This window comes from Gastrolobium bilobum, unplaced genomic scaffold (assembly GCF_033153095.1).
Source record: "Gastrolobium bilobum isolate Gb01-03AN ecotype WA unplaced genomic scaffold, APGP_CSIRO_Gbil_v1 utg1031, whole genome shotgun sequence".
Lineage (NCBI taxonomy): Eukaryota > Viridiplantae > Streptophyta > Magnoliopsida > Fabales > Fabaceae > Gastrolobium > Gastrolobium bilobum.
Window position 1 is genome coordinate 226,885 of NW_026899326.1, and position 72,089 is coordinate 298,973.

At 35.9% G+C, this 72,089-nt stretch overlaps 1 protein-coding gene and 1 long non-coding RNA gene across 3 annotated transcripts; one reads left to right on the forward strand and one right to left on the reverse strand.

The window, feature by feature from the left end:
- The first annotated feature begins 32,284 nt into the window (after positions 1 to 32,284).
- On the forward strand, positions 32,285 to 40,709 carry LOC133289648 (phosphatidate phosphatase PAH2-like). 2 transcript variants are annotated; one of them, XM_061487628.1, is made up of 11 exons: positions 32,285 to 33,447; positions 33,581 to 33,793; positions 33,890 to 33,963; positions 36,693 to 36,777; positions 37,612 to 37,698; positions 37,802 to 37,874; positions 39,245 to 39,288; positions 39,388 to 39,516; positions 39,594 to 39,695; positions 39,855 to 39,990; positions 40,368 to 40,709. In XM_061487628.1, the coding sequence occupies exons 1-10, from the start codon at positions 32,632 to 32,634 to the stop codon at positions 39,906 to 39,908; spliced, it is 1,677 nt and encodes a 558-aa protein (XP_061343612.1). In that variant the 5' UTR covers positions 32,285 to 32,631; the 3' UTR covers positions 39,909 to 39,990; positions 40,368 to 40,709. The 2 variants fall into 2 exon arrangements, with proteins under 2 accessions (XP_061343612.1, XP_061343613.1); XM_061487629.1 differs by lacking the exons at positions 39,245 to 39,288; positions 39,388 to 39,516; positions 39,594 to 39,695; positions 39,855 to 39,990.
- Positions 40,710 to 64,302: 23,593 nt separating this feature from the next.
- Positions 64,303 to 68,029, reverse strand: LOC133289641 (uncharacterized). The gene is made up of 3 exons (XR_009748514.1): positions 67,754 to 68,029; positions 64,681 to 64,764; positions 64,303 to 64,430 (listed from the first exon to the last, which is right to left on the reverse strand). It is a non-coding gene; the product is annotated as an uncharacterized LOC133289641 (long non-coding RNA).
- Positions 68,030 to 72,089: the final 4,060 nt, after the last annotated feature.

Sequence of the window (72,089 nt, forward strand, 5' to 3'; positions counted from 1 at the left end):
TCTAACAGTTTATACAACTCCAATTTAAAAGTACTAACATAAAGTGTCATGGACAATCCCCATGCTCACTCAAATAAGGCAACATGCACAACATCAGTCTCAACAACAACATATCATAAATAGCGAAAAACATAAACAGCATCCCAAATCCAGTCATGCTAACATAAAGCAGTAAAACATAATCAGCTAAGCTCCGGCCTCCTGCCGCCTGAGGCATCAGTACCCATACTACCTGATCCTGAAATAAGCATTCCCCAAACGTGGGGTAAGATCTCTAATCTAGAAATCTCACTAAGTCAGTGAGTCCTCAAGGATCTTCCACCCCAAGCTCACTTACATGTGCAATATAAGTTCAAAAGCAGTTTATCATTTATCATTTCTAAAACAATGCAATGCAGCAGATAATCATGCCATGTGTGTCAATACTAATCTACTGGCCAGAGACAGTGCAGGTATACGTCTATCACCTACACACCGTGCAAGTACCACTTGCATTCACCCCGGTACACCGTCTTGTATGGCGCTACATACTCAGGCTTCCCGTCAAGATGAAACAACACATGCATATTAAAAGCCATTACATGTAAAGTTCAATCAACATATCAAATATCCAAAAATCATGTACACAGCATGCATAAACCATACCCCCATGGGACATGGTGGAACCACAACATGGCTAAACCGAGGACACGAAAGCTTACCTTGCAAGCTAACTCCAAAAGCCAAGAGTCCACAGCTCAAAGTCCAAACACAACAGATTCACAATCTGTTATGGACCAACAATACATCAACAACATGCACCACAAGCATACAATATTAAGACAACACCTTTTCATTACGCTTTATGTCTTAAGGCTTCTCACCAAGCCATAAGCCCTTAATCACTTGATTCTGACTTAGTTCATTAATTACAGAAGTTCCACTTCGGCAATCTAGGGTCCACAAACCCCCAATAGCCTACTGTACACACAACACAGCTACTGTTCTACGAAATCCCAAAATATCCGGATATTCCTTGGGACCATATCCGGATATGCAATATCCGGATATCTCACTGGACATATCCGGATATGCAATATCTGGATATCCAGAATCCCATATCCGGATATCAATTATCCGGATACTCAAAACCCATATCCGGATATCACATATCCGGATATTCATCGGGCACATATCCGGATATTTCACGACAGAATGCAGAAAATGCATTTCGTGAAGATATCCTCCCAAGGTTGGGTTTTTAACGATTTTAAGCACCTAAACATGCATTTCTAGGTGTGTTCAACATTATCCAACAACAAGTTATCATCTTTAAGCCTTAACATGCATCAAGCTTTCATTTTTAAGTTCAAAGACTCAAGACCAAAGGTGACAAGGCTTACCAAAACTCAATCAGCCAACAAGAGGTGCTCTTGGAGCTCAAAAGGTCACTTCAAGGTTCTGTCTCTCTCTGCACACGAAAATGGTATACCAAGGTGGTCCTTTTACTCAACAAGAAAGCTCCTTTAAGCCTCAAAACCCAATGAGCAAGGAAGCACTCCCCCCAAACCCCAACTCAGAACACAAACAACCCACAAACAGTGGTCAAACCTCAAGCACAACACCCTCACACCCTCTCAAGATGTTTCCCAAGTGAAAGTGTGAAGAAAATCAAGAAAGGAAGTGTCTTGGACCCAAAATGGAGAAGAAACCCCAAGGAGCAGCCAAGCTGATCAGCCACCCTCACTCACTCACGTAGAGAATGTAATATGGCCTAAGGTTTAGTGCCCACTAAGGCTTATATAGTGGTTTAACAATTAAACACACAGTATTAACTTTAATTTCTACGCTTAGCATTTTAATCCCAAACTTTGGATTATGAAACTACATAATTTTCTAAGATTTATCATATTTTTCTTATAATTTTCTGAGCACCTTTCCAGTACGCGCTTTTCCAAGCCAGTAGCGGTTTCCAGCACCAGTTCTCATTATCTGGACTTGAAACTCGTTTTACAAGTCCTACATATCATTCTAGTAATTTTCATACACTTATTATAATTTTTCGAGATACTTTTTCGGTACGCATTTATACCGACTAGCAGAACCGATATCTGCACTTTTCTTCCGAAAAACGACTTTCAGCATTATTACTCACTTACTATAATTATTAAAGCCTCATAATAATTATTAGGGTCAATTATGGAATCATTTCCTATTTTCTCGTAATTTATTAATTAAATTCCTTAATTAACGGTGCGGGTTCTTACAAGTATGATGTCATATAGTATATATACTTATGGATATGGTTTCTTGGTAGTGGGGATGGGACTTCCCCTGGAGCAATACCCTGTGTGGATTGCCAGGTGGAGTTTACTAAAGAGTAGGGCTATATTAAAGGCTACTCTTGGAAGTACCCGTTGAATATTATATCTATGAACAGAATTGGCTTATATGCCATCGTATAGGCTTACATGCCATTGGATAGACTTAATAACAGTGGATATCCGTAAAGGATAAATGGGTTATACATAATGGACTGATTGCCAGTCTACATCTTGAATGAATAAATGGATAATGACCTTGTGATGGCCTAAGTGCCAGTGTATATGTACCTTGAGTTGGCCTGTACGTAGATGTCGTGACTGTGAAATTGTTCTGGGCTTTCCTTTGGGGATTAGATCCTAAGAGGTATGGCTCTTAGAAGTCCCGGGTGGACACTGCTAGGAGTTGGGACTTATCGGATGGTCTTTGTGTGCTGATAGCGTGAACCAGTAAATGATGGCATTCATCATAACACATTGAAGAATTGATAGACCGAGTGAGGATATTTTCAATGTAATGAATATTCTACAACCACCAAGGGTAGGAATGAGCAAGAAAATTGATGGGTTGCTCTACAGTATTGAGCATAGGTTTATGTGTGCCGTAGCAGGCAATGGATTAAAACAGTGACAAGATAGAGGAACTATTAAGAATTGTGAAATATGTACAAAATTCTGAGGAGAATATGAATTCATGTAATAGTAACTATGCTATAAACCATGTCAGAAGACTAATCAAAATGAATGAGTAAATTATCTGTGGGAAGAATAACCGAGGACGTTATAATGAATTATACCTATATGTAATATGTTTATAAAATACCACTACTACTATTGTTACTGGGGGTAGCCCCATGTGAATATATGAAACACATTTTGCCATTATATACAGATATGATATAGACACCAAATAGACTGGGTCCATGTGTGATCTGGAGTGTACTGGGTACACATTTTGCCGTTATATACGGATATGTTATAAATATGAATTCCCCTATGTATTGGGTGTACGTTATACGACTTGATATTATTATCTCTGTGCGGCTTATGTTCCCGGAGAATATGATTATCTCTGTGCGACTTATGTGCTCGGAGAATATGATTATCTCTGTGCGGCTTATGTGCCCGGAGAGTATGGTTATCTCTGTGTGGATTATGTTTTCGGAGACTCTTTTATCTCTGTGCGGATTATGTTCCCGGAGACTATTGTTCTGTTTTATAGGGACTATGATACAAGGAGGTATCCTGTATTGAGGTGACTGCTGTAATAGGTGAGATGTCTTATGTTAATGCACAACTAAGATTGTACCATGTGAAGAATGCAAAATGTGATGTCAAGTATATGTAATGTATAATATAAAATGAAAATGATATACTTAGTGAAAGGATTAAGGTACCATTGAATGACGAAATTGTATTCTCAGTGCAAGGACTGATGTACAATAAAATTATGGATTGTATTATCAGTGCAAGGACTGATGTATAACTATCAGTGCAAGGACTGATGTAAAATTATCAGTGAAAGGACTGATGTATAATTGTTAGTGCAAGGACTGATGTGTAATTATCAGTGCAAGGACTGATGTACAATTGTCAGTGCAAGGGCTGAGGTACAATTATCAGTGCAAGGGCTGATGTACAACTATCAGTGTAAGGACTGATGTGCAACTATCAGTGCAAGGACTGATGCGCAATTATCAGTGCAAGGACTGATGTGTAATTATCAGTGTAAGGACTGATGTACAATGAAAGTGTAGATTGTATTAATGGTCCAATTAGTTCTATGTGATTGGACAATGTGTTGGAAATACCTACATGATGGAATGTAATATATTGAGATGAACACCAAAGATTAAATGTCATGATTGTGAAATAGAGGTCTAAAGAATGAAACGATTGTGGGAATTATAGCACATGTATTCTATAATAAGTAAAAATAGTTAAGTTAGTAGAAAGTGCAACCGGGGCCTATGGAAAATTTAAATATAGTGAATTAAAAAGTCATATTACCGGAATGGACAAGTGTTTGTGAAGGATTGGGGAACGATGGGTACCACAAAAATGAGAATATGCCTGTGACGAAAGTAAAATGGTAAAGATGCACACCTGAGGAGGCTACTTGAGAGCGGAAGGATGAGATTCTCCGACTACATCCTGTGTGGACCGGTACGATGCTAATTTTGCGGACAAAATTTCTAAAAGGAGGGGTGAATATAACACTTCGTATTTCTAAAACGTATAATTATATATGAAAATAAGGATTAAATGGTAGGATTAGTGAAAATTCTGAAATTAAAGCCCAAAATACAAACGAAAGGGTAAAACGGTAATTAACCAAACATGTAACCCTAGGAAAGTAAAATTGAGTAGGAGGTCTCAAATGAGAAAACTAACCCTAGAAATGGATTCAGAACAAAAAATTGAGTGGTTAGGCAAGTGTCTGAAAATTTGGTGAATAGTGTTTTTTGTTTTTTTTTTTATAACAAGGTGAATAGTGTTTTTACCAGGTAAAAATACTGCGGTACAGTTGCACCGTAAAGCGTGCAGATTTAATTTTGAGCTCTAGGTTTGGAAATAAGTTATAAATGGTACATAGGACTAGAAAATATGATTTCTGATGAAAATTGATGGAAATTAGAGTGTTTGGGGAAGCGTGCCCATAGCGCGCATAACAGCGTAAAGCTGTGATTTCACCGAACGATCGAAAAACTCCGGATTCATCTGATCTAGGATAGTTAATGGATTTTGTTGAATATTAAAGTTTTTATTTAATGGATAATTCATGAATTAAGTGGTGATTCATGGGTTAAATGAGTTGTTTCAGTGGTATTTCGTCTTATTAGAGCCTACGTGGCAATCCAAGTCACTTAAGTATTTTTCCCTTGCACTTTCTCTCCTGGCAGCAGCTCCTCCACGTTGAAACAACACCCAAAATGCAGCCCTCCATGGAAAAGAATGGGAAGCTTCTTGTTTCCTTGATTTCACTCACTTCCACTCATCAAATCGAAAATTGTTGAACATCAAAGTTGTTCCCCTCCCTCTTGTGAGCATTTTTCATGTCATGAAGTCCTTTTAAAAGTGAGTGTGTGAGGAGATCATTTTGGGATGAGGGTGGCAGTTTTGGAGAAATTCAAGAGCATTGGAGCTTGTTTTGCTTGGTTGTACACTTGAAACTCATTCCTAGGAGCCTTGTGACTTGATTGATGGTGAGTTTCCTTGATTAATTCCATGAACTTTATGTTAGGTTTTATGGATTTGGGGTTGTTTATGATGATATTTTAATGTTGGTTGAGGATGAATTTAAGTGGTTTTATTGATGTTAAGTTGGTTAATGAGTTGTTGTGATGGATTGACTTTTTCTACTACAAAAAGGAATTGAAATATCAAATGGGATGAGTTTAATGAACACTATATGGTTCAGATTTTGTGTGTAAAAATATGCACACCAAGTGTTTGATGATATGTCTAAATGAAATAAAAGATAATATGCATTGATGAAGGTTCAAGTGATAGAAAAATTGAAAGAGAATTCATTAAACCTTAAGCAAGGCAAATCAGTCATCATGTGATAAAATAGTTAAAGGATGTGTTTAATCAAGTTTGTATGTGGAAATATAAGTATAATATGATTTAGAGTTGATTTGTAAAAAGAATGAAGTATAGGAATTTCAAAAGAACCTTATGGACCTTTTAGGATCAACATAGGTACTGTTATGTTAAAAAATTCATATCTGAAGCTACAGAACTCCAAATGGAGTGTGGTTTGCGCCAAATTAAAGCCTTAAGTGTCTACTATAACATATCAAAAATTCAGGGGAACTAGAGTTAAGATGAATTTTTTCGTGATTAAAATGGCACAGGATGGTGATGCTGTAAAAAGTGTGTGTATTTCGGCCCTTTAGAATTAATTGTGCAAATTAAGTATTTAATTGATTGGTTATGTAAAACAATGATCCTTATGAAATTTAATGATGATTGGCTAGTATTTGAACCAAACATAAAGTGTGAAATCTTAATTAAGTCTAGGATGTAGACTATGTTTATGTTAGAGTTTTGATGAAAAAGTTATGTAATAATTTATATCAGACTACTTAGTGATCAAACAAGGAATTAACTAAGGTATATGAATAGGAAAACAAGTTAAATTCTGGGAGCTTCTAAGTGGTGCAATTCGGCCACTATAGGATTAATTGACCTGAGAATGAAAGTAAATTCACATAAGTGTTTGATTACATTTAGCAAGTAAATTCAAGTATATGCTATATAGATGGTTAGTTTGGAAACTTGTATTAACTTGTGGTTTTGAAATATGTGTTAATATGTATTAAATCTTGAAAACATTGGGGTAATTGTCTTTGACTTGTGTGGTGGCATGAATTGATATAACTTGTAAATTGATGGTACATAGGTTGAAGAACAAGTTTATAGGCATTGGATTAAATACGTGAAATTCAAGCAAGCTTGGAATTGAAATTTTTACAGGTAACCTCTTGGTACTAGGGCTTGTTCCCCTTGTATGTTCCACCATACCCGTCGAGGGTGATGGTAGGAAATGTATATGAGTAGTGTAGAATAACATGATCATGGATGTAGATGTATGTTGGTACATAGGTACCGAGTCTCTGGCCAGTAGACAGTTTTTTCCTTCGAGCGTTTCGGACTTCCACTGGATAGGTCTATGAGATGGAGTTCCAGTTGACCCAGGGTCGTGGTGGGTGATCCGGATAGGAGCACACTAGGAAGTCTCGGGTGTATGCGGATGGGAGGGGTACCTTGGTTGGATGTTCTAAGAACACGCCTTGGATGAGTCCCATAGGCTTATATGCCGAGGACGTTGCGTGGTATTGGTAGCTACCATTCCCGCTTCGTCGTATTTTGTATTCCTATATTCTCCAGTTTCTTTAAATCCCTTGCTTTATCTCGTTTTGAGAAGTGGTTATTTTATATTATTTATATGCATCGAAGTGAGCCATTGGGCGGAGTTTTCTCCAGAACCTCTGTGTTACTGAGATATATTCGTATATCTCACCCCGTCTTGGGGGCTTCATTTCAGGAGGTAACAGTGGTACGGGAGCGGCGGGCAAGAAGCCTCTAGGATGAGTCATTGGAGGACTTGCACTTTTTGCATTTTGAAGGCCATTTGGTCAAGGCTAGACTTAGGGCATCAACATTCCATATGTATGTAGGATGAGTTTCATAGTCATATTTGTTCATGTTATTTTTCCTAAGTCTAGTTAGTTGTATATGTCATTTAAAGTTCATGTTTCAAGTTGTAATTAAAGTTATGAAGTTGTAATATGTAAGTGAAATGTTGTAATTGTACAATAGATACATGATGTAATATGATGTTAGGGCTTTAGGCCTAGTTTAGGATTATAATTATTTGTATGTTGAGAAATTGCATGTAAATGGACATTGGTGATTGAAACAAGTTAAGGATTTATAAAGTGAGCCATATGGTATAAATTATGTAATAACTATAAACTGAGTTGGGTTGTAAGTGCCCCAAGGCACTGTTGGTCCTTGTGTGTGCCACCCATTGGTTATTAAGTACGTTTGAGGTATTAGAAAGCAATTACAAATTTGGGGATTTTAGGAAAAACAAAGAAAACTCTGACGAATTTTCTGTAGAATTGGCAGAATTTAGACGAACTTATTTAATATTATTATGAATAATGCTAATAGGCATTAGCAAAATCTCATTATTAATTTATTATTAGAAAATAATGTCTGATAACAATACTGATATTGAGATGGGCCTATACAAGAGGCTCATGTTCTAGAAGACTCAATAAAAGGGCAATTGAAAGAGGAAACTAAGACAAATAAAGAAAAACCAATTAAGTATGTTAATCCTAATACAACTGCTACGAACCTAGACACAGGCCCTCAAAAGAACCACTCAAGGTCCAGAATTTTACTACCCACAAGGCATAAGTAAACCCCATAAATAATAAGTAAAATTTGCAGGTATCATTCGTTCTTTCTTTTTAACTATTATGCTATCATTATACACATACAATAACCCTTTGGCAAAGCCGTTACTTTTAGTGCATAATGATCTGCTAACCTTAGGGGCATATTTGGTGCATAGTATAGGATAAGGCCTGATAACATAAGACCTGATAGTATAAGACCTGATTGTATAAGACCTTATTAAATTTTAATACTATCCAGCTTTTGGTATAATATTGCATAAGATAATATCCTTCAATATTTTAAAAATTACTATATTAAGAAAATTATTTTAATATATTAATATTGAAATGATATATTAATTCTTGAGAATTATACTTGTAAGCAATATTAATACATCAACTCCTTATCAAGCCTAATCCCACCCCTTTAGGCCTGATTAAGTTATACATCATTTTGATGTATTAAGGGGTTCTCCTGTATAAGCTTATACTAACAAGCCTTGTACATCACACCAAACAGGCCCTAAGGGTATTTCTTTCATATATATATACATGAGAAAGCCTCTATATCCAAGATTGACATATTAGTCTCTCTTAGTAGACATATCTGACTCCAGGACAAACCAAATATATATTAAATTTTAAATACATATAATAGTTCAATAAAATAATAGTTTAATAAAATTTAAAATACTTAGTAAAGTCTACTCGAAAGATAATGCATTTAAAATTTTACCATAGCTAAAAATTAAGTGAGCAAACTGCAATGAGAAAAATATTATGCTTGACTCTTGTTAATCAATATTTGTAAAAAGGATAAAACAAAGTAACGATTAAAAAAGAGATGGTGAGTACTTGATTACTTCTGTCTTGAGTTTGGATAAATAAAAATTTAGTTTTCAAATATTAAAGAAAAAAGACTTATTAAGTATATATGTTCAAGTGTATTTTTTTTTAGTTCAATTAAAATTCTAAAATTTTAACCTTACTAACTAATATTTTAGTTGTTTCATAAATAAGTTTGTTAATCTATTTAATAAAATAATTAATGAATACCATTTTTCACCGTTCTAACAACTTGCACAGTCAAAAATTGAATACTCTCTAACAATTATATAATCTACGTAAATATAAGAATTCATGACATTGTTAATTATAAATTATCTATTTATACTTTATAATAAAATGTTCTTGGGATGTATTTAATAATATTATAAAATTCATAATACATTTTTTTGAAAAAAAATAGAATAGTAAAATTGAAAAGGCAAAGGTCTGAGTTGGGGGAGAAAATAGTATACGTTAATTTCCAAAAGACAAAAATAGAACAGTATCCGATAATAAAATTGTCTCGATATGCATTTCATAATATTATTAAATGCGTATTTTTGTTAAAAATCACAATGGAATATTGAAATTAAAAAAGACAAAATACGAATGTTGATAAGAAATATTTTTATTCATTTATAGAACAATATCGTGAACGTTCTATTTTTTATGGTATATTTTGAATATTCTATTGTAACCGACATTGTTGTTAAAATCTTGATTTATCACTACGATTTTACTAATATTCCAAACGCTTTTACAATTTTATAATTTTTTACGAATTTTTTACATTATGATTTTACGTTATGCAATTTTTTAATCCCCATCCGATTTTACTTAAGATCTCGATTTTAACAACGTTGGTAACCGAGTCTATTTTCACATTTAAAACGATTCGCATTTTCTACCGCCAATGTAGATAAGTTATTTATATTGAACCCAAAACAACGTCGTTTTGGGACAGAAATCAAGGTATTTTTGTAATTATAATTTATTTCAGGGTTATAATAGTTTTTCTAATTATAATTTTTTAATTTTTCGATTTAAAATGACGTCGTTTTGAAAATGAATGTAGATAAATTATCTATATTTACTGTACAAAGATTAAAGTCATTTAAAAAAGTAATTAAAAAAAAGGTTTACAAAGTCGATATCTCCATAACCAAATCTGACTGTTATCAATCAATTTCAGTTTACTCAAAATCCTTCCATGACCCATATTCTTAGTCAACCTAGTTTTCTATTATGTCTATCAAACTGTAATCACAATTTGAAGGGAATGATTGGCAGAAATCTCGTTCTAATCCATCGCGAGATTTTTGCCATTTTTAACAAATATCATGTGAAAATCGTTAATGTAAAACAATCATATATATAAGTTTCCTCTTTTAATTGAATTTGATTGAGAAATCTAACCCTACTAACTAATATTATTAAATGCGTATTTTTGTTAAAAATCACAATGGAATATTGAAATTAAAAAAGACAAAATACGAATGTTGATAAGAAATATTTTTATTCATTTATAGAACAATATCGTGAACGTTCTAAATTTTATAGTATATTTTGAATACTCTATTGTAACCGACATTGTTGTTAAAATCTCGATTTATCACTACGATTTTACATTTTTACGAATATTTTTCGTCAAAACGATTTTACTAATATTCCAAACGCTTTTACAATTTTACGATTTTTTTACATTATGATTTTACGTTTTGCGATTTTTTAATCCCCAACCGATTTTACTTAAGATCTCGATTTTAACAACGTTGGTAACCGAGTCTATTTTCACATATTTAAAAACGATTCGTATTTTCTACCGCCAATGTAGATAAGTTATTTATATTGAACCCAAAACGACGTCGTTTTGGGACAGAAATCAAGGTATTTTTGTAATTATAATTTATTTCAGGGTTATAATAGTTTTTCTAATTATAATTTTTTAATTTTTCGATTCAAAATGACGTCGTTTTGAAAATGAATGTAGATAAATTATCTATATTTATTGTACAAAGATTAAAGTCATTTAAAAAAGTAATTAAAAAAAAAAGGTTTACAAAGTCGATATCTCCATAACCAAATCTGATTGTTATATATCAATCAATTTCAGTTTACTCAAAATCCTTCCATGACCCATATTCTTAGTCAACCTAGTTTTCTATTATGTCTATCAAACCGTAATCACAATTTGAAGGGAGTGATTGGCAGAAATCTCGTTCTAATCCATCGCGAGATTTTTGCCATTTTTAACTAATATCATGTGAAAATCGTTAATGTAAAACAATCATATATATAAGTTTCCTCTTTTAATTGAATTTGATTGAGAAATCTAACCCTATTCTTTCCGGATTTTCTTACAATTAATTCAAAGATATGATTTGATAAAAATATATACAATGGTCTCCCGCTATATAAGAGACACAGTACACCATACCTCTAATGCATCACCACGCTTTTCCACCAACACCATGGATTGCTTCACCTATCACATGAGAGTGGTATCAGATAAAGAAAATGAAAGAATCAGCACAACCATAGACAGAAACAAACGCAGCAAAGGAGAAGGCAACAACAATGATAGAGGAACAAACGTACAAGGTAAGTCCAAGCATTCTTTCTCATTATTTGGGTGTATGAAAGGACACAAAGGGGGTCATCATGTTACACGTAATAAGGAATATAAAGAGGAGCACAAGAAGAAGCACAAGATCCGTGCACCAAAGAAGTATTTACAAAAGGTCCACATGCCAGAGTATTTCAGAGGAAAAAGAGAGAAAATTCAAGTCCATACAATCACTTCTCTTCCTAATTCCGGTTACGATACCAAGGTAGAGTTGCATGCATCCGTTGAAGAAGCAATTGCTTACTGCCGTTATTGTTATGCAAAATAAAAGTAGCTAAAATGCTCAATATTGTTGAAGAATTGGAAGGATTGTTTTTTTGTTTCCTTTTCTTTTTCTAGAATTATTTCTTTTCATTTAGAGGAATTAATGAAATTTTTAATTATAGATTGTCTATTTATATTTTATGTTGAAATTATTTAGAGATGATTTTATATATATATATATATATATATATATATATATATATATATATATATATACTCGATTAGTTTGATTCAAACGAGTAGGAATTAGTTTCACTGTTAGATGATATTATAATCTAACCTTGTTGAAAGGGATAAGCAAAGGTAGGTAAACTAAGAGTAGGCAGAATAATCTATCTCATATTTATATTGGAAAAAAGTATATATCCTTTTAAAGGACACAAACTTAAATTCTTTTAAGTGGGAGATAGACACAAAGCGGTGGTCCCACTGAAAAAATAAAGACAAAAAAAATAAAGGTGAGAGTCTCACCTACTTGCGTTTATCTCTCTCTTAAAAGGACCTAAGTTTGTGTCCTTTAAAGGGACACACACTTTTCCCATTTATATTAATAACATTACTAGCAATTTATTCAGTGGTGGATCCAAAAAAATTTATGACAGGGGACAAAAATAAAATACCAAAATTTCAAGTGTTATCAATAATAATAGTATGAATTAACTGTTACAAATATTTTTTAGGGAGGGTTTAACAATTACCCTAATAATCTATTATTATTTGTTAAATATAATTTTATACATGTAATAATTATGAGATTAAAGTTTAAGGAGGGGTGACCGCCAATGCTCGCCTTTCTCTTCGGATCATCCCTGGATTTATTCAATGCGATGATGACTTTTTATTTTCTTATAATATCTAAGAATATAGTTTAATGAATTAATTCACACACATACATATATATATGTAATATTTAATATTTATTATTATTATGAATAATGCTAATAGGCATTAGCCAAATCTCATTATTAATTTATTATTAGTAAATAATGTCTGATAACAATACTGATATTGTGATGGGCCTATACAAGAGGCTCATGTTCTAGAAGACCCAATAAAAGGGCAATTGAAAGAGGAAACTAAGACAAATAAAGAAAAATCAATTAAGTATGTTAATCCTAATACAACTGCTACGAACCTAGACACAGGCCCTCAAAAGAACCACTCAAGGTCCAGAATTTTACTACCCACAAGGCATAAGTAAACCCCATAAATAATAAGTAAAATCTGCAGGTATCATTCGTTCTTTCTTTTTAACTATTATGCTATCACTGTACACATACAATAACCCTTTGGCAAAGCCGTTACTCTTAGTGCATAATGATCTGCTAACCTTAGTGGCATATTTGGTGCATAGTATAGGATAAGGCCTGATAGAATAAGACCTGATAGTATAAGACCTGATTGTATAAGACCTTATTAAATTTTAATACTATCCAGCTTTTGGTATAATATTGCATAAGATAATATCCTTCAATATTTTAAAAATTACTATATTAAGAAAATTATTTTAATATATTAATATTGAAATGATATATTAATTCTTGAGAATTGTACTTGTAAGCAATATTAATACATCAACCCCTTATCAGGCCTAATCCCACCCCTTTAGGCCTGATTAAGTTATACATAATTTTGATGTATTAAAGGGTTCTCCTGTATAAGCTTATATTATCAAGCCTTGTACATCACACCAAACAGGCCCTAAGGGTATTTCTTTCATAGATACATGAGAAAGCCTCTATATCCAAGATTGACATATTAGTCTCTCTTACTAGACATATATGACTCTAGGACAGACCAAATATATATTAAATTTTAAATACATATAATAGTTCAATAAAATAATAGTTTAATAAAATTTAAAATACTTAGTAAAGTCTACTCGAAAGATAATGCATTTAAAATTTTACCATAGCTAAAAATTAAGTGAGCAAACTGCAATGAGAAAAATATTATGCTTGACTCTTGTTAATCAATATTTGTAAAAAGGATAAAACAAAGTAACGATTAAAAAAGAGATGGTGAGTACTTGATTACTTCTGTCTTGAGTTTGGATAAATAAAAATTTAGTTTTCAAATATTAAAGAAAAAAGACTTATTAAGTATATATGTTCAAGTGTACTTTTTTTTAGTTCAATTAAAATTCTAAAATTTTAACCTTACTAACTAATATTTTAGTAGTTTCATAAATAAGTTTGTTAATCTATTTAATAAAATAATTAATGAATACCATTTTTCACCATTCTAACAACTTGCACAGTCAAAAATTGAAAACTCTCTAACAGTTATATATAAGAATTCATGACATTGTTAATTATAAATTATCTATTTACACTTTATAATAAAATGTTCTTGGGATGTATTTAATAATATTATAAAATTCATCATACATTTTTTTGAAAAAAAATATAGAATAGTAAAATTGAAAAGGCAAAGGTCTGAGTTGGGCGAAAAAATAGTATACGTTAATTTTCAAAAGACAAAAATAGAACAGTATCCGATAATAAAATTGTCTCGATATGCATTTCATAAAATTATTAAATGCATATTTTTGTTAAAAATCACAATGGAATATTGAAATTAAAAAAGACAAAATACGAATGTTGATAATAAATATCTTTATTCATTTATAGAACAATATCGTGAACGTTCTATTTTTTATAGTATATTTTGAATACTCTATTGTAACCGACATTGATGTTAAAATCTCGATTTATCACTACGATTTTACATTTTTATGATTTTTTTCATCAAAAGGATTTTACTAATATTCCAAACGCTTTTACAATTTTACGATTTTTTACGATTTTTTTATATTATGATTTTACGTTTTGCGATTTTTTAATCCCCATCTGATTTTACTTAAGATCTCGATTTTAACAACGTTGGTAACCGAGTCTATTTTTACATATTTAAAAACGATTCGTGTTTTCTACCGCCAATGTAGATAAGTTATCTATATTGAACCCAAAATGATGTCGTTTTGGGACAGAAATCAAGGTATTTTTGTAATTATAACTTATTTCAGGGTTATAATAGTTTTTCTAATTATAATTTTTTAATTTTTCGATTCAAAATGACGTCGTTTTGAAAATGAATGTAGATAAATTATCTATATTTACTGTACAAATATTAAAGTCATTTAAAAAAGTAATTAAAAAAGAAGGTTTACCAAATCTGACTGTTATCAATCAATTTCAGTTTACTCAAAATCCTTCCATGACCCATATTCTTAGTCAACCTAGTTTTCTATTATGTCTATCAAACCGTAATCACAATTTGAAAGGAATGATTGGCAGAAATCTCGTTCTAATCCATCGCGAGATTTTTGCCATTTTTAACAAATATCATGTGAAAATTATTAATGTAAAACAATCATATATATAAGTTTCCTCTTTTAATTGAATTTGATTGAGAAATCTAACCCTATCCTTTCCGGATTTTCTTACAATTAATTCAAAGATATGATTTGATAAAAATATATGCAATGGTCTCCCTCTATATAAGAGACACAGTACACCATACCTCTAATGCATCACCACGCTTTTCCACCAACACCATGGATTGCTTCACCTATCACATGAGAGTGGTATGAGATAAAGAAAATGAAAGAATCAGCACAACCATATGTTGGGAAAACTCGGTTCCCTCAAGCTCGGCTCAGGGGCCTTTGTGCGGAAGTCAATCAACAAGATCCTGATCTCGGATCTCGGCAATACCTCAGCCTGGACTTCACCAGGTCAGGCAGCGCAACGGAAAAATCAAAACGAAAACAGGAGAGAGAGAAGAAGAACACAACCAGATTTAACGTGGGAAAACCTTCTCCAATGAAGAAGTAAAAACTCATGGGACCTAGTCCAGATCAAAAATCCACTATGAAAATAATGGTTACAAATAATCAAATACACCAATGTGGTGGTTAACTCAACCTCTCTAACAATGGTGATAATCAAACTACCCTAGAGATGTTTCACTCAAACTCTCTCTCTAGAGATCTTTCAAATGCAAAGCATAAAACTTTGCTCAAACAATCAAATAATTCTCTCAAATTTGTTCTCTCAAATCTGACCTAGCCTCCACCCACAACTAATGAGTATATATAGAGGAGGTGGAAATTAGGGTTAGGGTTTTTAGGATACCCCTCAAATGGGCTTGGGCTTAGCATTGAAGGAGGAAACCCAACAAATCTCCCCCTCCGACTTCAATGCGTCGGCTTCAGCATCAACCCGGCTCCTTCACAGCAGTCTTCAAATTTTCTTGCTGGAACCGGCTTTGTCATCATGTCGGACCAATTTTGGTCAGTGTGCACCTTGACGAGTTCGAGCTCACCACCTTCCACCACATCTCGGATCCAGTGATACCTCACATCAATATGCTTAGTGCGGGAGTGATAGGTCGAATTCTTCGCAAGATGGATTGCGCTTTGATTGTCACAACCCAGCTCGTACTTGTCTTGATCATGGCCGAGTTCCATGAGGAACTTCTTCATCCACAGCATCTCTTTGCTTGCCTCAGTAGCGGCAATGTACTTAGCCTCAGTTGTCGATAGTGCAACACATTTCTGAAGTCTTGATTGCCAAGAGACAGCTTCTCCGGCAAATCTCATCAAATATCCTGTAGTCGACTTCCTCGAGTCGACGTCTCCCCCTAAATCAGAATCCAAGTAGCCTTGCAACTCGGCTTTGCCTTCTCCAAATCGGAGACATAAGTCGGTCGTACCTCGGAGGTACTTGAAGATCCACTTCACTGCTTCCCAGTGCTCTTTGCCGGGGTTTGACAAATACCGGCTTACTATTCCAACAGCATACGCCAAGTCGGGTCTAGTGCAAACCATTGCATACATCAAGCTTCCGACGGCGGATTGGTACGGGACCTTCATCATTTCATCTTTGTCTTCATCAGATCTCAGACATTGCTTCTGGTTCAGCTTTATGTGTCCGGCTAGGGGGGTGCTCACTGTTTTGGCTTTGTCCATGCTAAATCTCTTCAAAATCTTCTCAATATATTTCTCTTGACTCAGCCACAGTAGCTTCTTCTGTCTATCTCGGATGATCTTGATTCCGAGAATCTGCTTTGCAGGGCCGAGGTCCTTCATTGCGAAGGACGAGCTCAACGCCTTTTTCAGGGCGGCTATCCTTGATTTATCTTTCCCTACAATAAGCATGTCGTCAACATCTAACAACAAAATCAGAAAATCTCCAGCCTCATACCTCTTCACAAATACGCAGTGGTCGGCATCTGTCTTTTCAAACTTATGATCAGTCATGAATGATTCAAACTTCTTGTACCACTGCCGAGGTGCTTTCTTCAAGCCATAGAGGCTCTTCTTCAACCGACATACCAAGTCTTCTTGGTCTGGAGCTTGGAACCCTTCAGGTTGCTCCATATATATCTCTTCTTCTAAATCACCGTGAAGAAATGCCGTCTTCACGTCCATTTGTTCTACCTCGAGGTCCATCGAAGCCGCCATGGCTAACACGGTTCAGACCGAGGTCATTTTCACCACAGGAGAAAAAATCTCCTCAAAATCAACTCATTTCTTCTGATTGCAGCCTTTCACTACAATCCGGGCTTTGTATCTTGGCTTTTGCCCGTTCTCTTCATTCTTAATCTTGTAGACCCATTTATTTTTCAAAACTCGTCTTCCTTTAGGCAACTCAGTCAGCTCATAAGTTTGATTCTCGTGCAGAGACTTCATCTCGTCTTGCATTGCCTTTTTCCATTCTTCTTTCTCTGAGCTCATCACAGCCTCATCATAACTCTGAGGCTCACCGTCTTCAGCAACAACAGTGTATTCATCAGATGGGTATCTCGTAGAGGGTCTTCTTTCTCGAGTTGGATATCTCGGCTGTTCTTCAGCTTGAGGACCCGGTTCATCATTCTCATCCCGGATCTCATCATCAAATCGGACCTCAGTGTCTTGGTCATCGTCAGCTTGTTGCTGATCATCATTTTCTTCATTTTCTTGATTTTCTCCCCCTGCTTCAGCTCGGACAGGAGGGATGGGTTCTTCACGTCTGACAGTAACCCAGACTTTGGGCTTCGAGATGTCATGAATGTTTTCATGCTCATGAAAGATCACATCACGACTTCTCACGATCTTCTTATTGATTGGATCCCAAAGTCGGAACCCGAACTCACATCTCGGCGAACCAAGATAAATGCATTCTTTGGTCTTTGCATCAAGTTTGGCCCTTTCATCTTTAGGGATATGCACGAAAGCTCGGCATCCAAACACTTTCAGTTGATTATAGGCCGCTTTCCGACCTGTCCAGACTTCTTCTGGAATTTCTCCTTCAAGTGGCCGTGATGGTGAGAGGTTGATCAAGTCAACAGCAGTTTTGACGGCTTCTCCCCAGAATGATTTTGGTAACCCGGTATTGGATATCATGCTTCGTACCTTCTCTTCAATTGTTCTGTTCATCCTCTCAGCCAGTCCATTTAACTGTGGAGTCTTGGGGGCGTCTTCTCAAGTCGAATCCCGGCCGCTCTGCAGTATGCATCAAAAGGGCCGCAATACTCACCACCATTATCAGATCAGACCACCTTCAATTTCTTGCCAGTCTCCCTTTCAACCATCGCATGGAATTCTTTAAAGGATTGGAGTACATGGTCTTTAGACTTCAACAAATATACCCACACTTTGCGGGAATGATCATCAATAAATGAAACAAAGTACTGAGCTCCTCCAAGAGATTTCTCCGACATGGAGCAAACATCAGTATGGACGAGGTCAAGAATATTCCTTCGTCTTCTTGGTTGATCCGGTCTCACAAAAGAAATTCGGTGCTGCTTTCCAGCTAGGCAGTGCGTGCAACTCTCCAACGCTTGGCCTTTCAACCCGGTCAATAATCCTTTCTTGTTCAGGATCTGTAGCCCTTTCTCGCTCATGTGGCCGAGGCACTTGTGCCATAGCTCTAAGCTAGATTCATCTCGAACAGAATTGGCTTCTCCGCCATTGATCTTTCCTTGCATCACGTACAAAGAGCCTTCTTTCTTACCTCGGGCCACGACCAAGTTTCCCTTGGCCAGCTTCCATCTAACACTACCAAAGTAGTTCACTAACCCGACATCATCAAGTTTGCCTACCGAGATTAGGCTCAAACGCATGTCAGGAATATGCCTCACATCTTTCAACACAAGTCGGCATCCGACATCTGTGGTCAGAGTTACATCGCTGACACCAACAATCTTGCTGGTCACCTGATTTCCCATCTTCACGACTCCAAAATCACCACCTCGGTAAGAGGATAAAAAACCTTTGTGTGGAGTAACGTGGAAGGAGGCACCGGAGTCAACAATCCAGGTGCAGTCATCATATGCAACATTCAAATAATTATCCTCACCTAGGAGGAATATCTCGGCATCCGGGTTGGCAGCCACCGCAGTGGTGCTCTTGTCTTCCTTCTTCTTGGGAATAATCTGATCCGGCTTCACAGAGTCGTTCTTCTCATCATTCTGCAAGGTCCAGCAGTCTGGCTTCTAATGGCCTGTCTTTCCACAGTAAAAGCACTTCAACTCATATTTCGGCTTTGACCGACCTCTGGACTTGTCTCGTCTGTCACGACCTCTACCTCGGCTTTTGCTTCTACCGCGGGAGTCGGATTTCCCTTTGTTCTCAGCAACTTTGGCCTCAGACGTACTCGAAGTACCTCGTTCTCTTCTCCTGGATTCTTCGCCCAGGAGGCTGTCTGTCACGACATCCATCTTCAATTTTCCATCTGGAGTCGAGTTATTCAGGGTCACCACCAGAGTATCCCAGCTTTTTGGCAGCGAGCTCAACAGCAGCAATGCCTGTAATTCTTCATCAATTTTCATATCAGCCTTTGACAGCTGATTCACAATACCTTTGTAGGTGTTCAGGTGTTCAATCATGCTCATGCCGTCATTGTATTCATGGACTCTAATTTCGTCCACAACTCATACGCGTTCGTGAATTCGGACACGTGCTCAAAGAGGCTTTTATCAATATATTTCCTGATCGTGGCTACCGCCTTCCGACTCAGGATCTCCCACTCCTTATCTGTCTTTCCTGCTGGTCTCTCATCAAGGATAATGGGCTCATGCAAATCTTTGCAGTAGAGATGATCTTCCATCATCGGTCTCTAATATGTGAAATTATCTGCGGTCAACTTGAACATATCTTCATCATGAGTTATGCCACTGGTCTCCATCTCGTCTCCCTCAGAACCCGTCGAACTCGGGCTCTGATACAACTGTTGGGAAAACTCGGTTCCCTCAATCTCGGCTTAGGGGCCTTTGTGCGGAAGTCAATCAACAAGATCCTGATCTCGGATCTCGGCAATACCTCAGCCTGGACTTCACCAGGTCAGGCAGCGCAACGGAAAAATCAAAACGAAAACAGGAGAGAGAGAAGAAGAACACAACCAGATTTAACGTGGGAAAACCTTCTCCAATGAAGAAGTAAATGTTGGGAAAACTCGGTTCCCTCAAGCTCGGCTCAGGGGCCTTTCTGCGGAAGTCAATCAACAAGATCCTGATCTCGGATCTCGGCAATACCTCAGCCTGAACTTCACCAGGTCAGGCAGCGCAGCGGAAAAATCAAAACGAAAACAAGAGAGAGAAGAAGAACACAACCAGATTTAACGTGGGAAAACCTTCTCCAATGAAGAAGTAAAAAAACCCACAGGACCTAGTCCAGATCAAAAATCCACTATGAAAATAATGGTTACAAATAATCAAATACACCAATGTGGTGGTTAACTCAACCTCTCCAACAATGGTGATAATCAAACTACCCTAGAGATGTTTCACTCAAACTCTCTTTCTAGAGATCTTTCAAATGCAAAGCATAAAGCCTTGCTCAAACAATCAAATAATTCTCTCAAATCTGGCCTAGCCTCCACCCACAACTAATGAGTATATATAGAGGAGGTGGAAATTAGGGTTAGGATTTTTAGGAAACCCCTCAAATGGGCTTGGGCTTAGCATTGAAGGAGGAAGCCCAACAAATCTCCCCCTCCGACTTCAATGCGTCGGCTTCATCATCAACCCGGCTCCTTCACAACAGTCTTCAAATTTTCTTGCTGGAACCGGCTTTGTCATCATGTCAGACCAATTTTGGTTAGTGTGCACCTTGACGAGTTTGAGCTCACCACCTTCCACCACATCCTAGATCCAGTGATACCTCACATCAATATGCTTAGTGCGGGAGTGATAGGTTGAATTCTTCGCAAGATGGATTGCGCCTTGATTGTCACAACCCAGCTCGTACTTGTCTTGATCATGGCCGAGTTCCATGAGGAACTTCTTCATCCATAGCATCTCTTTGCTTGCCTCAGTAACGGCAATGTACTCAGCCTCAGTTGTCGATAGTGCAACACATTTCTGAAGTCTTGATTGCCAAGAGACAGCTCCTCCGGCAAATCTCATCATGTATCCCGTCATCGATTTCCTCGAGTCGACGTCTCCCCCTAAATCAGAATCCGAGTAGCCTTGCAACTCGGCTTTGCCCTCTCCAAATCGGAGACATAAGTCTGTCGTACCTCGGAGGTACTTGAAGATCCACTTCACTGCTTCCCAGTGCTCTTTGCCGGGGTTTGACAAATACCAGCTTACCATTCCAACAGCATACGCCAAGTCGGGTCTAGTGCAAACCATTGCATACATCAAGCTTCCGACGGCGGATTGGTACGGGACCTTCATCATCTCATCTTTGTCTTCATCAGATCTCGGACATTGCTTCTGGTTCAGCTTTATGTGTCCGGCTAGGGGGTGCTCACTGTTTTGGCTTTGTCGATGCTGAATCTCTTCAAAATCTTCTCAATATATTTCTCTTGACTCAGCCACAGTATCTTCTTCTGTCTATCTTGGATAATCTTGATTCCGAGTATCTGTTTTGCAGGGCCGAGGTCCTTCATTGCGAAGGACGAGCTCAACGCCTTTTTCAGGGCGGCTATCCTCGATTTATCTTTCCCTACAATAAGCATGTCGTCAACATATAACAACAAAATCAGAAAATCTCCGGCCTCATACCTCTTCACAAATACGCGGTGGTCGGCATCTGTCTTTTCAAACTTATGATCAGTCATGAATGATTCAAACTTCTTGTACCACTGCCGAGGTGCTTGCTTCAAGCCATAGAGGCTCTTTTTCAAATGACATACCAAGTCTTCTTGGTTTGGAGCTTGGAATCCTTCAGGTTGCTCCATATATATTTCTTCTTCTAAGTCACCGTGAAGAAATGCCGTCTTCACGTCCATTTGTTCTACCTCGAGGTCCATTGAAGCCGCCATGGCTAACACGGTTCGGACTGAGGTCATTTTCACCACAGGAGAAAAAATCTCCTCAAAATCAACTCCTTTCTTCTGATTGCAACCTTTCACTACAATCCGAGCTTTGTATCTCGGCTTTTGCCCGTTCTCTTCATTCTTAATCTTGTAAACCCATTTGTTCTTCAAAGCTCGTCTTCCTTTAGGCAACTCAGTCAGCTCATAAGTTTGATTCTCGTGTAGAGACTTCATCTCGTCTTGCATTGCCTTTTCCCATTCTTCTTTCTCTGAGCTCATCACAGCCTCATCATAACTCTGAGGCTCACCGTCTTCAGCAACAACAGTGTATTCATCAGATGGGTATCTCGTAGAGGGTCTTCTCTCTCGAGTTGGATATCTCGGCTGTTCTACAGCTTGAGAACCCGGTTCATCATTTTCATCCCGGATCTCATCATCAACTCGGACATCAGTGTCTTGGTCATCCTCAGCTTGTTGTTGATTATCATTTTCTTCATTCTCTTGATTTTCTCCCCCTGCTTCAGCTCGGACAAGAGGGATGGGTTCTTCACGTCTGACAGTAACTCGGACTTTGGGCTTCGAGATGTCATGAATGTTCTCAACCTCATGAAAGATCACATCTCGGCTTCTCACGATCTTCTTATTGATTGGATCCCAAATTCGGAACCCAAACTCACATCTTGGCGAACCAAGATAGATGCATTCTTTTGTCTTCGCATCAAGTTTGGCCCTTTCATCTTTAGGGATATGCACGAAAGCGCGGCATCCAAACACTTTCAGTTGATTATAGGCCGCTTTCCGACCTGTCCAGACTTCTTCTAGAATTTCTCCTTCAAGTGGCCGTGATGGTGAGAGGTTGATCAAGTCAACAGCTGCTTTGACGGCTTCTCCCCAGAATGATTTCGGTAACCCGACATTGGATATCATGCTTCGTACCTTCTCTTCAATTGTTCTGTTCATCCTCTCAGCCAGCCCATTCAGCTGAGGTGTCTTGGGGGGGCGTCTTCTCAAGTCGAATCCCGGCCGTTCTGCAGTATGCATCAAATGGGCCGCAATACTCACCACCATTGTCAGATCGGACCACCTTCAATTTCTTGCCAGTCTCCCTTTCAACCATAGCATGGAATTCTTTAAAGGATTGTAGTACCTGGTCTTTAGTCTTCAACAAATATACCCACACTTTGCGGGAATGGTCATCAATAAATGAAACAAAGTACTGAGCTCCTCCAAGAGATTTCTCCGACATGGAGCAAACATTAGTATGGACGAGGTCAAGAATATTCCTTCGTCTTCTTGGTTGATCCGGTCTCACAAAAGAAACCCGGTGCTGCTTTCCAGCTAGGCAGTGCGTGCAACTCTCCAACGTTTGGCCTTTCAACCCGGTCAATAATCCTTTCTTGTTCAGGATCTGTAGCCCTCTCTCGCTCATGTGGCCGAGGCGCTTGTGCCATAGCTCCAAGCTAGGTTCATCTCAAACAGAATTGGCTTCTCCGCCATTAATCTTTCCTTGCATCACGTACAAGGAGCCTTCTTTCTTACCTCGGGCCACGATCAAGTTTCCCTTGGCCAGCTTCCATCTGACACTACCGAAGTAGTTCACTAACCCGGCATCGTCAAGCTTGCCTACCGAGATTAGGTTCAAACGCATGTCAGGAACATGCCTTACGTCTTTCAACACAAATCGGCATCCGACATCTGTGGTCAGAGTTACATCACCGACACCAACAATCTTGCTGGTCACTTGATTTTCCATCTTCACGACTCCAAAATCACCACCTCGATAAGAGGAGAAAAAACCTTTGTGTAGAGTAACATGGAAGGAGGCACCGGAGTCAACAATCCAGGTGCAGTCATCATATGCAACATTCAAATAATTATCCTCACCAAGGAGGAATATCTCGGCATCCGGGTTGGCAGCCACCGCAGTGGTGCTCTTGTCTTCCCTCTTCTTGGGAATAATCTGATCCGGCTTCACAGAGTCGTTCTTCTCGTCATTTTGCAGGGTCCAGCAGTCTGGCTTCTTATGGCCTGTCTTTCCACAGTAAAAGTACTTCAACTCATATTTCGGCTTTGACCGACCTCTGGACTTGTCTCGTCTATCACGACCTCTACCCCGGCATTTGCTTCTACCCCGGGAGTCAGATTTCCCTTTGTTCTCAGCAACGTTGGCCTCAGACGTACTCGAAGTACCTCGTTCTCTTCTCCTGGATTCTTCGCCCAGGAGGCTGTCTGTCACGACATCCATCTTCAATTTTCCATCTGGAGTCGAGTTATTCAGGGTCACCACCAGAGTATCCCAGCTTTCTGGCAGCGAGCTCAACAGCAGCAATGCCTGCAATTCTTCATCAATTTTCATATCAGCCTTTGACAGCTGATTCACAATACCTTTGTAGGTGTTCAGGTGTTCAATCATGCTCATGCCTTTCTTGTATTCAAGCTTAACAAGTCGGCGAACCAGGTGTGCTTTGTTCCTGGGAGTCTTCTTCTGAATCATGGACTCTAATTTCGTCCACAACTCATACGCGTTCGTGAATTCGGACACGTGCTCAAAGAGGCTTTTATCAATATATTTCCTGATCGTGGCTACCGTCTTCCGACTCAGGATCTCCCACTCCTTATCTGTCTTGCCTGCTGGTCTCTCATCAAGGATAATGGGCTTATGCAAATCTTTGCAGTAGAGATGATCTTCCATCATCGGTCTCCAATATGTGAAATTATCTGCGGTCAACTTGAACATATCTCCATCATGAGTTATGCAGGTCTCCATCTCGTCTCCCTCAGAACCCGTCGAACTCGGGCTCTGATACCACTGTTGGGAAAACTCGGTTCCCTCAAGCTCGGCTCAGGGGCCTTTGTGCGGAAGTCAATCAACAAGATCCTGAACTCGGATCTCGGCAATACCTCAGCCTGAACTTCACCAGGTCAGGCAGCGCAGCGAAAAAATCAAAACGAAAACAAGAGAGAGAGAAGAAGAACACAACTAGATTTAACGTGGGAAAACCTTCTCCAATGAAGAAGTAAAAAAACCCACGGGACCTAGTACAGATCAAAAATCCACTATGAAAATAATGGTTACAAATAATCAAATACACCAATGTGGTGGTTAACTCAACCTCTCCAACAATGGTGATAATCAAACTACCCTAGAGATGTTTCACTCAAACTCTCTCTCTAGAGATCTTTCAAATGCAAAGCATAAAGCCTTGCTCAAACAATCAAATAATTCTCTCAAATTTGTTCTCTCAAATCTGACCTAGCCTCCACCCACAACTAATGAGTATATATAGAGGAGGTGGAAATTAGGGTTAGGATTTTTCAGAAACCCCTCAAATGGGCTTGGGCTTAGCATTGAAGGAGGAAGCCCAACAGTAAAAACCCACGGGACCTAGTCCAGATCAAAAATCCACTATGAAAATAATGGTTACAAATAATCAAATACACCAATGTGGTGGTTAACTCAACCTCTCCAATAATGGTGATAATCAAACTACCCTAGAGATGTTTCACTTAAACTCTCTCTCTAGAGATCTTTCAAATGCAAAGCATAAAGCTTTGCTCAAAAAATCAAATAATTCTCTCAAATTTGTTCTCTCAAATCTGACCTAGCCTCCACCCACAACTAATGAGTGTATATAGAGGAGGTGGAAATTAGGGTTAGGGTTTTTAGGAAATCCCTCAAATGGGCTTGGGCTTAGCATTGAAGGAGGAAGCTCAACACCATAGACAGAAACAAACGCAGCAAAGGAGAAGGCAACAACAATGATAGAGGAACAAACATACAAGGTAAGTCCAAGCATTCTTTCTCATTATTTGGGTGTATGAAAGGACACAAAGGGGGTCATCATGTTACACGTAATAAGGCATATAAAGAGGAGCACAAGAAGAAGCACAAGATCCGTGCACCAAAGAGGTATTTACAAACGGTCCACATGCCAGAGTATTTCAGAGGAAAAAGAGAGAAAATTCAAGTCCATACAATCACTTCTCTTCCTAATTCCGGTTACGATACCAAGGTAGAGTTGCATGCATCCGTTGAAGAAGCAATTGCTTACTGCCGTTATTGTTATGCAAAATAAAAGTAGCTAAAATGCTCAATATTGTTGAAGAATTGGAAGGATTGTTTTTTTGTTTCCTTTTCTTTTTCTAGAATTATTTCTTTTCATTTAGAGGAATTAATGAAATTTTTAATTATAGATTGTCTATTTATATTTTATGTTGAAATTATTTAGAGATGATTTTTATATATATATAAATATACATTATACTCGATTAGTTTGATTCAAACGAGTAGGAATTAGTTTCACTGTTAGATGATATTATAATCTAACCTTGTTGAAATGGATAAGCAAAAGTAGGTAAACTAAGAGTAGGCAGAATAATCTATCTCATATTTATATTGGAAAAGTATATATCCTTTTAAAGGACACAAACTTAAATTCTTTTAAGAGGGAGATAGACACAAAGCAGTGGTCCCACTGAAAAAATAAAGACAAAAAAAAATAAAGGTGAGAGTCTCACCTCCTTGCGTTTATCTTTCTCTTAAAAGGACCTAAGTTTGTGTCCTTTAAAGGGACACACACTTTTCCCATTTATATTAATACTATTACTAGCAATTTATTCAGTGGTGGATCCAAATTTTTTTATGACAGGGGACAAAAATAAAATACCAAAATTACAAGTGTTATCAATAATAATAGTATGAATTAACTGTTACAAATATTTTTTAGGGAGGGTTTAAAAATTACCCTAATAATCTATTATTATTTGTTAAATATAATTTTATACATGTAATAATTTTGAGATTAAAGTTTAAGGAGGGGTGACCGCCAGTGCTCGCCTTTCTCTTCGGATCATCCCTGGATTTATTCAATGCGAAGATGACTTTTTATTTTTTTATAATATCTAAGAATATAGTTTAATGAATTAATTCATATATATATATATATATAATATTTAATATTTATTTTTATTATGAATAATGCTAATGGGCATTAGCCAAATCTCATTATTAATTTATTATTAGTAAATAATGTCTGATAACAATACTGATATTGTGATGGGCCTATACAAGAGGCTCATGTTCTAGAAGACCCAATAAAAGGGCAATTGAAAGAGGAAACTAAGACAAATAAAGAAAAATCAATTAAGAATGTTAATCCTAATACAACTGCTACGAACCTAGACACATACAATAACCCTTTGGCAAAGCCGTTACTCTTAGTGCATAATGATCTGCTAACCCTAGGGGCATATTTGGTGCATAGTATAGGATAAGGCCTGATAGAATAAGACCTGATAGTATAAGACATGATTGTACAAGACCTTATTAAATTTTAATACTATCCATCTTTTGGTATAATATTGCATAAGATAATATCCATCAATATTTTAAAAATTACTATATTAAGAAAATTATTTTAATATATTAATATTGAAATGATATATTAATTCTTGAGAGTTCTACTTGTAAGCAATATTAATACATCAACCCCTTATCAGGCCTAATCCCACCCCTTTAGGCCTGATTAAGTTATACATCATTTTGATGTATTAAGGGGTTCTGTTGTATAAGCTTATACTATCAAGCCTTGTACATCACACTAAACAGGCCCTAAGAGTATTTCTTTCATAGATACATGAGAAAGCCTCTATATCCAAGATTGACATATCAGTCTCTCTTACTAGACATATCTGACTCTAGGACCGACCAAATATATATTAAATTTTAAATACATATAATAGTTCAATAAAATAATAGTTTAATAAAATTTAAAATACTTAGTAAAGTCTACTCGAAAGATAATGCATTTAAAATTTTACCATAGCTAAAAATTAAGTGAGCAAACTGCAATGAGAAAAATATTATGCTTGACTCTTGTTAATCAATATTTGTAAAAAGGATAAAACAAAGTGACGATTAAAAAATAGATGGTGAGTACTTGATTACTTCTGTCTTGAGTTTGGATAAATAAAAATTTAGTTTTCAAATATTAAAGAAAAAAGACTTATTAAGTATATATGTTCAAGTGTATTTTTTTTAGTTCAATTAAGATTCTAAGATTTTAACCTTACTAGCTAATATTTTAGTTGTTTCATAAATAAGTTTGTTAATCTATTTAATAAAATAATTAATGAACACCATTTTTCACCGTTCTAACAACTTGCACAGTCAAAAATTGAATACTGTCTAACAATTATATAATCTACGTAAATATAAGAATTCATGACATTGTTAATTATAAATTATCTATTTATACTTTATAATAAAATGTTCTTGGGATGTATTTAATAATATTTTAAAATTCATAATACATTTTTTTGAAAAAAAAATAGAATAGTAAAATTGAAAAGGCAAAGGTCTGAGTTGGGGGAGAAAATAGTATACGTCAATTTCCAAAAGACAAAAATAGAACAGTATCCGATAATAAAATTGTCTCGATATGCAGTTCATAATATTATTAAATGCGTATTTTTGTTAAAAATCACAATGGAATATTGAAATTAAAAAAGACAAAATACGAATGTTGATAAGAAATATTTTTATTCATTTATAGAACAATATCGTGAACGTTCTATTTTTTATAGTATATTTTGAATACTCTATTGTAACCGACATTGTTGTTAAAATCTCGATTTATCACTACGATTTTACTAATATTCCAAACGCTTTTACAATTTTACGATTTTTTACGATTTTTTTACATTATGATTTTACGTTTTGCGATTTTTTAATCCCCATCCGATTTTACTTAAGATCTCGATTTTAACAACGTTGGTAACCGAGTCTATTTTCACATATTTAAAAACGATTCGTATTTTCTACCGCCAATGTAGATAAGTTATTTATACTGAACCCAAGACGACGTCGTTTTGGGACAAAAATCAAGGTATTTTTGTAATTATAATTTATTTCAGGGTTATAATAATTTTTCTAATTATAAATTTTAATTTTTCGATTCAAAATGACGTCGTTTTGAAAATGAATGTAGATAAATTATCTATATTTACTGTACAAAGATTAAAGTCATTTAAAAAAGTAATTAAAAAAAATGTTTACAAAGTCGATATCTCCATAACCAAATCTGACTGTTATCAATCAATTTCAGTTTACTCAAAATCCTTCCATGACCCATATTCTTAGTCAACCTAGTTTTCTATTATGTCTATCAAACTGTAATCACAATTTGAAGGGAAAGATTGGCAGAAATATCGGTTTTGCTGGCTCTGGTTTATATGCCTACTATAAGCTCGTTGGTAAATAACTTTCTCAAGTCCTCTATATGAAGTGTTTTGCAATTAGGGAAAGCCATTTGCTTCAATCAACTGGTCATCACTGCATCCCTTAAAAAGGAAGAAGAATCTGAATCAAACTCGGATCTATGGAACTTGTGACTGATCTATATATTTAGGAAGTTTTGCTGAGTGACAAGTTGACATACAAACATTTTCTGGATAATCAGACTAGACCTGTTGTCATGGCTCTAGTGTATTCAAACCTTTGTTGATTTAGTAGTTTGTTCATCCATTGCATTTGATGAATCTTGTGCAGCCCTCTCGTTGTAACTATTAACAAGCATGTAATTTTATAGCAAATCCATAGTGGAGAGAGAAATTTTTGGAGATTAAATTTGCTTATGGTTCTTTAATAACTTTTGTATCATATGATTATTAAAGAATACTGAAACGTAAGATACATATGGTTTTATCTTACGAAATTTTTAATATACAAAATTTTTAATCTTTAAATTTTGTATATTAAAATTTAATAAAACCATATGTATCTTACGTAAGATACATATGGTTTTATTAAATTTTTAAAAATTTAATCTTTAAATTTTTAATAACCACATACAAAACATTAAGATAACAATACTGCATGAATAGTTATCAATTTTTAATAACTTTTAATTTTTAATTTCATTTATACATCTCTTTGATTTTTTTTTATCTTTGAAAACCAAGTTCTATTTAGATATGTATTCAAATATTTGGAATGAATTTTTTTTATCCATTTGAATCTACCTGGTTTTTTAAAAGAAATGTAAAATTTTAAATGATTTTTTTTTTTAAATTTTCAACAAATTTGTAGGAGTCTTAAACCTCCAGAAACTGAAACATTTGTGGGGGGTCTGAAGCCTCCAAAAAATATTTTAACAAATTGTGGCATTGCACATAAAACTTCCACAAAATATGTTGTGGCGTAGGTAAAACTGGGGGTCATTGAGGATGCCACAAATGTACTTTGTGAAGATCAAAGACCCTCACAATATGAAAATATAACCTCCACAAAATGCCTGAATTTTTGTAGTGGTAGTTTAGAATAATAGTTTAATACTACAAGAAAAAATATTATTAGTGTCGTAAATTTCGTCACTACATATGAAATTTCGTCACAAATTCCTGAGTCGCAAATTTATTTGTGACGAAATTTGATTATTTGTGTCAAAAATTGTCATTTGTGACAAAATTTGTGACGAAATTTTTTGTCACAAATAAACTTTTTTCTTGTAGTTAGTCTGACATCATGTATATCTCTTTGTACTTTCTTTCTTTTCAGTTATATAATAGACTCCCCGCTGTGTAGTCAAAACACACGGATTACTCACAAACCTCTTGGGTCCTGAAATTTAACAAAACCCAAAGACTCTTGTGTTAGAGATATAACATATAAAACCCAATTTCGCTATCGAGTTTCTTAAAATTTGAAACTCTATTGTAATGATATCATCTCCGTAACTCTGGACTCCTCGTCTCTCTCGACAAACCCTATACTCATTATTATGCATACTGTCCCGTGGCAATTTTCAAACCAATCGTAACTCAATATTGTATTTTTTATTTGTTTCGGCCACCTCTACTTCTGTTAACCTACTTCATATATTCTTATAACCAATCTTCATTGTTATATTTCAAGTTTGCTACTCTTCGGCAATGGACTTTTCAAGTTGCTTTCATTGAGCTGCTGCTTTCAATTATAGTCATTGTTGTCTTTAGTTGCAGCGGCACCCTCCATCTTCACTTTTGGTGCGCTTGAAGACACATTAGTCATTGTCTTTAAAGAATTCTTGTTGTTGCCTATCGCCATTGTTACTCTCTTAAGATCATGTTTATTTATTTTATACCTCTTTTTTAAGTTAAAAGTTAAGTTAAAGTTAAAAAAAAGTACCTAATATAACTTAACAAAAAGCTCTTCCTAAATTTTTTTAACTTATACCTTTTTTCTTCGTTATAAAAAAAAGCCACCTCACTCCGATGGATATTATGGATAACATTAGTCACAAATATTATTTATAAATAAATATTATATACTAATTTAAATTTTATTTAATTTACTTCTTATAATTTTATATTAATTTATTACAAAATATATAGTTAACATTATATATAGAGTAAATATATTTTTTTGGTTCTCAGCAAATTTTACGATACTCGCTTTAGTCCCTAGCAAATAAAAAAGCTCATCGTGGTTCCTAAGAAATTCAAAATAGATCCATTTTAGTTCTTTTAGGGACTAATATGGATCTTTTTTGAATTTACGAGAGACCATAATTTCAATTAAATGAATCTATTTTAAATTTTTTAAGAAGGACTACAAAGAACTTTTTTATTTATTAGGAACTAAAACGGGTATAGTAATATTTGTTGATGAACAAAATGAGTATTCACTCTTATATATATTTCTAGTTCTGTCATGTTTCAACCATGTCACTCCAGTGGATATTATGGCAATGCCTTCGCCGGTTTCTTATTCTTTAAACATTACTTGAACCCCTGAAATCTGAATTGCGAATTACGAATTCTCAATCTATTTTTATTTGGATTCCGCAATGGAAGACTGTTACGGTGATACCAGAAAAAACCGCAATTTGTATATATTTGTCTGGAAATAGCAACATCGTTTTCGCCTTAGCGTCGTTACGTACGCAATCTCAGACGCTGGGTCCCATCCAGTGCGATGCAGTGGGCCTTCTCCGGGATTTCCATGTCACTGAAATAGTGCTTTCAAATTTTTAAATCACAATCTATACAAATGAAGCTTCAATTATTATTATTTTTTATTTATTATATTATATCAGAGGGTGGTGACTCGAGAATATTCTCAATGAGATCGTTGGCATAGCACATTCGAATCATTCGAACGGAATATGCCGAGATTGGCGGTTCCTTATTTTTAATTTCTTTTACTGTCGTTGTGTGATTGTGTCCGAGGAGGTTTTTCTTCCCGTTTGTTTGTGTCCAGATCTTCAATTAATAATGTCTCTGATTCATCCGTTTTGGGAAATCCATTGATGTCGTTTCTCTTTTTATTTTATTTTTTTCGAATTAAGAAAACAAGGGTTCTGATTTAGGTGTTTGTTCGAAATTCGAAATTCGAAATTCCAATTTGGTTGGAATGATTGTGCCAAGATTAGAATTAGCGTAAGAATAATAAAAGTAATAATAATATGCAAGCGGTGGGGAGGCTCGGCAGCTACATCACCCGTGGCATGTGCACGGTTTCAGGGCCATTCCTCCCTTTCGGTGGTGCCGTTGACATTGTTGTTGTTCAGCAGAAAGATGGAAGCTTCAAGTCTTCTCCTTGGTACATTAGATTTGGGAAATTGCACAAGGTTTTGAAGCAAAAGGAAAAGGAAAAGGTGGAGGTCAATATTAGTGTCGATGGAGTGGAACCTGATTTTCATATGTATTTGAATCATAAAGGGGAAGCTTTCTTTCTCCACTCACAAGCACAAGGTGAAGAAAGAGAAGAAGAAGAACAACAACAAGGGGAATCTATATTGTATTATCCATCATCTGGTGATGACACGGTTGATATCCAACCACGGGTTAGTAAGAGGCAATTCAAGTCCAAAAGTTGTAATTTTGATTCAAATTCAGATGCTCAGGTTGATAAGGTTGTGGCCAGGACTAGTTCTCGCCGCTCCCGAATTCTCGGGCTTGTAAGGTCCTTCAAAGGGGATAGTGAAGATGGTGATAATATCAACAGGGTTGATTCATTTGAGCGTGCTGAGATTGCAGCTAACTTGTTGGAGCTAAAGTGGTCTACCAATCTCACTTTTGATCAATTACCTCGTAGAGACAGAAGAAAAACTCGGGGTGGTACCTTGGACAATGGTTTACACCCTCGTACAATAAAGGAGGAAGCATGTTCTTGCAGTAAGCAAGATGGCATCAGTCCCAAGTCTGACTCTGATGAGGTTCTGTGCCTTTCAAGTGCACGATGTGGGGTCTTGCATGCTGCAACTGTATTGCTGCCTGAGGTAAATGATGCTAAATTCTTCCTGGTAAACATATTAGATCTTTTACATATCAAATGGAGTAAGTGAAGCAAGCGAAAGTGTGAAGAGTGTGTTCTGTTTTGCTTGACATTGATACATTATTGTTGTTGTTTAGGTTTCACAGACTGATGTGTATGATGTTTCGGGTGTTGGAAACCTAGCAAAGTTTCGAAAATCTCAAACTATCAATATTGGTCGAAGAGATTGTTCAGTTAAGAAGGTTAGGGCAAATACTCCAACGTCTGAACAGCTAGCATCCTTGAATCTGAAGGAAGGGAGAAACACAGTAACCTTCAGTTTCTCTACACCTATGCTAGGGAAGCAGCAGGTTAGTAATTAATAAAGTTTCTTTAGTTTTATTTTAAGTACATGAGACGTACTTCTCCTTTCCTTTTATTGAAATCTATCTTTTATTATTATTCAGGTTGATGCTCGAATATATTTGTGGAAATGGAACACTCGTATTGTGATATCAGATGTGGATGGGACAATTACAAGGTGAGGATATATCTTTGTCAAAAGTAAACTGTTTTCCAAATAGATAGTATACTCTGACGGATTCTTTTAATAGTTACTTACTTTTCCATTTTTATTTTGATCTTATCTTGCAAATAAAGATCAAGTAAGTTGGTACATACCAAAAAATGCTCCTTACTCATTCACACTGAATAAATCAATGGTTCAATCAAATATATTCTGCTTATATCAACAACCATAAGTCCGCACTATGATGTATTTCCCAAAAGCTTCTTAGCTCATGCTTTTTTCTTTCTATCAAAGAGAAAGCATATCGCATCTGAGACTTTCTTTAAGATATATGGCAGGGTTGGTTCTATTATTGTATGTAAACTTCTATTCTATTTTATGGTGCTGAACTAGTTTATGCTCCATGAATCCTGTTTCTTTTGAGCCTAGCATGGTACTTTTTTTTTTCATCTCCTATGTTCACTTGAAGAAAACGGGACATGGTTCTCCAAAGTGTGAGTTTAGTTTATAGTGCTAATGGATACCAAGATCAGGTAATATGCTTGTTCGGCTGTTTGCTGATCTGCTCAAAAAGAATAGGAATCTTATTCCATTTTTTTTCCCTTTTCATTTGGTTGCCTTTTTGTTTAGCTTCCTGTCATATGATTTTTCAGAATCGTTATGTTCTTATCATGAGGAAATATGTAAAAAAAACATGGTACAAGCATGAATACATTAAGTTGGGAGTATACCTCCAATTATTGCCATCACATTGTGCTTGTGGAAAAATGCACTTGCCTGCATATTTTTCACTATAAATAAGGTCATCAAACTTTGGCTGGAGTTGTCCTTCATGTTTGCTTATATCTATTTTTTTATCTAGTGCATAGCCTCATTCACTTATATGCCGAGTTCTTTGTTAAATAAACTTATTTTTATAAGCAAGTTAGACACGCAAAAGTTACTATCAGTTTCTCGTGAAGATAAACTTTATGAGGCCACACTCTGATGTCCTTTAAGATTTTTGATGTGGCCATGTTTGTGTATAGCAGGAAAAAAGAAAAAAAAGGGGGCCAAGAGCCCAACCCATTGCTGAAATAGTAGGAAGTGGCCAAGAGAAAGAAGTGGAAGCAGGAGGCCAATCCAATGCTGAAATAGAAGAAAAAGGCAAAGAGCAAAATGTTGGAGACTAGCTCCTACAACTCACAGACTTTGGGTTCTATAGTCATTCTTTGGTGTCTTGTAATTGTGCTGTTTCTGGTTTAAGGTCGATTAGTGACTCTGCATTATCTTTTGGAGTCTCTGAGTTATAGGAGCTAGATTCCAACATTTTGCTCTTTGCCTTTTTCTCCTATTTCAGCGTTGGATTGGGCTCCTGCTCCCACCTCTTTCTCTTGCACTTCCTCTTATTTCAGCAATGGGTTGGGCTCTTGGCACCTTTTTTCTTTTTTCTTTTTTTCTTCTATACGCAAACTTGACCAAATCAATTCTGTATGAATTTAACCTATAAATATACATTTACTGTCATTGATTTGTTTGTTAAACTGTTAATTGAGCTAGACAACCTAGATTAGGCCATTGCAGTCTAACGGCGCTCATTGGATGTGAAATTTTTACAAGCAGATAAAGAATAATCCTTGTCTTAATCCATTTTAGTGGTGATTAATGGAAAGTTGGCCAATATAATTCACCTTATACTTTCACTATTATTATCATACCTTTAAGATTAAATTCATTGTCAATTGATAATATGCTAATATGAAAAATTCATGGTTGTAGTTATATCTTGGTCAATTTTCACCTGAGAAGGTAGAGTTTTGCTGTTATAACCCTGGTCTCTTATCTTTGAGAAAAGATAGAATAAAGTTAGAGTAAAAGCAATATACTAATTACACTGAATATTTATTACTAGAAGTCAACAATACAAGAGGTTTCCCCTCTTACAAGGAGCACTCTTCTTCCCCTGGGAAAGTATTCTCAGATCTTATTCCTTACATAATTTTTCTGACTGCTTCCTAATTGAGGATATGCCCTCTTATAACAACAAATAACTGACCATAACTTCCTATAACTAACCACCCTTAGAGAAACTATTTTAATAATAAATAAATAAGGAAGGTTATAGTTACTACCTTTTTTTCTTACTACCTCTTACTACTAAATCTTAACCGTTGATTTTCGTCAATCTAACGGTTGTAATTTATTGGGTCATACTTATTAATTAATTATTAATTTTCAATAAATTACAACCGTTAGATTGGCGAAAATTAACAGTTGAGATTTGGTAGTAAGAGATAGTAAGTATAACCTCTCCCTAAATAAACTGTCTAACCATAACTTCCAATAACCAGCCACCCTTACAGAAACTATTTTAATAATTAATAATAAATAAACTGCCCAACTGTCTGATAAAATACTAGACAATTGTCAATCTGACATTTATTTAGATCTTAGTGTAGACTTTAAAAGGTTGAGGACCCTTTATTCCCATGTCCATATCATTTGCAGATTTAAGTTAGACTGGTTTTATTAGAATTCAAACTGCATGATGATAGTAAGCAAGGAAGTAAGACAAAATGATGGACTACAGATAGTAGTAAACTTGTAAAAGTTTGAATTTCCTTTCTTCCTTCATGCAATCATTTTTAACATCTAGATATATGCCATAACCAATTGGTCTCCATGTCTTTTTTTTTTTTTTTTTTTGATTCTAGAGTTTAATTATACTTTATGGTGTGATGATGCTAATTTCTTTCTTACAGATCTGATGTTCTAGGCCAGTTCATGCCTTTGGTTGGAATTGACTGGTCACAGACAGGTGTTGCTCATTTATTCTCAGATATCAAGGTTTGTTTGTCTTTTGTGTGTGGTTAGAAGATGTCTTGAGATTACACAATGCGAAAATGTTTTGTTCTGTAGTTAAATCTTGAATACAGTGATCATGCATCACTTGTCTGGGCAATGTTCTCGGACAAGTGAGCTCAAAACAAATAATTGGTTGCTTTGTCCATTAAGGCCACAAAGTTGATGACTTCTATTTTACATGTCTAGTCATTCTAACGATTAATTAATCATCTAGGGAGTTTTGGGTTGGAAACTGCCTTTTAGCCTGCTTATAATAACTGTTAGTGTAACCTCATCCACCAGCTTAAGCTTTTGGGTTGAATTGGTTCTTTACATGGTATCAGAGTCTCGGTGTCACGGGTTCGATCCTTACCGCCTCCCACTTTCTCTTGTGGAATTTTTTAGCTAGACTTTATATTGTCCACCCTTCAAGTCCAATTGGCTCTCTTACGAGGGGACATATTAGAGTATAATATAAACCATTAAAAAGGCCCTCACCCAACAGCTTAAGCTTCTGGGTTGAATTGGTTCTTTATATGGTTTCAGAGCCTCGGTATCACGGGTTCGATCATCACCGCCCCCATTTTCGCTTGTGGAATTTCTTAGCACGGGTAGGTGGGCTTGTGTATTGTCCGCCCTTCAAGCCCAATGGGCTCTTGTGTGAGAGGGCGTGTTAGAGATATATAAAACTATTAATGTAGCCTTACCCATCAGCTTAAACTTTTGAGTTGAATTGGTTCTTTATAATAACTATCTTGATTTTCTTATTTTTTATTTGTATTTTTTGTTTTGGATGTCGTTTATGGAATTTTAACTTGTCTAATTCACACTATACAGGAAAATGGCTACCAGCTACTTTTTCTCAGTGCTCGTGCTATTTCTCAGGCCTCTCACACCAGAAATTTCCTATTCAACCTTAAGCAGGTGATTCATAAATTTGGAATCAATTTTAAATCTCAAGAATGGACAATACAAGAAGACCAGAGAAAGTAGTTTACATTCTCCTATTTGTTTTGTTATAATGCAGGATGGGAAGGTTTTACCGGATGGTCCTGTTGTTATTTCCCCTGACGGACTTTTTCCTTCTCTATACCGAGAAGGTAACTAGTCGGCTTGTCTTTCATTTCTTTTTCTTCCTACTGTTCCCCTTCTTCCAATTTAAATGTAGGTTCCTGCCATATGCTGTGCATCATAATTCCCCCTACTCACATGTAGGATTAATTTTCTTATAATATTTTGGTACAAAAAGGTTAAATTAGCCCCATTCGAAGGTCACGGCATACCACAAGCCTTAACAAGGGTTTATCATAGTCTACATTAATTACATTCATTAGATTTGTTGTAGAATTGCTTGTGCTGATATTTGAACCTATATTATAGTGAGGGAGAAAGAATAGGAAACTAGAAATTAAATTTCTTTTAATATTTATGTTTTGTGTGTATGAGGGCGACCTAGTGCAATGATAAAGTAGTGTTTTTATGATGGAGCAAGGTTGCATACAAGGATTTTCTCTGCCCTAACCTCACAAGTCAGGATTTCATGGGGAGTTGTTTTTAGTTATGTTTTGGCCCTGAACAACATTAACACTTAGTTGTCTTCCTTTATTCTTTTCCTGGAAGTACTGATTAAGCCTAAATGGGCGAAAACTTGCACCGATTAGGGATTAGCCGTGTATATTTTCTTATTAGAAATCTAATTTCCCTAATATTCCACGTTGCATCTTGCCATGCGAATGAGTTCAGTGATGAAAGTTCAAGTAGTTTGACTAAAGTCGTCTGTGAAGCTTAAAATAAAAATCTGGAGTGCCATTGTTTCCAGCTTTACCTGAAATGACAGATAGCTTTTGTACTATAACCTAAGGAAGGCTATACTAGGAGTATTTAAGAATAGAAAAATGGAGAATTGAACAAGGTGAAGCCTTCCACTTTAACCTTTTATTCCCTGCTTTCTCATGTGATACTGTTGGGTTCCATTTGCAAGGTATGGGACTTGGAGTCCCACATTGGTTGTATGGACAACTAATGTGGGGTTTATAAGGCCTTGGGCACTCCCACCCTTTGAGCTAGCTTTTGGGGTGGTGCATCCCAAGGTCTCATCAAATGGTATCAGAGCATCCATCTCGTGGAGTTGTCCGTGAGGGCACGCACTAGGGAAGCGTGGTGGAATGTTGGGTTCCATTTGCAAGGTATGGGACTTGGAGTCCCACATTGGTTGTATGGGCAACTAATGTGGGGTTTATAAGGCCTTGGGCACTCCCACCCTTTGAGCTAGCTTTTGGGGTGGTGCATCCCAAGGTCTCATCAGATACACATAATGTTTTACATGAAGATACATGCAGTGCAGGCCTTCTTTGTAAAAATGATTTGTAAATAATAAATGACCAAGGAAATTTTAATTATTGGATTGGATGTTTTTATGGGACTTTTTATTAATAATATTTAAGACTTGACATTTCTTTTCTATTTCCAGTTATCCGGAGGGCTCCTCATGAATTCAAAATTGCATGTTTAGAGGTTAGGTTCCCATCGTCACATATTACATTTGACATGATTTTAATATTTTCAGCATGGTAATCATGTTATTAAAGATTAGTTGAGTTTTGATGCATCCAGGACATCAGGGCACTTTTTCCTCCTGATTGCAATCCATTCTATGCTGGTTTTGGAAATAGGGATACGGATGAAATCAGCTACCTCAAGGTTGGAATCCCGAAAGGAAAAATATTCATTATTAATCCCAGGGTAATAAGTCTTTCATATGATTTTAATGAAATGTTTTAAGTTTTCCAAACTTCCATTCTCATGTCTTAAGTTTTCAGGGAGAGATTGTTGTAAACCGCCGTTGTTTTGACACAAAAACATATACTTCTCTTCATGCTCTCGTGAATGGGATGTTCCCCCCTACATACTCCTCTGAACAGGTTTAATTCTGAAGGAACTCTCTCTCTCTCTCCTTTTTCCTAATATCAACTACTCCCCTCTCCCTCTCTCTCCTTCCAAAAATAAGTCTGATGTTAAAAGGATTTGTTTGTGATGTAACTTATTTTTTTGGCCTTGTTATTGCTGAATATTGGTTACAGGAGGATTTTAATTCATGGAATTACTGGAAGTTGCCTTCTGCTATGAATATTTGAAAGGGTCCTTTAGCATTTACTGTTCAATTATCTTGGTCTGGTGCGGATAGGTGCTGGTTGTGCTGCTCCTAGAATTATATAGGTAAAATTGATTTTCTGCTATACATAATGTGTTAAGACTCCATTATAGGATTTTAAGTTTTAGTTATTATATACTTGATATCTTTTTAGGGTTATGTTTATCTCATTTTACATGAGATAAACAACTTTTCTATACACACAAAAAGAGGTTAGGTCCCACCACTCTTTTTTCTCTCTCCTCTTACCTGTGAGTCTCACTTATACTTTTATTTGTACAACATGAGATAATTGTTTTCCTACAACATAAGAAAAATATATCCCATCTTTTTAATGGTAACTTAGTTTCTTTCTTTGATTAATCAAAATTCCGAAGTTTATTAGGGAAATCTCTTCAAACTTTTCTAAATAATCTGTTTGATATTTCTGTATGGTGTGTAGGGTGACAAATCTTGAAGATGCGATGTAAAAAAGTTAGAATTAGACCATTAGAGATGATTTTCAAGTCCTGGTGGATTGATTTGTTGGCACTTTGAATTCGATGGATGGGGGATTTATGAAAGCGTAGGATACATTTTGCCTGCAACCTGCTTCAAATTTAACTTCTTCCAGCTTGAGGCTGTGAGATCAGATATACCTTTATTATTTCCATTGTACGGTTTGTTGTAGTGATCCCATGAACATTTAAACGAGTTAGTTTACTCTATTTTCACGAGCATGACCACCAAAATCATAGAACGAGAATCCCACCAATTTAACATCATTTCTAATCATTATTAATGAGTTGCATCACTTTGTATGTAACTATTTATGTATGTAATATTGAAAGCTTCCTCTTCAGTTTCTTGATTACAACAAGTAGAAAAGCTTCTGTTCCTATAATTCATTTACTTATTCATTATATCTTTATGTTTCAATCCCTTGTGCATTCTTTAAAATTCGATCCGGTACGTGAAAACGGTTAGATAATTAGATTAACGGTAGAATATCATGGAACATAATTTTTCTTTTTTAACAGCCCGTTATGTTAGGAGTTAATGTTGTACTGATGATGAATAAATTGAAGGGTACGGGTTTAATTATGCAATTAAGGAGTGTCCTAATGTAATTAGCGCTAACTTTGGGGAAGGTCAACGTAATTTCCTCTGGAAGTTATATAATTTACAAACCAAATCGATTGCAAGACGGAAGCAAACAAGCTAATATTGTGATGAGCTGATTTTGGTGGGTACAAACACCAAATAAATAAAATATTTTTAGTGTTACGGGTATATTTTTTTTACTAAATATGATAAAAATAATAATCGATAAACCTATCTACACTTCACTTCCTTTATGTTTATTTTCTCCCATATCTTTTTGTTTTTTGGTTTTTTTTTTGGTAAGGAAGTAGGTACTTCCCTGAGACTAAAAATGTGCTCCAACCATAGAACTTACATTGGATGAGTTGGAAAAGATACGTGTCATCCAAAATCCAAAATGGGGTTTTGGTTTTAGTGATCTAAAATATTTTTATTTTTATATAAAAAAAGATATTTTAAATTGGCTAGATTCTCTATGTTCTTGTATCTTAAATTAAAAGCTTAATATATGTTTTCTAAATTTCTCCTTCTTGGATGCTAATTAAGGGAATAATCCATCTTATATTACGGATGTACAAAATAATCAAAAAACTGAATCGAACTATGAACCAAATCGAACCGCCCTTAAAATAATCAGTTCAAGAACCGAACCGATTTTTAAAGAACCAGTTCATGAACCGAACCGGTTTTTAGAACCAGTTTAAGAACCGAACCATTTTGAATTGAATTGAACCGAACCGTTTTCAAACTGAACCAAATTGATTTTTATAATTTTATTTTTTAAATTTTTAATATTTTTTCTTTTTAAAAGAGAGTCGACCAAACCGGTTCCGAACCGAATCCAACCGTTTTCAACCGAACCGAACAACTTTCGAACCGAACCAGGTTTGAACCAAATCGAACCACTTTCGAACCGAACCATTTAAACCAATTCGGTTCAATTTTTCAAAAATCCAGTTCGGTTCGACCCATGTACATCCCTGCGGAAAAGGGTATTAGAGGGAGGACACTTCTAAAAAGGCTTGAGATGGCGTGTTAGATCTCGGGCCACAATATTCAGGTCTGGGAAGAACCGGGGTTGCTAATCCTAGGAACTTTCAAGCCCAGGTCTTCAACTACTAGAATATAGCCAGAATTGAAGGTTCGAAACCTTATTGGTCCAATTAATGGAGGGTGAAGTTAAGAGTTACTTGAACCATATCATTGTCCTTTAGATGATCGAGTTTTTTTTTTTTTCCTTCTTCTTTCAGTCAAGGGTGCTATTATATATTGACATGGAATTTAGCGGGTCATACCAAGAAAAGTACATCTATTATGCCATCAACTCCAAATGATGCCTCGAATTTCAGTTGAAAAAAATTATTGAAGATTGCAAAACCAAAGAAGATTAAGATATTCTTGAGTCGTGTCTCTGACAAGACCTTCCTTACGACCCAACGTAGTTCAAAGGCGGGTTCTTCATGATTATTCTCTTCCTAGATCTGAGTTAGGAGCAAAGGTTTTCCTTTATATATATCTTGGTGGAATGCCTTCCTCTAGGCAATAGGTATATGAGTTTGTGCAGGATTATGGAAGAAGGTACAACCTATCCCATGATAAAATATGTTGGGCTGGATAATATGATTTATAGTTTCTTGTAACTTAGCAGAGACATAGGTGGTGTTTGGTTGAGAGCTTTTCAGCGGATATCTATCTTTCTCAAGTATGGCTTTTAGAAACACCATGTTTGTTTCAACGTTTTTCACCAAAAACCCATCTATCCAATTTGTCTGGATTTATGAGAAACATAGATATCTGCACTGTTTAGAAACCCAATTTGAAGGTGGGATTTTTCGAAAAACCGGTTATCTGGCTTTTAATGCACTGTTGATTTCATAAAATTACCTAATTTTCCAGTAAAGTTTTTCCCCACCAAACAACTTTTTTTTACATTTTTCTACATATCTCACTTTATCTATCTTTCCAATCATTTCTCTATCTATCTCATTTCCCTACTATTCCAAAAAAATTTCCTGAACCAAACGCCCCCTTAGTGGAATGATATGCATTCTTGTTAAGATTTGGGGCAAATCACACATTATTCTCCTTATACTTTCACACTTTTTAATTAATCTTCTCAAGTCTTATTTTCATAACTTAACACATTTTAACTTTGAATAACATTAATTTTCTTTATATTATCTATCAGTTCGTCAGTTACTTTACCACCAAGCATATAAATATAAGTTACTTTACCACCAAGCATATAAATATATTAGTACAAGATTATTTCATAGTTGTGTTAAAATTTGATAAGGAGAATTTTGCTGCCGTTCATGTGGCACTGGGAAGTTAAAAAATTTAACTTCGTAAAACTTTTACAAATATTTAAAACTTTCTAAATATACCCAGAAGTTTATCCTTTGTAGGAAATTTGGTGATAAAGAAATAAATTTTAAGGGATAGGTTAAGAAAGTGTAAAAATATAAACGTAATGTGTAAAATAAATAGTAATTCTCCTTAAAACAAAATTAAAAGTTAATGTGTTAGATCCGATAAGACAACTATACTTTGGAACGGGCCCATTGCAGGTGATCTCCTCCCTAGCAGAGGAATACGACAAAGGGAATCGTTTATTCCCTTATTTATTTGTTCTTGCAATAGAGAATCTCTTTCATATTCTTCTTGCTGTTGTCGACAGTAAGCATTGGAAACCAATTTCTGCAGGCCAAAAAGGACCTAAGATTGCTTACTTGATGTTTGCCGACGGCCTCTTGTTATTTGTTGAGGCCTCTGTTGATCAAATTAAAGTTATTGTTAAAGATATATAAAATTATTAATATAAACTCACCTATAAGCTTAACTTTTGGATTGAATTGGTTCTTTACATGGTATCAGAGCCTCGGTGTCACGGGTTCGATCCTCACCACCTCTCACTTTCTCTTGTGAAATTTCTTAGCACAAATAGGTGGACTTGTTCATTGTCCACCCTTCAAACCCAGTGGGCTCTTGTGTGATGGGGCGTGTTAAAGATATATAAAATCATTAATATAACCTCACCCATCAGCTTAAGTTTTTATTCTCTAGCCAGTAGGATGCATACACACATGACATAGACATGTGCTACATTGCATGGATATTTGCCATTATACTGTTGTTATCATTTTTGAACTTATATTGCACATGTAAGTGAGCTCGTGGTGGAGAGATCCTTGAGGACCCATTGTCTTACTGAGATTTCTTGTTAGAGATCTCACCCCGTGTGAGGTACATTTTCAGGTACAGGTACTTCTGAGGTTGAGACCTCTAGTGGCAGGAGGCTAGAGTTGAGTTGAGATGATGCATGCACCTTGTATGTTATTATAATTTCTGCTTTGCTGTTATACATTTATGGCTTTTGTACTTGAGTCATGACTTGAAGAATATGTTGCTTTATCTGGTGAGCATGGGGGTTGTCCATATCATATTGGTATAAGCTGTGTCATTTCTGATTGAGTTGTATTATTGTATCAAGACATGTCTGGTCTACGTGTTATAGTTCCATGACTTGATATATTATTTATATTATGAGGTTATTCAATTTAGTTATTTATTGCAATTTACATACTGGAGACTTTTGAAAAAGAATAAGTAAATCAACTTGGTTAATATGATAAGGTTCATAATTGAAAAAATTTAGCTTCTGTATTTCTTGAGCTGCGCTTATTACTATTTATATGTTTAATACATCGGGTACACACGGGGTGTTACATTTTATGGTATCAGAGAACTTTCTATGGAAAAATCCTGTATGTATTGCAATAACTGAAGATGTTTTGTTGTGTGATTTTGTCTTGTGAGTTTCCTTTAGGTTTTGTTGTGATAATGCATGCGTGACCACATTGTGTGGCATGATCAACTCATCCTTTGTGTAACATGTGCAAAGTTATGGCACCTCCTAGAAGAACTTGAGAGACGAGCGAGGGTCAGCCTGATCCTATCCTGACTGCATTAGTTGAGATGCAAGCGGCTAGACAAGCCGATCAGAAGGTCATTAGAGCGGCCAACCAGGCTATGTTAGATGTCGTGAGAGAGGCGAATAAAAAAGCCACTTAGGATGTGCTTGAGGCAAATCGACTGGCGAACATGACCATGATGATGGTCATGTTGGAGGAGATGAAGACTGTTCGTAATGAGGGCCACCACCTCCACCGCCACCGCCTCCACCTAATCACCAACATGGAAATGGAGAAGGAGGGGTGCCTATTCTTGATGATGACGGTCAGAGACGTATAGAGGGTATGAGTAACTTTACGGGCATGATACAATCATATGTTGAGCCCAAGGAAGACCAGGAGACAAGAGACCGTCGGCTGAATGCTTTTTGTAAGCACAAGCCACCTTCTTTTGATGGATCTTATGATTCCAATGTTGCTGCTAGATGGCTCCAGGCCCTGGACAAGATATTTAGGATGATGCAGTGTGATGATCCACAAAAGCTGATATTTGCAACCTACATGTTGGAGGGAGATGCACATGAGTGGTGGATGAACACCTCTTAGGCGTACGTGATGCAGGGTCATGTTATTACTTGGCCATTCTTTGAGGAGCTGTTCCTTGGGAGGTACTTTTCTTACAATGCTCAGGAGAGGAAGCAAGGAGAGTTTGAGCGCCTAGTGCAGGGCTCGATGACAATTGACAAATACTTGACTAAGTTCAATGAACTGGCCAAATTTGCTCATTTTCGAATTGCTATGCCTACACCGGCATTTTTTGGCTGCTAAGTTCCGTAGGGGACTTAATGGGGAGATGATCGGATAGCTAGAGCTGCATCCAAAGATTTTGGTACTTTGATCTAGCAGTGCCAAGATATAGAGGATGTTTGCATGGCAAACAAGAAGAGAAAAACTGGAGAGCCAGAGACGAAGGGAGCTAGTGGCACCACTACTTGGAGAGATAAGAGATTTAGGGGAAAAGGTAAAAGGAAGCAGTTATCTGCCAGGCAGACGCCTAACTGTCCAAGAGGATATCTATCCAGCAGGGGAGTACGGCTAGACCTTCCACTACTCCCAGATGTACCGGTTGCGGGAGATCACATTTTGGACCTTGTTTCACCGGCCAAATTATTTATTTTCAGTGTGGCAAGGAAGGCCATTATGCCAGAGATTGTTTCTCATCAGTTGCTAGGACTGCAGCAGTTTAGGCGGCCCCTCTTCAGATGGTTCCCGTTCCACCTACAGCGACACCTATGGTACCACCAGTCATGGGACGTGTGTACACTTTTGATCGCTAGCAGCGGATAGAGCTCCAAACCTTGTGAGAGGTACTGTTTCTATTGGTGGTTGTGACGTAGATGTGTTATTTGATTTTGGGGCTACGCACTCTTTCATTGCCGACCCGATTGTTGTGGGGCTTAAGTTGCCCATTTATGTGCTTTCTCCACCTTTGCAGGTTATTGCCGCCATTGGGGAGAAGTGTGATACTTCATCTGTGCACCGTGATGTTGTGTTTTAGTTGGATGGCCGAGAATACTTGGTGAACCTGATTGGTTTACCTATGGCTAAATTGGATATCATCCTTGGCATGGATTGGTTAATGAAAAATTGTGTAATGATTGATATTTATGCAAAGAAAGCGATGATGTCTCTTTGTGATTCCACTACCAGTTCTTCTCCTTATCTATCAGTGCTTCAGGCTAGGAGAGCCTTGAGAGCAGGGGTATTTGGCTATGTCATTGATGCTATCCGGCAAGTATACCGTTTCGCATAAGTAGTAAAGTAGTAAGAAAGATCGTCTCATCAGGGATTGAAAACCAAGTACTAAAATAATCAGTCACTTTAAGTTGAAAAACTTGATCTCTTGTTGGGAAAATTAAATTGAATCTTAGTAACCATAAAAGTAAAGACTTATTTTTGAGTTTTTGTATTTTCAAGAATGAAAAGAAGAATAATAATGGAGTTGGATTTGAAAATATGAGAAAGAATTGCAGTTAGGGAACACTCTCCCTATGATCCCCACTTATTACTTTGGATTGATACAAAATACTTATTTATATAATTTCTCAGATAATTATGATCTCAATATATTAATAATTAAATCCCAATCCCTTGGTAACTTAACCCTTTAACCTCACTTAGAATCCTAATCCCTTAGTAACCCCTCATGAGAATTAAGCAATGAACACAATAATTCCAACATCTGCAATTAAATATACATCTATCCCTAGTATGCATACCAATAGTTATCTTATCTCCTTTCAAGATCAGAAACCCCAATATCCCTATTTAAGGTTCTAACCCTCAAACTATTTTCAACTATCAAATTGATCAGGTTTAATAAAGAAAATATCAAATACGAACAAGGTAAGATAAAGAAATTTATATAAACGAGTAAAATAATTTAAATCAATCTGTCATAACAAGGGTTCACATAGGGTTTGTGACCCTAACTACAATAAAAGAACTTAGCCAGACATAGTCATATCTGACATAAACAAATATTCAAAAGAAAGCATAAAAACTATAATTACTGGAAAGAATGGAGAAGAAATCTTGATCTTCAGTCACCCTCTGCTTGCTCCGAGTTGTTAATTGGTTACTTGGTTGTGCTCCCAAGCTCCTTATTTATAGCCACAGGAATTGGGCCCATCATCTAATCTTCCTTGGAGTCCATCCAAGATTTGTATTTGATTTAAACTTTGTTTCCTTTTTCATGTAAAAATCTTGGAGATTTGATTGATAAATTAGAATTTCAAATCTTTATTGTATCTTGATTCAATCTTCTCATAAATCATCTAGATTTGTTTCCGCTTTAATTCCATATCTTTTCTGAATAAATCTTCATCAAATCTTTATGGAATCTGTCGCGATCTTGATCATATCTTTTTCGCATCTCTTTGTAATCTTATCTCTAATTTGGAAAGAGATCTAATTGCTGAATATCCACACTTTATTTTTAAATCTTTTCCTTTTCCAAAATTGCCCTGTTTGTTTGCTTTTTCCTACAAAATTAGCATAAAATCAGTATTCAATCCTTGATTAAGATTTTGACAAATTAACAGTGATTCTTGCTCTTTTTCTCAAGATTTCATCAACATTCTTTCTCTTTTTTGGCTCAGATTTCCTTATATGCTAAGCGCATATCAGTCATGTTAGGGGGTTTAATGAGTGGGACACAAGAGGATATTACTAGCATTCTTGTGGTGAGGGAATTCCTTGAGGTGTTTCCTGAGAAGATTCATGAGTTTCCACCACAGCAGGAGATAGAGTTCTCCATTGATCTTTTTCCTGGTGTGGGGCCTATTTCATTTTCTCCATACCCGATGTCTCCACCGGAGTTAGCAGAGTTAAAAAAATCATATTGAGAATCTTTCTGCGAAGAACTTGATTCGACCTAGTGTGTCTCCACGGGGAGCACTGATCATCTTTGTCAAAACAAAAAATGGGAGCATGTGATTATGCACTGATTACAGACAGTTGAACAAGGCGACAATCAAGAATAAGTATCCTCTCCCACGTATTGATGATCTTTTGGATCAGCTTAGGAAGATCCGAGTTAAGCCGAAGGATATTCCTAAGACCGCGTTTCATTCGAGATACGGTCATTATAAGTATTTGGTGATCCTGTTTGGACTCACCAATACACCAGCAGTGTTCATGGATTACATGAACTGTATTTTCCAGCCATACTTGGATCGGTTTGTGATTTTCTTCACTGAAGACATATTGATTTATTACAAGAGCACAGAGGAACATGAGGAGCACTTGAGGATTGTACTGCAAGTACTGAAGAAGAAGAAACTTTATGCAAAGCCTTCGATGTGTGAGTTTTGGCTCAATTCAGTAAAATTTCTTGGGCATGTGATTACTGCAAGAGGGGTGGCAGTAGACCCAAACAAAATAGAGACAATGTTGGATTGGGATAGACCCAAAAGAGTTACAGAAGTGAGGAGTTTCTTGGGTTTGGTAGGCTACTATAGGAGGTTCATTGAGGGATTCTCCAAGATGGTGTTGCCACTTACTCGTCTTACTCGGAAGGAGACTCCATTTGTGTGGACTCACGAGTGTGAGGAATGCTTTTAGGAGTTGAAGGAAAGATTGACAACTGCACCAATGTTAATCCTTCCTGATCCTGCGGAGCAATTTAAACTATATTGTGACGCTTCGAAGAAGGGGATAGGTTGTGTGTTTATGTAGACTTGTAGAGTTGTTGCTTATGCTTCGAGGCAGTTAAAGCTTCATGAGGAGAACTACCCGACTCATGATTTGGAGTTGGCTGCTATTGTTTTTTCCTTTAAAATTTGAAGACATTACCTATATGGAATGAAGTTTGCGGTGTTCAACGATCATAAGAGTTTGAAGTATCTTTTTGACCAGTGGGAGCTGAATATGAGACAAAGAAGGTGGATGGAATTTCTTAAGGACTACGACTTTGAGTTGAAGTACCACCCAGGCAAGGGCAACGTGGTAGCTGATGCTTTGAGTCAGAAATTCGTGAGTCTATCCAGCTTAATGATTAATGATTTCGATGTAATTGAGAATTTCCGAGACTTGACAGTGACCTCTTTGTTTGGGGGTGCACCTTTGGAGACGAAAACCGTGAGAGGTTAAAATGAGTTGATGAATAAGATCAAAGAAGCGCAAGTGAAAAGAGAATGTCTTGATTATGTGAAAAACCAAGATGGACGGTCTTGGAACGATCAGGGATTGTTAATGTTTTAGAACAGGATTATGGTACCTAGGGGTCCGTTGACGGAGGAGGTGATGTTAGAGGCTCATAAGGGCCAATTCACTATCTACCCTGGGGCTACAAAGATGTATCAAAACTTAAGAAGAAACTTCTGGTGGCCGGGGATGAAGAAAGATATAGCAGTTCATGTATCCAAGTACTTAATATGCCAAAAAGTGAAGATTGAACACCAGAAACCAACTGATAAGCTTCAACCTCTTGAGATTATGCAATGTAAGTGGGAGAGCATTTCCATGGACTTCATTGTGGACAGATTGACTAAGTCTGCCCATTTTCTTCTAGTAAAGGTGAGCTTCTCTATAGAGTAGTTGGCCAAGATATATGTTTGCGAGATTGTGAGGCTTCATGGGGTGCCCGAGAGTATAATTAGTGATATGGACCCAAAGTTCACGTCTCAGTTCTGGGAGGCGCTGCAGGGAGCTTTTGGTACTCAGTTGAGATTGAGTACAACCTATCACCCTCAAACTGATGGATAGACTGAATGGACCATCTAGACATTGGAGGACATGTTGAGGCCTTGCACCTTAGAGCAAGGCTCCGCATGGGATCGGTATCTACCGTTGGTTGAGTTTTCATACAATAACAGTTTTCATACTAGCCTTGGCATGGCACCCTACAAGGCGTTATATGTGGTAGGAGTTGTATGACTCCTACCTGTGGTCTGAGGTTGAAGATCGAGAGTTATTTGGTTTGGACTTTTTCCAAGAGACTACCCAGCAAATCTAGATGATCAGAGAGAAGCTGAATGATAAACCCTTGGTTTACCATGTTTTTATGCTAAATTCTACAAGAATTATATGGTAGATTGCATGGAATTCAAGGTGCTATATGATAAAATCATAAAGATTTGAAAATTGAGCTAATGTTTTGATATCTTGCTCATTTTGAAGGTAAATCCACAAGATTTAGTGCTAAGAAGTGATAAAGAAATCATAACAAAGATTTGAATCCCAATCTGCAGGATCTTAAATAAAAACAGAAACAAATCAATATTTGATTGAGAATTGATAGAGATTCATGGGGAGATTTGATAAAGAACTAAAAGATATGACTTCAAAGGTTATAAATAGGGAGCTTAGGGTCAATGAAATTCACTAATTCACAGACACACCACAGGAAATACACAGAGACCCAAAGGAGGAATCCTGTTGCGGAGCGTTGGAGCACTGGGCACACCAATGGAGGCTTGGAAAACTATTTTCTTTCTTATTGCTTTTAAATTCAGTATGCTAGGCTAAGTTTTTCTGTAGTTAGGGGTAGATGGAACCCAATTGAATCTTTATGTTTATGAATTAAATTATCTCTGAATTCTTCTCTTTTTATATTTGAATAAATTTATCTGTCTTTAATGTTTTCTATGAGTTTGCTCCTTATAGATTGATTTAGGGGAATTGTATGACAATAGGAATGTTGGTGCATGAACCCTGATTTGATAAATTTATCACAATCCTTGTGATCTAAGGATAGACATAGGGCAATTGTGCAATCTTTAAATTCTTGAACTTAATGCATGTTTTCTTGGGGAATAATCGAGGAACTAGAGTTCTTTCAAGATCACATAGATTTTGGGTAACAAGGAATTGAGCCCTAATTAACTTAGAAAAAATTGATTGGCATTATATTAAGAGCCGATTCTTGACAGTTTAATTCATAGCATATAGAGAAGATTGAGGGAAATTGAAACCCTAACTACGCTTGTTTTTAATCTTTAAATCAATCATCTTTCGAATTGCTTTTTAATTCTGAATTTTAAATTTCATGTTATTAATTGTTGTCTTTTTAATTTCAATTTTCTTAATCTAAATATTGATTGTCCAACTAAATCGCGATTAGCGAACTAGTGTTTGAAACCCGATCCTCGTGGGAACAATCTCGTACTCAGTATACTTTTATTACTTTTACAACCGATACACTTGCCGAAGTCGCAATACCGAAACAAGCACAAAATCGTCATAAGAGTTACTATGACAACAAGCATAAGCCACTAAAGTTCAGTGAGGGTGAACACGTGTTTGTAAGACTTTTACCTGTCACCGGTATTGGTCGTGCCCTCGGAGTAAGGAAGCTTAGCCCGAGATTCATTGGGCCATACCAGATACTTGGCAGGGTAGGGTCTATTGCCTACTGGATTGCATTGCCTCCGAACTTGGCCAACATCCATGATGTGTTTCACGTGTCACAGCTGCGAAGATACATAACAGATCCTTCACACGTTGAGCCACCTGATGATGTGGAAATTCGGGAGAACTTAAAGACTCCCAAAGGACCACTACAGATACTTGATCGTGGTGAGAAAAAGCCAAAGAGCAAGATCATTCTCATGGTCAATGTGCAATGGGAAGGAAGAACTCCTGAGGAGTATACTTGAGAGCGGGAGGACGAGCTTCTCCAGCTATACCCCTAGTTTAGGGACAAGTATGTCTCTAATTTTACGGACAAAATTCTTAAAAGGTGGGGTGAGTGTAAGAACCCGCATCGCTAAATAATTAATTAAATAACATTATCGATGCCAGAGCATGGATTTGATAAAGATTACGCATAATTATGGTAAAATAATTATTTAGAAAGTTGAAAAATGCTTAAAGTCTCTTTTATGAAGAAAAGTGCAGATACTGATTTTGCTTTGCGGCATAAATGCGTACTGATGAAGTGTTCCAAAAAATTATAATAAAAATATGATAATTCCTATAAAAATGTCTAGGTTAAGAATATGAAGTTTGGAAGAAAATTAATTAGCAGAGCTATTAGAACTAATACTGATGGATTAAGTGAGTACACCTATAAATAAGAACTTGCACACAAACCTAGGTTTATTTTCTGACCTTCTACGTATAGCTCTCCATTTGCTTCATGGCTACCACCTTCCCTACGCAACTTCCATAGCCTTCTATGCAAAGAAAACTCCAAAGACACTATTTTTACTCTTGATTCTTCTTCTTCCACCGTGTAAAAATTGAGAGAAACCTTGGTGAGGGAGAAAAACCACTTCTTGAGTGGTGTGGGTTTTGTTTGGGGTGTGTTGTAGGGCTGTCTACTGAGTTTGTTGGTGTGGAAGCCACTTTCACTCTCTTTGATGTTCAAGAAGACATTTTGTAAAGGAAAGTACCAAGCTTGTGAGACAAATTTGTGGCTTTGTGGTGACAGAACTGTAGAGTGGTGTAGAGAGCTCCAAGATCATTTATTTTCTCTGTTTTGTGAGCTTGGGTATATGCTTCAACCTTTCCTCTTGAGTTTCTATGTAAAAGATTGAGTCTTAGCATGTTAAATGAGGAAAATAAATAACCAAGATGATCACTAGCTTAAATGTGTTTAAAAATGCATGCTTGAACGTCGGTAAGTGTTAAAAATGGATCCTTGGAAGGATATCTTCGCGAAAATGCAAAACTGTATTCTGTTACGAAATATCCGGATATCATATCCAGATATGATATCAAAATGAAAAACAAAAATCCCTCAAACTAGCAACAAAATATGAGTAGTGAATACCATGTTATGTTTTTCATTTCATTTGTGTTATATGAGTTTTAAGGACAAAAGTTATATAAGAAAGGTGCAGTTTATACTATGCAGAATATCATTTCAGCACCAGCTTCCAAAAAGAAAGCTTTCCTACCAAACTTGTCAACAAAAACCATTGAGATAAGTGTGGCAAGAACAAGTGCTATACTGGTGATAATAGATGAATATATAGTTGCCCTAAATCCAAAGCCAAAATTTTGCAAATTAAATATAAACCATGCTACAACATATGCACAAGCAAACCATGATAGAAAGTATTGAAGAACCATAAATTTAATCTACATGCCTAGAATCAAGCCCATTAGAAAGCACAACTCATTTCAAATTAACAACCCAAAAACCAGGACAGTCATATCAGCATGGGGTTCAATGCAAAATTGTTAACTACATGGACTAGAAACAACTAAAGATTTTTTTTTTCAAAAAAAGGGATAGATGGCATAATTTAGAATTAGCCCCTGAACATTATCTTAAGTTTCCATATTATAACCAGAACCAAAACAATAATATAAACAATGAAACTTTCATTCATACCTTTCCAAATATGCGAGGATGAAAGATATATGCATCTTCGCCAGGGACATTAATGCTAACACTTAGCTAAAACCCAAAAAAGCAAACCCAACACAGTAATAATTAGGAGGAAAAAATGGGTATTATAATTTGCAAATAGGCACAATGGTTCTGTTAGTGACTTAGTGCTGAGGTGTATCTCAACATATGTTAGTTTAGTTCCTATTCTTTAAACCATACTAGGCAATATAAATTTAATTCTATAAAATAATTAAAAAGATGAACATCACCAAACAAATGAAGAAACTCATCCATATACAATTTTTTTGAAAGGGTGCGTATTGAAATTAATCAGTAAAATTAGAGTCACAAATTGAGGAATCCACTACATGAATTATTAAAATAACAAGAGAAAATAAGGAATCTAAGGTAAAAAGATACTTACAGTGAAATGAATTATTTTACCAAATCACACCCACCACTACGATCGATTTGCAAACCCTATCTACCCTAAACTGGATCAGCAAAGTGACTCCCACAGTATAGGCAATAACCAATAGAAAGGTGAAGCAGCCATGGAATCCAAGTGAAGCTCCATCACCATGGCTATGGTTCGATTGAAATCGTTGGTGTCTCTGTGTGTGGCGTGAGTTCAATCGAGGTTTGTTGTCTTCAACATTGAACACAAACTTGGAAAGTGGGAAGGAGAAGAAGAAACAGAGGTTACAATGGGGAAGGAAGGAAAAAAGGGTGGGTGGGGGAGGGGGTATGGTTACAATCGGCAAGAGAAAAGGGGAAGGGATTAGTCTAATACATCAATCTCTTATACTAATCCCACCTCCTTAGACTTGATTAAATTATAGATCATTTCGATGTATTAAGGCATTATGATGTATAAGGTTATACTATACTATGGTCACACCAAATTATTGAAAATATCTTAATGTATAGTATAAGCTTATACTATCAGGGCTTATACATCACACTAAACAGGTCCTTAGTTCTTTAATGGTTGATGCAGATTCCTCTCACATTAAACTAATTCCTAAGCACCCAACATATGGATTCCTCTCATACACTAGAAACTTGGAATTAACATATGGATCCAAAACCTTTGTGTGAAAATATGTTGTTCTCTATTCCTAGAGCAACCCATAAACAAAAGCTAAAGATTAGTGACTGTAATGACATATAATCTATTTTTGTTTTCCAGAAATCAATCCTTTATGGGAGTTGATTCTTCAAATCATGCAAGAAATTATTTAACCAAGTAAAATCAAACCCATAAATAAATCCATTATTAGATACTTTGAAACATTCAGTTTGAAACAATGGAAAACAAAATTTGCACTTGTTCATTCCTATCATAAATGTTTAGCTCATGCTACTGAGCATGACTACACTCAAAATAGAATAAAAATGAAATACAAAAACATTGCTCCTAATTACATATTCAAGTCTTAATAACAGAAACAGTAAAAACAACAAAATGCTCCAAGTGTTGCAGAGCTCAAAATGCTTGACAATGGAGGTGAGAATGATGAGGTTTTTTGGATAAAGATGAAGAGGATTGAGGATAAGGAATAAGAGATGATGATGAGTGTGTTTTCCTATTGTGATTCCTATCCTTTTTATGCTTTTCCCCTCACGTACAATGTTTGTCAGTGACGGACTCAGAAAATTTTATTTATATCCACATATTTAGTGGCTACCCCCAATTTTTTTAAAAGATAGTTTTAAATGCATTTAAAAATAAAAGGATATAAACAAGAAAAGAAAAGAAAACTTCAACTTAGCAAAAAATATATAAAATAGTAGGTTTTGTTATTTTTATATTGAAATATTTAAAAATTACTCATGGAAAACCAATTAACTGCACATGACGTTGCGTGGAGTTTATCTGATGAAGCAGCAAGAGTTGTTACTTGGTTAAGAATATATGTAATTAATAGGTATCGATTTTACAACTGTAGAAGCGAATGAAAATACATCATGTTGCAATAACGGTGTATGTTGTCGAGGGCGACTACTACGGGAAGTTAATTGACATAATTTGTTGAACCATAGGTCATTAAGACTATAATATTGAAGTATCGATAATTACAAAGAACTAACATAACCTATCATGGAAACACACATTGAAAGACATGGCAAAAGGTCACAATGCTATAAGAAGTCTAAATCAAAGTGCAAATATAAAAGGTATACTCAAATGTGAAAAGTCAACCTTGGTGTCAAAGTTTTTGAAGTCAAGATGCAACTACAAGGCTTAAACTATAAAGATCAATGAAGATAAAGGAAGAAAGAAGTTATTACTACGTGTAATGTCAGCTCAAAGTCTTAGAACTTATAGGAATGATTTTATTGAGCTTTAACTCATGCATTAGTGACATATACACTTTGATCATACATACAAGATCACACACATATGGAAAGTTTTTATATAAGTGTGAATCATGATCATACATATATTAGAAGTCACCATAAATCATTTAGAAGTCACTGAAATCAACTGGAAGCATTTAAGATCGAATTTTAGCACTAAAAATTGTCATATCTGTTGAAGTAATCGATTACCTAAGTGAAGTAATCGATTACCTCGGTTCTTTGAAGAAGTATTTGATTACTCAATGAACAATAATTTATTAGTTGAAATATTTGAAGAAGTAATCGATTACCCCACGAAAAGTAATTGATTAATCCCAATCTTAAGTGACTTAAAGCTTAAGTAATTCGAATATTTAGATGTCCAACGGCTATAACTGACTAGTAACTCGATAGAACACATATATAAACATATTTTTAGGATTTCTGAACAACAATTATAAGAGAAAAATAATAGAACACTAGGAATTCTGATTGAACCCTCATTTGCCCCAGTTTTGCAAATCTTTGATAAGAAGCTCAATTACTCTCTCATTTCTTAATCTTTTCTGATCTTTTTGATAATTTTGAAAATGGAGAGGCTGCCCTATATCTGTTAGAACGAATTTGATTGTTGTAATCATTTGTGAGATAAATATAGTAATCCTAAGTGTCTTAGGTCGAGTGTGATCAAGGTGTGATCATAGACTTGTGAAATTCATCTTGTAAATCGATTTTTCTGTCATCGGTTGGAAGCTAGAACATAGTGAAACTGATCGACCTTAGTCTGGATGTAGCTTTCAAGTGGTTAGAGAGTGAATCGGGATATATCCCAGTGTGATTCTTTATTTACCTTATCTTTTTGATTTCAATGCATATAACTCATTTTGTTGATTATACATGTTATATTGAATCTGTTTAAGGTTTGGGAATTAATAGTTTTTAGATGAATTCGTTATTGGATATATTCTTGAAAGCGATATTCAATTACATTGTTTTTCTTATCTTTTCCCTTCTCTTTTTGATTCCGCTGCAATAACTCGAATTTAACATGTTATATATTATGTTTTAATTCTGTTTATAAGTAGGGCATTGTTATTATTCTGTTTGAATTCGTTTGTGTTGATTTTCTTGTAAAGGGATATTGATTTACATTGTTTCTTGGAAAAAGAAGTAACACATAATTTACCCCCCCTATGTGTGATTGTTTAGCCTTTTTTTCTTCTTCATAATTTAGCTAGATTACAAGTGGGACAAGTTGGTGACTCTCTTTAAATGTGATTGGTTTGATGACACCTCGCGTGGGACAAAAGTGGACAAATATGGAAATGTTGAGGTCCATTGCTCAAGGAGATATACACTCGGTTATGACACATTTATACTTGCTCAACAGGGTGGAGAGGAGTTATCAAAACCAAAGCCCAAAATATTATCTCTAAGTCCAGAGTCAGAAACAAATGACATGACTGAACCATTCCTACATGACGTGGAACGTGTACTACCCGTAAATATTGTAGAGGATGATGTACCAAGCAATCTCTTTGATTGCGCTGCGGAGTTAGAGTTGATTGCTATCCAAATGGACCATGATGAATCAGACGATGAGGAACAAGATATTTCTTCAGGTAGCAAGCCTGTAATCAATGATTAAAAGACTCCAGAGGAAGGTGCATAAGAAGAAGTCAAAGAACAGGAATTGTCCGGCTGATTTGTGTTATTCTTTGCTTACATAGATTTGTTGTACTATATACATTTTAATTCGCTTTCACATGTTATATATATTGTCTGTTATGTTTCATAAAGTTCATTACACTTGGATTCTATATGATATTGCATATTAGTGACATAGGATGTGATATTGCATATTTCTTATAGTTATACATATTTTTACATTATGTATATAAGTGTTCACAGATGGATCATTCAGCTAGGCATACTGATAGTGGTGGTAATATTGGTAGAGCCCGTGGTACTAGAGGAGGTAGGACGACATCATCTACTCCCTCTGGTAGAGGGCCTACCCTTTCCCCATCACTGCCTCCACTATAGATTGGATCCTTTTCACTACCTACTTCCGACTCCATATGGGCGGTATGGGTATGCCTGCCACTCCCACTTATCCGCTGCAAGCGGCAGTGCAGGTTAAGTTCGGATTCCTGATTGATTTAGATATATATATATATATATATATATATATATATATTAATATTTTCTATAAGCATCTCTATACTAAATTTTTCAATGCTTAACATTTCTTCCTTCAGCAGGCTGCATCCCTTGGGAGCCAAGTCAAGGACTCTAGTTCGTCTGATACACCAGTGTAGGGATCGGTTGATCCAGCAACAGGCCTGACGTGGATCCGTCTTGAAGGCACTAATTGTTCATTTTTTATTTTTAGGGCAAGTTTAGGTGGTTGCCTGCCATCAGATAGATTTGGGGAAAACTTATAACTTCAAAGAAGGCAGGTGGTTGTCTAATCGACTCCAAAAATTGAGAGAAAGTAAGGGCAAGAAAAATTTGATTAATCTTGAGACCGAAAGTTATTGGAAAAATGGGCTGCCGATGAGAAATGGCAGCAGAAGTCTTTGCAAAATAAGCAAAATAAGTCCTGAATTGATTGACCCTCATATACTAGAGGCTCCATTCCAATAAGTCAGTATTGGAGAAATGTTGTAAGTATACATTGCTTTCTATTTCAGAATTTAATATTTTGTACTTCTAACTAATTCATTTATAGTCCTCATTTGTATTTGCAGGCAGCTTCAAAGGAGGTGCCTCTAGAAATGGTTGATTGGGCTATCTTTGAGCGGACCTATTCCCAGGAGTTGGTAGCTGGTGAGAAGCGCAGGATTAACGCCAAGTCGTTGCAATAACCGGTGAGACATTTATTATTTATTATTTGTTTCAACAAACAATATGTTTATTTCATTTTACATACCTAATCGGTGGTGTATTTTTTTCCTTGTAAGAAAGTTGGCAGAAGCTTTTATAGGAGAGGGCCACGCAGGCCGTGACATACCCCACATTTGGCTTATCTCAGTCCGATAACGAGAACCTCTTTATTCAAACTGTAGGAGGATTTGACAGGAAAGGAAGAATGATCGGGTTAGGAGCCTCTGCCAGCAGTAACACCCCATATTAATCAGGAGTTGTTAACATGCAAAATGGTATATAAAGTGCTTCTTACTTGAACAAAATAATGGAATACTTAATCAGAAACATCACTGTCAGTCTGTCACACTACGTAACATCGTGACTTAACTTTTTCCTTTTATTTATCCTTATGTATTGCCATCCTTAACATCTTTCTTGTATTCTCTTAAACTGTACAATCTAATACCTATACAGAATCCTTACTTGAATCCATGTGACCATTCTTAATAGTCAATGACTATCCAAATATCTTTTACCATTCTGGATAGAGTCTATGAGACAACATAAAGTTGAAAATTGGACTAACCAGGGATAAAATCCCACTGTCATATCTTGTACCTGAAACTCAGATAGTCCAATCCAAATGTATATACTAGAATATGGCTCCATGCCATTACTGATTTCATCTAACATATCATGTACATGTCCACATTTATATCAACATCAAAAGTTTATCATGACATAAGGCTACACATGCCTTAAATATAGTCTGTATAAATCAAATACACATGTATGTCTCTCAAAATATAAATCCAACTGTACTTGTGCATGAACATATATGTCAAGCTCTACAAAACACACACACACACACACATATGACTTTGTGCCATGTATAGGCTGAATAACTAAAGTCCACTACAGTTGAGTCCTCTAGCCTTGTACTGGCCTCTTGCCTCGGGAAGGCTCTCCTACTACTACTAGGATACTCGAAATATATATCCCCAATTAAGGTGATATTAACCATCTCAGTAAACTCTGGGTTTATAGAGCAGTCTTTATAACACCTAACAATTCTAAATTAAGTATTAAAATATTAAGTGATTAATTAAGTGCAGGATTAGTGAAAAATCCTGAAGATTAGGCCAAAATACAAAGAAATGGCAAAACGGTAATTAGCAAACACGCAACCCTAGGAAGATAAAAAATTGAGTATAAGGTCTCAAATGGTAAAAATAACCCTGGAAATGGATTCAGAACGAAAAATTGAGTGAATAGGGAAGTTTCAGAAAAATCAGTGAATAACGTTTTTATCGGGTCAAAATACCGCGGTACGATTGCACCGTAAAACGTGCCAGTTGAGTTTTGAGCTCTAGGTTTCAAATATGAGTTATAAATGGTCTATAGAACTAGAAAATATTATTTCTGATAATATTTGATGGAATTAAGTCAGTTTGGGGAAGCGTGCCAACGGCACGCGCAATAGCTTAAAACAGTGTTTTCTCTGAACGACCGGAAAACTCAGGATTCATCTGATCAAGTATAATTAAAGGGCAATGGTTAATGTTAAAAATTTGAGTTTCTAAATAGGTTATGAATTTACAGACGTTTAGTGGCATCGGATGGAAAATTTAAGTTAGTTGAAATCGCGTGAGGTGGCGGTGGGACCCACCCCACTTGAAAGTCACTTAAGCCACCTCACCATATGACTATTCATCATCTTCTCTCTCCCCTCATTCTTCCAAAAACTCAGCAGCCCCCTCCCTTGGACCATTTGAATTCAAATTTTCTTCCTTTCATAACTTCATCAATCCTAAACCGAATCGAACGATTTTTGTCCTGAAATTTGATGGAAACGATCATCCAAACCCGTTCCACCAATTAGTTTCCCTTGAAACCCTCTCTTTGGTGAGTTATTGCCCTTTTACAGCTGCGAATTTTTGGAGGAATTTGAGGTTCATGGAGTCATTTGAGCTTCCATTGCTTGGATAAGTCTTGGGGTAGCATCAAGCCTTGGTTGTGAGTATATTTCCACCCCATTTACATGGTTTGATTGTAGTTTATTTCATGAACCCTAAACCTTGAAATTTTGATGTGTGATGTTAGAGAGCTCAATTGGGAAAAGTTTGTACATGAAAGTGTCTTAGAATAATGTGTATTAGTTATAAATGTAATGAAAATTTTAGGTGAAAAATATGATTTTGTAGCTTGGAATATTTTTGAGGTGTTATGACTTGGATTTTGGAAATTGTGTTAAGATGTTATTGGTGAGTTGTTGGATGATTATATGTTGATGTAATGGTGTTGTGTGAAGTGTAGAAGGGTTGAAAATTGAATGAAATCTCTTGGAATTCTATAAGTACCAATTCGATCATATTAGGGAAAAATGAGGAATTGTGTTGGAAAAATCAATTGGATGAGATGTTGTGTAATTAAATGGTGGTTAGATGGGTTGTGTGGTGGTTGGATGGTTGAAAAACCAAAGGAAAAATATTGATGGTGTTAAATGGTTAAAAGGAACCTAGAGTGAATTATTAAGCAAAACGATGGTTAAAAGACGTAAAACGAAAAAATGGCACTTGAATTAGCCTTGTGACAACCTAAGAGTGTATAATAAAATGAGAAAGAAAATTTAGAAAAATAAATTTTAAAAAATGCCTTAGAAGGCCAAACCTACCTAGTGTAGGAGTGAAAATTTGACGTTTTCGCGTTTTGATGGATTTGCCGTGTACTGACGATACGTTAATGGATATTGTAGGTTGCCGTACGTCGACTTGAACCCCGAACCGTGAGTCGGTGGATTGCCCTTGGTCCTGGACCAAGTGGATTGAGGTAAGTGGTTAGATCAATGCATGTATAATGGTAAATTGGCATGTGTTGTATGAGTTTTGAGTAATTGGGAATGTCCTCCGTGTAGGCGTCCTGTTGAATAACAAGTTTGGAAAACAAGCTGCTGTGGAGCTAAGTGAAAGAACATATTGAGGTAATCTCTTGGTACTGGGGCTTGTTCCCCTTGTGTGTTCCACCATGCCAGTTGATGGTATTGGTAGGAAATGTATATGAGTAGTGTAGAACAGCATGAGCATGCATGTAGCATTTATGAGGGTACTTATGTACCGAGTCTCTGGCCAATAGACAGTGTAGCCTTCGGGCAGTGCAGACTTCCACTGGATAGGTCTCCGAGAGGGAGTTCCAGTTGACCTAGGGTCGTGGTGTGTCATCCGGATAGGAGCACACTAGGAAGTCTCGGGTGTATATGGATGGAAGGGGTACCTTGGTTGTGGTTCTTGGAACACACCTTGGATGAGACCCATAGGCTTATATGCCGAGGACGTTGCTTGGTATTGGTAGCTACCATTCCAGCTTCGTCGTATTTTATATCCTGATATTCCCCAGTTTCTCTAAATCCATTGCTTTATCCCGTTTTGAAAGTGGTTGTTTTATATTATTTATATGCATCGAAGTGAACCATTGGGCGGAGTTTTCTCCAGAACCTCTGGGTTACTGGGATATATCCGTATATCTCACCCCGTCTTGGGGGCATTTATTTCAGGATGTAGCAGTGGCGTTGGAGTGGCGGGCAAGAAGCCCGCAGGGTGATTAGTGGAGCTCTGTTGTTATTGCATTTTGTTGGCCATGTGGCCTAGGCTAGACTTAGGGCATGAAAATCTCATATGTATGTAGGATGAGTCTCATAGCCATATTGTTCATGTCATTTTGCCTAAGTTTAGTTGTTTATGTCATTTGAGTTTTATGTTTCAAGTTGTAAATTAAAGCATGGAATTGTAAGTTGTAAGTTGTAATTTGTAAATGTACCAGAGATGCATGATATACTATGATGGAAGGGCTTTAGGCCTGTTTTAGGTTTATGATTAATTGTATGTGGAAATTGCATGAAAATGGACTTGATGATTGAAACAAGTTAAGAATTACAAAGTGAGTTATATTGTGTAATAAATGTAAACTGAGTTGGGTTGTAAGTGCCCCAAGACATTGTTGGTCCTTGTGTGTGCCACCCATTGGATTATTAGGTACATTGAGGTACTAGAGAGCTTATGCAAATTTGGGGATTTTAAAAAAAAAACAAAGGAAACTCTGGCGAATTTTCGATAGAATTGGCAGATTTTAGACGAACTTTGGGAGATCATATCTCCCTCCACAGAGGTCCGATAGGGACGTCCCATACGCCATTTTAAATCTTGAGATGTCCCCTACATGGTGTTAAAATATAAGAAAATTATGGTATTCACGAAGTCCTGTAGTAGTCATTGAACACAGACTGTTCAGAACCCCCTTATGCAGGGGCTGTTTCTGGCAGTTTTTGAGAAATTAATTTCCGCTTCGTTTCTCAGTCAAATTAAGAGTATGATATATCAAATTGAAGTTTGAGGTATCTAGTTTGTATCATAAAAATATGAGAACAATTTGATGAGTGGATTTTCTGAAGAAATTCGTGGAGTGAGAGAGGTTTTGAGCTTTTTTGGGGTTGGTTGGCTGCTTTGCTTATCCAACTTCAAACGGCGATAACCAGAGCAAACGAGCTCCGATTAAAGCTTGTGATAGCTTTTTAGAAAGTGAATTAAGTAAGAAAAATATATAACCCGAGAGGAAAGTCTGGTTTTAAGCGGTGTGTTTGCAGAAAATTAATTAGTGAACCATGTTCGGAAAGGTAAAAACGTAAAGTTGAGAAATTGGCTAAGTGGATTTATGGGAACCCCTTAGTAACTTATAATAAGTAAATTAAGACATAAAAATAGTTTAAATAAGTATTCCGCAAGATTTTACAGTTATGGTCACAGCTTTTTATTATTACGCTTTTTATAGTTTTAAATGCTCGCGTAATAATCGGAAAAAGTTTATTCGCATTTTTACGAATGAATTGCTGTGATTGTAACTGCGCTTAATATCATAATTAATGTTAACATTACCGGTGTACAACGGGCTGTTACAGTCTTCATCCAAGAGTTCACTTCCTGCATGAAAGTTCAAATGCAGAGTATATAATACATAATGTTATCTTCAAATCAAATGCCTTACGAATTACATAATAATCTGACAAAGTGATCCAAAGGCTTGGTCCCTAAGGATCATATACTCCCGATTCTTGTGTCCCTCATATAGAAAGTATCAAACTTGCAATTCATCAAACAATATAGAATCTTGTAATTCATCAAAAAATATGAAATCTTGTAATTCAGATACTTCCAAGGCTTGTGTCCCTCATATGGAAAATACCTTATACTTCCGAGGTTCATGTCCCTCAATGGAAGCACATACTTGTAATTTGGATATTTTTGAGGCTTGAGTCCCTCATATGGAAAGTATCATGCACTTTCGATGCTTTTGTCCCTCAATGAAAGTACATACTTGTAATTTTCAATGGTCATGAAACTTGAATCAGACGAATCATGCATCAAATGAATCACATCACAATATCTTGTATACCTGTCTACTTGAATCAAACAAATCACATTATAACATCTTGTATACTTGGATACTTGAATCAAACAAACATATCAGAACATCTTGTATCCTTGAGTACTTGAATCAAACATCATATCATCTTACAGACTTGTCTACATGAAATGCAATATACTAAGTATCTAACATGGCCAATCATACAAACATCCAAACCATCATCCCAATGGACTATGGTGGAACAAACAAACTAGTAGAAAACTGCTAAACCAAAAGCTTACTTGTCAAAAGCTTTCCTTGCAAAATAACTTGAAATCCAAGAAGTTATCCAAAATAGCCTTTACTTGACTTGTGCTCCAAAACACCTATTTCACATAGGATATTGAAATCATAAATCAAATCACGAATCATATAAAGACCCAATGGTCAAAATACTAAATAAATCATAATTTCATATACTTATCCTATTCTTTGATGAACAAGAACTAGGTTTTCCAATACTTGCTTACTTGTAACTTGATCTTACAAGACTAAATCACTCGATTCCTAATAATGCCATGAACAAAAGTATCATTAACCACCAAATACATGTTACTAGAAATTGAAGAAATCAGCATGTTTACATGTAAATTTCGAAATTAGCTTCATGGTGGTTCATGTAACAGCCCGTTACGTACCGGTATTGTTAACATTAATTATGATATTAAGCGCAGTTACAATCACAACAATTTATTTATAAAAATACGAATAAACTTTTTCCGATTATTACACGAGCATTTAAAACAATAAAACGCGTAATAATTAAAAGCTGTGACTATAACTGTTAACTCTTGCGGAATATTTATTTTATCTATTTTTACATCACAATATACTTATTATAAGTTACTAAGGGGTTCCCATAAACCCACTTAGCCAATTACCAAACTTTACGTTTTTACCTATTCGAACATGGTTCACTCCTAAATTTTCTGCGAACACACCGCTCACAACCAGACTTCCTTCTCAAGTTATATCTTTGTCTTACTTAATTCCCTTTTCAACAAGCTATCATATGCTCAATTCAGAGCTCATTTGCTCCGGTTATCGCTGTTTGAAGTTGGATAAGCGAAATAGCCAACCAACCCCAAAACAGCTCTAAACCTCTCTCACTCCACGAATTACTGCACTAAATCCACTCATCCAATTGCTCTCAAATTTTTACACCATAAACTAGACCCCTCAATCTTCGATTTGATATATCATACGTTTAATTTGACTGAGGAACGAAGCAGGAATTAATTTCCCAAAAACTGGCCAGAACAGCCCCTGCATCAGAGGTCCCTGGACAGTCCGAACTCAATAAATTCCACAGGGCTTCGTACAACCCAGAACTGGCTCATATTTTAACACCATATAGGGGACATCTCAAGCTTCAAAATGGCGTATGGCATGTCCCTATTGGACCTTTATAGAGGGAGATATGCTCTCCCGAAGTTCGCCTAAAATCTGCCAATTCTACAGAAAATTCGCCAGAGTTTCCTTTGTTTTTCCAATAATCCCCAAATTTGTACAAGCTCACTAACACCTCAAAGTACCTAATAATCCAACAATAATACAGTAATAATCCAATGGGTGGCACACACAAGGACCAACAACGCCTTGGGGCACTTACAACCCAATCCAGTTTATATTTATTACACAGTTTATACTATATAACTCACATTATAATCCTTGCTTGTTTCAATCACAAAGGTCCCATTTACATGTAGTTTCACAATATAAGCATATAATCATAACTCTAACATAGGCCTAAAATCCTTCCATCTTAGTACATCATGCATCTCTTTTACATTTACAACATATACTTAAATATTACAACTTACGACTTCAACTTCAAATTACCTTTTACAATATTACAACTCCAATTACAAATTTAAACATAAATTCAAATGATACAAACTACTAGACTTAGGCATGCCAACATGAACAATATGTCAAATACTGAAAATGCTCCTCTATCACTCTGCGGGCCTCTTGCCCACTGCTCCAACGCCACAGGTACATCCTGAAATAAATGCCCCGAGACGGGGTGAGATATACGAATATATCTCAGTAACCCAGAGGTTCTGGAGAAAACTCTGCCCAATGGTTCACTTCGATGCATATGAATAGAATACAACAACCAATTTTTAAAAACGGGATATAGCAAGAGTTTTAGAGAAATGGGGAATATAGAGATACAAACTACGACGATACGGGATGGTAGCTACCAATACCACGTACGCCCTGGGCATATATAAGCCTATGGGTATCATCCAAGGTGCGTTCCAAAAACCACAACCATGATGCCCCAACCATCCAAAATGCCAGAGACATTCCTAGTGTGCTCCTATCCGGATCACACACCATGACCCACGGTCAACTGGAACTCCCTCTCGGAGACCTATCCAGTGGAAGTCTGAAACTGCCCGAAGGCTAAGAAAAACTGTCTACTGGCCAGAGACTCGGTACATAAGTACCCACTGTAATAATGCATGCATGCTCATGTGTTCTACACTACGCATATACACTTCCTACCGTTGGTCCAGGACCAAGGGCAACTCACTGATTTATGATTCAGGATTCAAGTCGACGTACGGCAACCTATACAATCACGTACAGCCATCAGTACGCGTTAAATAACGTCAAAACGCAAAAATCACAAAATCCCTCCATCCTCCCTTGATGGTTCGGCCAAATGAGTGTTAAATTGAGATTTATTTTTCTAAATTTTCTTTCTCATTTTATTATGCTTCATTAGGTTGCCAAGAGGCCAATTCAAGTGCCGTTTTTACGTTTTACGTCTTTTACTCATCGTTTTGCGTAATAATTCACTCTAGGTTCATTTAGGTCCCTAACACAAGTTATTATTTTTCCATTGATTCTAACACTTTCCAATCACCACACAACCCATCTAAGTACCATATAACTACACAAATCATCATCCAAAGAATTTTTTAACATCAATTCCTCATTTTTCACTTAATGGCCGAATTCATCAAGTCATCATACCAAAGGTATCCAATTCAATTAAATAACTCCATACATCATACAATCTTACTATTAACTCATACAATTACTCCACAACTCAATTATCTCATCACACCAAAATTCCAATTCATAAAGTCTTGCTCATGAACACAAAATTTGCCTAAGTTAAATCATTTTTTCCTCAATAATTTTTATGACATAAATCACTTTAAAACATCATTCTAAGCCACATTTGTCTAATACAAAATTTCAATTTGAGCTCTCTAACTACATCAATCCAAACAACCCACTCTATGCCACAAATTCAATCCAAATAAAAACTCAATGAAAATTGGAGAAACTCACCACAAAACAACTCCTAGGGTCCAAGGGAATGATCTTCAAGCAACCAATGAACCAAAGTGAGCTTCCAATCCACCAAAATCCCCAAAATACTTCAATATTTCGCAATTGAAAATGGGCAGTATCTCCCTCTACACCGCACCAAACTCAAAAATAAGGACAAAAATGGATTCCTTGCAAAATTTTAAGTGAGTTAGGCTTTGGAACCACTCAATTTGGTGGCCTAGAACTCAAGTTACAATTGTTTGAAGTTTTCAAAACCCTAACCATGGAGACCCACGAATTTGCAGCTGAAAAAATGAAGGGGATGAGTTCCAAATTCTGATTTCCACATGTGCTTAAATGGTCATTTAAGTGGGGGTGGGTCCCACAAGTGCCACCTCACTCAAAACTCACTTAAACTCACTTAATCTCACCACTAGTCTTCGATTATTTCACAACCTATTTATAAAATTAAAAATTAAACATTCACTAAAGTCCTTTAATTATACTTGATCAGATGAATCCGGAGTTTTCCGGTCGTTCGGAGAAAATATTGTTTTAAGCTGTTGCGCGCGCCGTTGGCACGCTTCCGCAAACTGACTTAATTCTATCAAATATTATCAGAAATCATATTTCCTAGTTCTATAGACCATTTATAACTCATATTTGAAACCTAGAGCTCAAAACTCAACTGGCACATTTTACGGTGCAATCGTACCGCGATATTTTTACCCGCAAAAAACATTATTCACTGATTTTTCTGAAACTTGCCTGTCCACTCAATTTTTCTTTCTGAATCCATTTCCAGGGTTATTTCTATCATCTGAGACCTTCTACTCAATTTTTATCTTCCTAGGGTTGCGTGTTGGCTAATTACCGTTTTGCCCTTTCTTTGGATTTTGGCCTAATCTTTAGGATTTTCACTGAATCTCCACTTAATTACACACTTAATAGTTTAAACACTTAATTTAAAATTGTGAGGTGTTATAGTTCACATGATTATTCCAAACACCTTATATTGCCAATTCATGCCATATAACAAGTTTTACCAAATTACATCATGTTTCTATAATTTCTCACATAAAATGACCTAAACATGGATATTAAGTCAAACTAGGTTCTCAAACCTTAAACCTACTTGAAACATACTTGATTTTACTTTATAGTTGATTCAAAACATTCACTTGAATTTAACTTATATCATAGGTCATTTTTCTTTGTTATGGACAGAACCAATACATGAAAACTCACCAAGTTTTATTGCTTTCTTGCATAAACCAAATGACTTAATCAACATGAATACTTCATGTGAGTGTTAACGTCATTATCTTGAAATGAAACCAAGTTCATAATCATCAAAACTAAGGCATGGCCTAAATATACATTTCAAAGGATCATGATCTTAACTTGTTTTTCAACCACCAATGCTTGATCCAATCATCTTTAACATATCCTATGAAGTATTAAACAAACTTAGATATCATAGATCAAACATCAAACACCTTATAAGCATGATGACCGAAATTGGTACCTAGGAGTTCTTATAGTTTTTCATGCTTCCAATGGTTCAAACATGGTTAAATCAACTCCATTGACACCAAAGGACATTAATCCATATGAAAACACATCATAAACACATGATATCATAACATTATAATTCAGCCATGTTCGTCAAAATCCTAAATCAAAACTTGAAATCCATCCATTAAAACTAAAGTTTCTTACCTTATTCAAGCTCCCAATGACCTAAAGATCAATCTCCCACCTTTAAAGCATCAAAACAAGCCATTCTTGCTCCAATACAAACATGTAGGTCGAAGATAAATGGGAAGAAAACAAGAGATTGAGAGCTTCTTAGGAGAAACAAAGCTTAGGATTTTGTTCCTTAGGCTTCAAGGGTCATTTTTCATGAAAGATGCCTAAGGTTTTATGACGATGAAGTTCTAAGCTTCCATATGTCTTCAATGGCTGTTCGGTTTTCATGGGCAAAGGAGGCTGAAGTTGGTTCATGAAAAAATGGAGGAAGAAGACATCTTATAGACTCACTAACTAATTAAAACAAACTCAACAATTTTAGACTTATAAAGCTTCTAATTGGTTGATATATTCTCCAACTTTGACCTTATTTATTATATTTTTATAATCATAATTAGAAGAAACCAATATTACATTAAACTCTCCATTTTCTCTAAATAATTTAATTATATCATCAAAATCAAGTTTAGGCCAAGTTTTGCCTATCTGCAAAATGGTCCCCAAACTTTCCTATATTTAAACTTTGACCCATATTCTTTTTAAAAATTTCCTTTGGGTCATATTTGACTTGTTTGGCATGAATTGTATCCTTGTTCATTTTATCATGTCATTTCAATGATTAACTTGTCATTACTTGTCATAATTTTCTTGAATACTTACTTGATTTCTTATAAACTTGGCAATGTGGGTTATTATGGCAGCCAACTAAAGCCTATCAAGCGCTCATCTGGCTAGGTTGGAGGTGCTTCGACGGGTAAATGTAATACCCATACACACTTAATTGTTTTACATTTTCACTTCCTAGTCCATTTAAATTAAGTAAAAAAAATTAACTTGCTTTCTAATGATGTATTTGCAGATGAGCTTAAAAGGATAAAGGCATTGGTCCAGAGTATGGATCATGCACATTAGGAGAAGACTTCCCAGTTGGAGGCACAACTGAATGCTACGAACGAGCTAGTGAATCAGCAAGCGCAGATGATAAAGCAAATGCATGAATAACTCCAGCCCTAATGAAGGTGGAGGAAGGCAACAACAAGAATAAGGGGTCGACTTCAGGTGATGATGATGAGGATGACCAGTCTGCTACTTTATAGACATTATTTATGATTATAGTTCTTTTCAGTCCATTTTGTTTGCAAAATTTTTAATTATATTTCATTTTTTTATGTATAATTTTTTAGGATTGCTATTGTATACATTTCTTGATATATATTTTTTAATACATTATTCAGTATTGTTTATTTTTCAATATTTTTTCTTTATTTGAGTGGTTGTTGTGTACTGGTTGCTGTGTATAGGAAGAACCCTAATAATTATAATATTTTATTTCTAATTCGTCAAATTGCGATGGAATTTTTTCCATTTTTTGTCGCAGATGATGTGGCCATATTGCGAGGGAATCTAATAGACGTCGCAATTTGTGACGATTTTACATTACTGATTCGAAACAAGTTTTGCGGCGATTTAGGCTTTCGTATTCCGACTCAAACTTTGCGACCGACTAATATTATTCTTCTAACGCAGATTTGCAATGACCTTTCATCCACTTACTTCCATTGCAAATTTGCGTGGAAGTTTGAGACAAAAATTCCTTCGCATTTTACAAAAGAACAACGCTATAGACAGACCTGCATATTGCGAGGGAATTATAGCAATTTGCATCGAAAAATATCCACAGCAATTTGCAACAGAATTTGGATCGCTCAAAATCCGTTGTAAATCTCGTTTCCAACGACTTTATTTACCACCAGAATTTTGTCGCAGATCGTATTTGCAACAGATTTTCTCTTTCAAGCCACAAATTTTGTCCGTTGCTAAAAGCTTACTTTTTTTAGTGATATTCAATTAGAGCAATAATTGGTTGGTGAACAGTTAAAAAATAAAAGTCATTAATATGAACAAATTTTTTATTTGGCCAAGTATATATTCCTACACCATCTTGTCACGGGTCATAGTTATATAATATTTCTAACTTCTTGAATCTGTTTCTTGTTTTATCTTTTTTTTTCAATTTCCAATTTGGCAGGAAGGATGTACTCCAAAAAGAGAGGCTATACATTTGGCAATAGAGATTGGTCTTAGAGATGTAATGTTTGAAGGTGATTGGAAAATAATATGAAAACTCTTATTGCAGGTGTCATAGCAAGATTTGTAGGAACTTGATATTTTCTTTAAGGCGTTTTATTATTGAAGTTGTTTTCATGTGATGAAATATGATATAAAATATAAGATTATCAATGTGTCTTTATCTAACAATTTAATTTTTTGATTAAAATGACTTGTTATATGGTATCAGAGTCTCTGCGGCAACCTGATCACAAGTTCAATCGTCACCTCATTATATTAATAAATAATTGAAGATTATGAAAGTTTTTAATTTAAATAGATGAGTTTGTACATTATTTATTTTTTAAGTTCAATAGACTATTGTGTGAAGGCAAAAATCTAGTATATTACAGTCGCACTGAGTGTTCCGTGCAACGGTCATATTTGCACAATGTATTCTCAGGAATACTTAGCGTAAATATTAAAGTTTTTTTTTCTCTCCTCAGAAATTATCAGCTGACGTGGAGATAGAGAGAAAAGTAACTTTAATATT

Coding starts and splice junctions, on each gene's coding strand:
- LOC133289648 (XM_061487628.1), top strand. CDS start 32,632: ATGCAAGCGGTGGGGAGGCTCGGCAGCTACATCACCCGTGGCATGTGC. Junction 36,778..37,611: donor ATTTATTCTCAGATATCAAG/GTTTGTTTGTCT, acceptor CACACTATACAG/GAAAATGGCTACCAGCTACT. Junction 39,696..39,854: donor CTACATACTCCTCTGAACAG/GTTTAATTCTGA, acceptor TATTGGTTACAG/GAGGATTTTAATTCATGGAA.